This window comes from Phodopus roborovskii, unplaced genomic scaffold (assembly GCF_943737965.1).
Source record: "Phodopus roborovskii unplaced genomic scaffold, PHOROB, whole genome shotgun sequence".
In the NCBI taxonomy this organism is placed as follows: Eukaryota; Metazoa; Chordata; class Mammalia; order Rodentia; family Cricetidae; genus Phodopus; species Phodopus roborovskii.
Window position 1 is genome coordinate 18,251,389 of NW_026125391.1, and position 72,089 is coordinate 18,323,477.

Sequence of the window (72,089 nt, forward strand, 5' to 3'; positions counted from 1 at the left end):
AGGTTCATTGCCAAACTCTTTTTATGAGGCCACAATAACCTTGTTACCCAAACCTAACAAAGACACAACTAATAAAGAAAACTACAGAACAATATCCCTGATGAACTTCAATGCAAAAATACTCAATAAAATACTGGCAAACCAAATTCAAGAATACAAAGAGAAATCATCCACCATGACCAAGTAGGCTTCATCCCTTGAATGCAGGGATGGTTTAACATACAAAAATCTATCAATGTGATCCACCATATAAACAAACAGAAAAAGAAAAACCATATGATTATCTCCCTAGATGCTGAAAAAGCCTTCGACAAAATTCAACACCCTTAAATGATAAAGGTCTTGGAGAGGTCAGGGAAAACAGGAACATACCTAAACATAATAAGAGCAATATACAGCAAACAAACTGCCAACATCAAACTGAATGGAGAGAACCTTAAGCCAATTCCTCTAAAATCAGGAACAAGACAAGGCTGACCTCTCTCTCCATATCTTTTCCATATCATACTAGAAGTTCTAGCTAATGCTATAAGACAACAAAAGGAGATCAAGGGGATCCAAATTGGAAAGGAAGAAGTCAAACTGTCTCTATTTGCAGATGATATGATAGTTTACATAAGCAACCCAATAAACTCTACCAGGGAACTCCTACAGCTGATTAACACCTTCAGCAAACTAGCAGGATACAAGATAAACTCAAAGAAAAAAATCAGTAACCCTACTTTTTTCAGACGACGAAGAGACAGAGAAAGAAATCAGAGAAATATCACCTTTTACAATAGCCACAAGCAACATAAAGTATCTAGGTGTAACACTTACCAAACAAGTAAAAGACCTATATAATAAGAACTTAGTGGATCTAAAGAAAGGAATTAAAGGAGATACCAGAAAATAGAGAGAGAGAGAGAGAGAGAGAGAGAGAGAGAGAGAACATAAAAGAAGAAGCCAATATTGGTTTGAAGATAAAATTGAACACAAAGAAAGATCTAGAGAACTACAAGACTGCTGCCAACTAATAATTTCAGCTTCCTGGAAAGGCTACCATAAATGCCCTTCCCAGATAGTGAGATCAACAACTAACTTATCCATGGAGCCCTCAACTAATGCCTGTTGGAAACAGGAGCAAACACCCATACATAAACACTGAGTCGAAGCAGAACTCAGATGCAGATGGAGAGGACAAGACCATGTGGCAGAAACACATACAGACAGCTTACCTGAACAAGGAGGAGCTAACAGGCCACCAGACTGATAGCTGGGAAGCCAGCATGGGACTGACTCAGGCCCCCCCGAATATGGGTCTCAGCCAGAAGGACTGAGCAGTCTAAGGGACCTCAGACAGTGGAGCCAGGATGTATCCCTGGTGCACAAAAGGACTTTGCATACACATCCCCCATGGAGAGATAACTGCCTTAATCTAGAGACAGGAGAGAAGCCCTAGTCCCTACTTCACAGGACCTGTCAGATCTACATGACCCCAACTGGATGGCTTTCCCCTACATATGGAATTGGGGTGGGGGGAAGGGTAAGGAGGGTGGTTAGAGTGCATGTGAGAGGACAGAGAGGGTAAAATGGAGGGAAGGAGGGAGGGCACAAGGGAGAGAGGGAAGAAGGGAGAGAGGGAGAGGGAACTGGGATCAACATGTAAAATAATAAATTAAATTTAAAAAAATGCTTTGACTCCAAATTTAAGTTCAAGTACAAGTTACTGGGGAAAAGGATTTCTATTTTTGTTTCCACAGAAAATGAAAAGATGTGGATTCCTTCCTGACTAATGTGGTTTGATTAAGCCAGACCACCTGAAACAGAGTACCAGGTGATCCTACATTCAAAACAGCTGGACAAAGCAGCCTAACAGACTACAGCCAGGATTTATGAATCTTCTTCGTATCCCCCATGACAGCGCCCTTAACAGCAGGAAATAGTTTGGAAAGAACGACACCCACATTCCCAAATATTGTCTATAAATGTTTTGTTTTCATTTAAATGGACTTGGTTATATAAAATAAATAAATAAATAAATTTAGCCACACTGAACTTTTTGGAAGTGAAAGTGGGAGGTACCCTTGAATGCATTAGTACACAAGACTGCTTCCTGACTATAACACCATTAGCACAGATACTAGGATGGACAATTAATAAATGGGACCTATTGCACAATAAAGTATGTCTAAGCAGAAAATGACAATGGAATCTTGATATTCCCTGGAAAATTAATGGAGCTAGAAGATACCAACATGTGTGTGGTTAACCACTCAGAAAAAGTCAAACATGGTGTGTACTCACTCATATAAGGCTTTTAGACATAGAGTAAAGAATACCAGCCTTCAATCCACACCTCCAGATAAGCTAGGAAACAAGGAGGTCCTTAAGAAAGACACAAGTGATCCCATGGAGAAGGGGTAAGGGAGAAGATTTCCCAAGCAAATTGGGAGCATGGCTTGTGTGGAGACAGAGTTAGGATAAAGAGAAGAGAAGATGAGGATGTGGGAGGAAAACCTGAGGAACCAGAAAGATTGAGTCAGGGCAAGAATACAGATGAGTAAGAAATGAGATACTATAATAGAGGGAGACATTGTTCATTTAAAGAGAAATCTGTCACTAGTGAAATGTCCAGTGATGCACATTCAGAAAGCCCAGTTCTGTTCTATGAAGATTCCCCAGTTATCTATCCAGAGTCAGGGGCCTTCCAATAGCTCAGGTCAGCTCTTTCTATGGAATTTCCTGTCATGATCTTGACCCCTTTTCCAAGTGCTCATTTCTGCGGCTCCATTTTGCTTACTTCTTATTGTTGAAATTATTCTCAATTGATACTTAAAATGCAAACCAACACAACCGAAACTGCATACTCTTGTACACATGATTTGTACTGTCTACCATGGTACATGCTATACCCGAGGCCATTTGGGCAAAGCTAAGTGTACTTAATGAGTTAGAAATACACATGTATACACAAATGAACAAACCATATGTATACATGACTTCATTAAAATGCCATGTGTGTGTGTGAGGGGGAGCCCATGGGATGAAGTGAGGCACAAAGGGGAGGAAAGTTGGCAGGAGATATTAAGTGCAGTTTTCATGTGGGAATTTCTCAAAAAACATATGAAAAACAATAGGTCTTCAAAGAAGTAGCTGCAGGATGTGCAGGAATACTGAGGAAATGTAAAAAGTGCATCCAGGAATTTCAGGATTAGTTCATTGAGTGATTGATAGTGGTTTTCCAAACTATATGAAAACATAAAAATGGAATAATTATTGGATGTTGCTAAAACTGAGAAATATATTTTGTATTAGAATGACCCATCACAAACTCAGTACAAGGAAGGGGAAAGTTGATTAGGAAAAGATGGTTTAGTTGGATTATGTTTGCTATTGCTTTAATTCTGGCTATTAATGACCAGTGTGGGTATGATAAGCCATGATTAATTGATACTACAACATTCAAGTTTAAATAGTAAATTTTAACACACACCTAAGCATTTGTATTAAGATTCAGAGGAGACTCTGAGGGACAGGTCAGCATGCACTTGAGGGTCTTGAGACATGAGAGCCAGGCTTTTTGTTTCTATTAGTAATTTGAAGCCAGAAATTTCTGAAGTCCTGCTGATGTTCCATTTATTGAAAGATAATAAGTCACCAGTGCACAGGAATTGACTGATAACTGTTGCACTCAGGATAGACTAGACACAGTCCATACACAAATGGGAATGTCATAAACAAAGACTATTTTCAGGATTTGAATGAGAACCTGGGAGGAAAGAAATATGGGGAGTTGCTTGCATACTGGCTGGTTTGTGCACAAAAGGCACAGAAACAGCAACTCCTTCTGCTCTAAGCCTGCTTTCACAGGACCCGCACCTGCAGTCCAGGTGCACTGGAGCATGAAATATTAGTATAGAGTTGACAGGAGTCACGTTATTTCAACCTGACCGATAAGGGTGTCATAATTGGCATTTCAACATGATTGGCTCAATTCTGTCCCTGTCACCAATCAGGTCACAGATCAGGATGCACTCACAGCACAAGTTGAGTTATCAAGAGACAGTTGATGCATTCTTGAGAGTGAAGGCAGAGCATTGACTTCGTGGACACCAGTGCCAGAGGCAGTGCGTACAATTAGTGCTTCAAGCTGCTAATTTGGAATACGATTTTATGATCAACTCAAACAACACCAGGTACAGCCACATTGGCTGCTGTCTTCCACGGCTTTTTTGTTTTCATGAAACCCACAATGCTGTCTTTGCAAAAAAAAATTGGAGTGTGGAATTGTCGACTGGACATTGTTCCTGCTAGGTGATTCATCAGGAAGCTGAACCTGGATTATCAACCATGCAGTTTTCTGTGCATCCCTCTTTTGTCTAAAGAGTCTCAGATATATGACACACCCAGGGTACTTCCCAGAACATTGTGTTCAATCCCAGGGAGAATGCTGTTCTATTCCTTGTCCTCAGTAACCTATGTTAAGTTCCCTCATTTTTTCCTCTCTCTCTTTTTGTCTCTCTCTGTCTCTGTCTCTCTTTCTGTCTCTGTGTGTCTCTCTCTCCTGGTTTTGGAGATCAGATTTCTCTCTGAAGATATGAAGCCTGTCATGTCACTTGCAATGTTGACCAGGCTGTCATCAAACCTAAGGATAGATTTAAGTCATTAATCAACATGGCCAGACCTGTTCCTTGAAAATTTACATTTGAGACTGGCATATCAAACATAACAAAGTCATCTTAATTTTCAATTTATTTTTCTGGAAAATAACTGAATTACATTTTTGGAGCTATGTGATTTTTACCCTATATCTTCTTCATATGCTTTTTTTCCTTTTGTACATTTTTGGTTTGTTTTTGAGTCAGGGATTCTCTGTGAACTTTGGAGCCTTTCCTGAGGAACTTGCTCTGTAGAGCAGTCAAGCCTGGAATCCACAGAGATCTGCCTGCCTCTGCCTCATGAGTGCTAGGAATAAAGAAATGTGTCCCCACTGCCAGCAAACTTTTCTTCATATGTTTTATTTCCTAATTTTTATTTTAGAACTGCCCTTCTGTTCTTTAATCATGAACTCATCTTGAGCATGAACATGGCCTTCTTTATGTCCTTTAAACTTGCTGAAAGTTTCAAGGCTTTTCAATAAGGATTGACATTTATAGGTACATAACCAGTTGGTTTATAGATTCTGTTTATTTTACATTGAGGATTACTTTGTTTTATTTATTTATTGCCCTATTTTATTTATCTGTCAGTGCCACAACACACACTTCAGCAAGACAGAGGCAACTCATTGGTGGAAATCCATGTTGTTTCTCTAAAAAGTGAGGGAAAAGAAGGAGAGCTTGTAAGCCTAGCAGCAGCTGAGATCAACTGGACAGGGTCCTGGCCCACAGGAACCACACGATACTTATATTACCACTTGGGTGAAAAGGTATTCTCCCAATCTGGAACAAGGAATACCATAGGTCACAGTAAGCCTAACAGCTTGCACCAGGGAAAAGCTTCCCCAATATAACAACTTTGCTTTGGCAGCGGATGTCTTACCTGGTGAAGTTGTTCTCTTGTCCTCAGGAGTTTAACAACTGCAGTTGGCTAGCAAAATGTTTCCATAGCTTTGCTGCCTTGGCTAGCTCAGCTATTCTCTGGCTCCTGCAAAGTTATTTGTCTCCTCCACTCTGTTCTGGTGAAGAAAGTTCTCACTGAAACTATATTCAACAGATTTATTGGGAGGAAGAATCCAGGAGTGTGGCTGCACTCTACTAAGGTGGCAGAGGATAGGCAGGCAGACTTAACATCCATGAGCTGAACAGATACAGGGTTTATATAGGGCTTCTAAAGGGCAGAGTTTTATCATGGAGATTCAAGGGGAGGAGGTTGGTCATATTTCAGTCACTGAGCTCAGACTGGCTAGATCTCCTGACCAGGGATTATTTTGTGCACAGGTTTATGTTCAAGTTTGACTGTAGATTCAGGAACAAAGTGTATTTTTTCACAGGTACTCCTGTAGCATTTTGGCTCTAGTTTTAGTTACAGGGTGTATTTCTTTCACTGTCTCTGATTCCAGAGCCAAAGTGTGTTTTATTGGCACAAGTTGCAGGGTCAGTGTGGCTATACCTGCTGTTATGCCAGGGCTGCCAGAGGGGTATGAACTGAAATACTTGTCATGCTGTGTTGCTATAAAGTCCTGACTATTAGGGTGAATGATCTGGTGCAGATAAAATTTGAGTATTTGGAGATGGTGATAGAGCCATGGGTTGTATAACGAGAGTGCCTTGTGGTGTATGAGGGGGAATCGGGTGGCTGAGAGTTGCAACTCTAGCTGCCTCATCTGCTTGGTTATTTCCCTTGGAATTAAGACTGTTCAAGTGAGTTGGGTAGAGAAGCTTATGCATGTGTGTGTCAGTCCAATAAAGGCAAAGATGTTCTGTACTTGGGAGTCCAGAGGAATAGAAAAGAATGCATCTTTAATGTCAAGGTCAGAAAATATTAGAATATTTTGAAGAAACGAAAGAGAGGCAGGTTTAAGGATTGGGTACTACAGGGTGCTGATGAACTTCTACTGACTTGATCAGAGATCCTGAACCAGCAGTGGGCTCTGCTGGTTTTTGACTACAAGCGTGGGTGATAACAGGGAAGAAGTGTGGCACAGAGGATCATTTCTTAGGAAGTCATACAAAGAAGTTTGAGTTCACTGAGACCTTGGGTGAATGTGCATTGAACCTTGGATATACGAGCACTGTTTGGAAGTCAAATGATGACAGAGATGTGATATTTGGATAAAGAGGGGTTTAGGGTAGCCCATAGCTGAGAATCTACCTGAAAGGGTGGTAAAGAAAGAAAGAATAATGTTATGAGTATTTGAGGCTCCTTTCCAGAGATGGTGGTGGTCAGGACAAAAAAAAGCAGGCTCCTTAGACATTCATGGCCAAAACAAAGATGTCAGATGACAGGTGATCTGGGGTCGATAGCCTCATGCACTAGGGACATGGGACATCAATACTCCAGTACCAATCTTGAAGGCATGAAGACATCTTGTGTGTGGTTTGAGGGTTCTGAGAGGCCTGGGTCCAGTATCTTTCCCACTATTATTTGAAATGAGAACACAAGAGTTCTTTGGCTTTGGGAGAAGAGGGAGCATGGGCTATTGCTTTGACAGCTGAGAGGCTTTAGCCATCATCAGGTATTTTTGCTTTTGTGTTTTTTCATCTCTCACATGGTACAGCATGAAGGCCATAGAAGGCCATAGCTCATACTTTTGGCTGTGGTGTAAAGGCCTGTTTAGAATACATTAAAATTTTGTCCCTAATGTCAGAGTGACATTTGGAAAAAAGTAAATCCTAAGGAATGATAAGAGGGATTATGGAAGGCAATCTAGGAATTGAGATGCATTTTCATAGTTTTCCTGGATGTCCCCTGGCAGTTTTCATAATTTACCACCGTAAAGGCAGTCTTCTGGAAACCAACCAAAGGTAATTTAAAAATGGATACCTAGGTAGGATGTTCTCTAGAGTATTATAACTCCACTCAAGTTACTACTCAGGGAATGCCATAGCACCAACTGGGTAGGTGTCCTCAGTTTGGTGGATTTCTCCTGCATAGGAAGCACTTGCCTGGACTCAGACTCACCTATACTCCTCTTGGAGAAGATTACTGGTTAGAATCATATAGACATCAATAAAGGAGAGGTAATAAGATTGTGTAATATATTGAATGCAACTTGTATTCATAGAGCAAGGCCTAATAGGTGATAGTAGAGTACTATGCTTTAATACCACATAATCAGCCTGTTGCTGAGGAGGGAGAATTGGAAACCAGAAAGACAAGAGAGAAAGTGAAGGGACTACTGGTTTAGGCTGATAAAGCAGGGAGGAGGTGGAGACTAACTAGCTCAATTGAAAGTAGGGGAGGGATCATCTTGTTTGGGCTTCATAACTAGGAGTTATTTCCTCCTTGTTTGATTCATCATAATCTGACACCACACCACATGTTTCCTTTAAGATACCTTAGAGAACAAAAGCAAAAGTATATGAGGTGAGTAGCAATCGTCCCCAATGGGGATAGTTTGTCCCTTTATTTTCTCTTAACTCTCCTTTCTGTCACACAATAGGTGGCATCCCTTATATGGGACAGAGATTTTTGGAGGAAACCATTTAAACAAGCATGCTTGTTTCTAGAGGACAGGGGAGCCATAAACCAACTCCAGAGCCAGATTTTAATTGAGGTATGACAGTGTAAAACAATGATCCATTGTTATTCATACCAAAAGGAAATCTGAATCCCAGAAAAACTGAATCCTAATCCTAGCTTAACAAAGAAGGCTTAAGAAAGGAATTTTGGAACCTCAGACAGAGACAGAGGAAATTTCAGGAAGGAGCTGAGAGATGTGCCATCCAGGGAGGAGCACAAAGTACAGCTGCCCTACTCCTTTTCCCTCCTCCCCCTACAAGGTCCACCTCCCACTTTGCAACATGCTTGCAGATACATCAATGGTTACTTAAAAGGAAGGACATTTAGACACTATGTGTATGTGAAAAGACCAGACAAAAAACTGGGCTGTGAGTAGAGAAAAGAGAAAGTTTGAATGTAGGGAAAGGGGAACCTCATTCCTTTTCCTCAATTGCTCTGAGTAGTTGTAAAGATCCCAAATATACTTGAGATATAAGGCACCATTATGTGGCCATTTGAACTGACTAAGTGATAGTTAGGCCAAATTTGATTGCAAATACAAATACGTTTAGGGCTCTTCAGTGCAAGTGTCAAGTTTAGAGGATAGTACTTTTCTAAGGAGCATCCCAAGGGGAAATGAGAAGGTATGGATGACACCATTCCCATGGATGAGAAGGAAAAGGTCACTGTAGCTTGTCATCAAGGATGTCTGCAGTACTCAGCGAGGGCCACTGAAAAAAGACCAAACTGTTCAGAGCTCAGCTGTGGACAGGTGTAGCCTGGCTAAGCCTGAAGAGACTCAGCACCAGGGCTTTCCTGCAGTCCAGAAGGCATAAAAGGAAACTAATCTGTAAGGGGATTCTCCTGCAAAGAAAGCCTTCCCTGACAGTTCCTCCGTTTTTTTAAAGGTTTTTTTTTTTTTTAATTTTTGTTTTATATATCCATCCCAGTCCTCTCCCCCTCCCTCCCTCACTCTTTCCCTTGCTCCCATCCTCTCATGACCACCAACCTCCCTCCCATACCCCCTGCAAATCTAGGGTGATGCCTACCAGGAAGGGTCATCTAAATCTGTCAAGGTCAGCCGTCTCTATGTGTTTCTGTAGCCTGTTCTTCTCTTCCCTCTCTGCACCTGGATTCCAGTTCAGCTCAATGTTTAGTTGTGGGTATTTGCTTCTGTTTCCATCAGCTACTAGATGATGGATCTATGGTGGTGGATAAGTTAGTCTTCCATCTCATTATCAGGGAAGAACATTTATGGTGGCCTTTCCCCTGTTTTTCAAGTTGTTTGTTGGGGTCAGTTTTGTAGGTCTCTGGGTATTTCTTTAGGTTCAATTATCTCTTCAAACCTATAATGGCTCCCTATTTTATGCTCTCTCTCTTTCTTTATCTCTCTTTCTCTTTCACTCTCTCTATCTCTCCCTCCCTCCCCTTCTCCCTTCTCTCATCAATTCTTCCCCTGACACAATCGTTCTAGTCCTACATGCTTTCATGCTTTACTGTCATTTCTTTTCTCTTTCTCCTAACTCCCTCTCCATTCACTACCCCCCACTCCCAATATGCTCAGGAGATCTTGTCCCTTTCTGCCTCTGTGAGGAACCTTGTATGACTCTATTAAATTCCTTCCTGTATCCTAGTTTCTCTGGCAGTGTGAATTATAGGCTGGTGATCCTTTGCTCTGTGTCTAAAATCCATATATAAGCAAGTCCATACCCATACCATGTTCCTCTTTTTGTGACTGTGTTACCTCATTCAGGATGGGTCTTCCAGTTCCATCCACTTGCCTGCAAATTTCAAGACTCCATTCTTTTTCTTTTGTTTCCCGCAGTGTAGTATTCCATTGTGTAGATGTGCCAACAATTTCTTTGTCCATTCTTCAGTTGAGGGGCATCTAGGTTGCTTTCAGGTTGTTGCTATTAAATAATGCTGCTATGAACATAGGTTAGCACATGTCATTGTTGCATGGATTTGGATCATTTGGGTATATGCCAATGATGGATATTGCCTGTTTGTGTGGTAGAATGATTCCCATTTTCTTGAGGAACAGCCATACTGATCTCCAAAATCACTGTAGAAGTTTGCACTCACACCAGCAGTGGAGACGTGTTCCCCTTTCTCCACATCCCCTCCAGCATAAACTGTCATTGGTGTTTCTAATTTTAGCCATTCTTGCAGGAGTAAGACTGTATGTCAGAGTTTTTTGATTTGCATTTCCCTGATAGCTAACGATGTTGAGCACATTCTTAAGTGTCTTTCAACCATTTCGATTTACTCTATTGAGAGTTCCTTATTCAGTTCTGTACCCCATACTTTAATAGGGTTATTTGGTGTTTTGTTGATTAGCTTCTTGAGATCCTTGTATATTTTGGAGATGAGCCCTCTGTCAGATATAGGATTGGTGAAGATCTTTTCCTAGTCGGTGTGCTGCTGTTTGGTCTTGTTAACTGTGTCCTTAGCCTTTGCAATGCTTCTAAGTTTGAGGAGGTCCCATTTATTAAGTGTCTATCTCAGTGTCGGTGCTACTGGAGTTATATTCAGGAAGCATTCTCTGGTACCAATTTGTTCAAGGCTACCTCCCACTTTCTCTGCTAAGAGGTTCAGTGTGGCTGGATTTATGTTGAAGTCTTTGATCCATTTGGACTAGGATTTTGTGCATGGCAATGGGCATGGGTCTATCTGCAGTCTTCTAGCAGGTAGGGACTCAGGATAGTCCTGAGAGGATAGGTGGATCTCTGGCTGGGGCCTAGAACTCTCTAGCAGAGGCCCAGCAATGGGGGTCCCAGTTCCTCCCCATTTCATATTCACATGTGAAGATGGGCAAGAGAATATATAAAGAACTTGCAGAATTTGGCTTCCTTGATCTCTTTTCTCAATCAATACAATCTTTTCCTCCTCTGTCCATTTACCTAGAATGGAAGTTCAAAAACAAAGATGGCTAAAGGGTGAGCATCTGACACCAGGCTTGTGATTTTGAAGCTGGGAAAAGTTGTAAGACCTATTTTCTTGATGAATGACTAATGTGGGATCCCAGGCCACTTCCTTCTTTTGAACTTTGTCTGAGTTTTATAAGGAAATGTAGTCATTTTTCCAGGAAGTACAAGACCATAAGAAGGTTTACACCATGGTTACTGCCTCTGCTCCTGGATGAATTTCTACCCATATATACTTATATGGTGAACTTTGATGAGAATATGTAAGTTGGTTTTTGTACTTATGTCTATCACTAATAGAAAGTATCCTAGGACAATGTCTAAAGACATATCTCAAGTATGGCATCCTAATTCCTCAACCTCTCATTCAGCATCTTCTCTGATATCCCATGTACAAGAGAGTACTGTTTGACTATGGAATGTAGCTTCATGAAGCACACATCTAAGCCAGGAACAGTCAAGCCATGAACTCAAAGTACAATCAAAACACCCAAAACAAGTGTGTTGGAGAGAATGAACCAAGAAAGTAATACCAGAACAGCAAGCAGCATTAGAAAAACAGAAGAAGCATGTAAGAGTCCAGGACATGCTTGTGCCTCCCCAAATGACCAATCCCATAATAATGGCCCATGGTTAAGGATAATTTAAACAGAATTTAATACCAAATCTTCAAAATAATGACTGAACATATTCTGATAACTCAAATGTGATAAGATTAACTCATGATGCTTCAGGGAAAGTAATTTACTTTTGGAAAACCCCAGTGTTATATAACTGGGAAAACCCCAGTTAGATAAATATTAAGGAAGCCTCTTTTTAGAGAAATGACCTAGACAGGTTGATTAGAGTGAGATGAATGAAAGTACTGATTACATGAATAATGATTTACTGAGAATGCACAGGAAACTATAATTGTCTGAACTTAGAACCTTGAGAAGGAAGAATTTCTGAAATGTTATTTCCAACATGGAATGCTAGTGTTCAGTTCTGATAAGTACCTGCCTATTCATGTGTTAATATTTGTTTCTGCCATTGGTGAAAATGCATCCCCAGCTCAGAAGAACCCCTTTAAAAATCTATTAACTGATTTACCTTGTGAGGTGGTATTGACTATGAGTACTGATGGTCTGCTTGTTGGTCAGTGGAGCACATTTGTGTGTACTCATTCACAGGAGAGAAGAGCATAGAAGATTCCCTCACTTTAGTTATAGACAACTGTGAGGTTCTGGAAGAAGGCTGGGATTTGAACCTGGTACTCAGAAAGAACAGACAGTGCTATTTATTAACAACTAAGCCACAGCTCACCAGTGTAAATGTCACATTTTGATTCTAACAGCAACAGTGCTGTATTGTGGAAATGCCCATAATGGAAGGCAGGAATGTGTTGGTTGTATTTACACTCTTCCATGGTTAGTAGGCTAAGATGTGTATTTTCAGAAAGACAGTGAGTGTGGGGTCAATGAAGACATGATGGACAGGGAAAAGTCCTATAGGTGTGGGGGCATTTTTGTTGTCTGTGATTAGAATTCTTTCCCTACTTCAAAACTGACTGAAAGAGAGATTTCTGGAAATTTTCATACTGATGGGAAAGCAAAAAAAAAAAAAAAATGTGAATACAAAAGTGCCAAGAAGGAGTGCCAGTTCAGCCTTTGTTGCAATCATTAATGAGGATCACATTCATCCTCTTAGCTAAGGTAACTTACAGAAGCTCATGGTTCTACTCCTTAACACATAGGTTACCATGAGTATAGGAAGCAGTGATTGACTCAAAGTATAATTCGTGGGAATTCATGAGTAAGGCTTGAAGGGATGAGACTGGAGAATATTTGAATTTCAGGAGAACTAAGATAATATGTGATACACAGTCTAAAAATATATAGATGTGCTGAGAGAGGTGGTACAGAAACAGTGAGAGTGACCAACCAAAGACTGGTCCATTAAACATTGCCTACCCTCCACACTGCCTCTCACTTCTACCCAGAGTCTGGATAGAACAGAGACCTAGAATTGAACCAAACAACACTGGCAGAAGAAATCAATGATATGATTCCTAATGATAATCTGCTATACTCATAGATTGGTGCCTAAACCATTAGTCATCAGAGAGGCTTCATCCAGCAACTAATGGAAACAGATGAAGAGACCCACAGTGAAATATTAGTATGAGCTTGGGGAATCATGCATAGTGGACGGGTCATAGAAACCAGTGCAGTCAAGGACAACAAAAGAAACCACTGGAATCAACTGAGCTGGTTCATAGTAGCAACTCACAGAAACTGAGCTAGCAAATAGGAGAGCCTGCATAGGACTGACTTGAGCTCTCTGTACAAGTTACAGTTGTGTAGCTAAATTTGCCTGGGAGACGCTGCCTGATTTGGGGACATGTACTTCCTACCAGCTTGCCTTGTGCAGCCTTTAGGGGAGAGCAGGAGCATAGTTTCAATGCCACTTAATAGATCACATCTAGTTGATGTCCATGGGAGGCCTACAATTTATGAAGAAAAATAGAGGAGAAGTGGATTTGGTGGGGGAGGGAGCCTGCAATCAAAATGTAAAATCATATAAAGGTGTAGACATATACACACAAAAGCATAAAGAAAAGAAAATGAAAATACTGTGACCTCAGCTGCTAGAATGAATCCAAAAAAACTGAAAGGATTATGCCATTGTAGGAGTACAGTGAACATGGATGGGGATTTCTTGCCATAGATGGTCAGGAGGAGCATGTGACAGTATCCTGTGAGCATCATCATGAACTCAGGGCCACTAATCAGCAAAGTTGTACATCTTCATCAACCGACAGCTACTAATTTAGGCTCCTCATCCAACTTAGACAGCCTGTCCTGATAATTGCCACATTGTGTTTGGCTATCAGCACAAGGGGAATCAGCCCAGGCTCTCTGCATACAAATGGAGGTCCAGCCTCAAATACAGAATTAAATTCCAGTCTAGGTAAAGGATGCCAATGTTACAGTCACCTTAATTCTTGGTTTCAAATATGCTTGTCAGGGTTGGTTATTTGTGTTTTGGGAACTTTGAGAGTTCATTTTTACGGTTACAATGCCAGGCCTCTCCTTGGCCTGTGCCTAAACCTTAGGGAATGTTTCCTGGTCTTCTGGTTGCAAGGTCTCCCTAATCCCAGATTCTGTTCCTGTCTCAGATAGCACTTACCCAAGCTACCTTCTCTTGCCCCTGGATCTATTTTTGACAGGGATCAGCACTGACAGCTGTCAAAGCTTGCATTGCTGCATCCTGCATGCTTTCGGTGACTGCATGAACTTTGCATCAAAAACTCAGCAATCACCACAAGAAAGCCTCAACTTAATGAACCACTACCCAGCTATTCCCACTCCTAAAAATTGTGAAATCTATGTTAGTATCTCATGCATGGAAGGTAGAAGCTGTGTCATTGCCATGCACTGACCCCACAGATAAGGCTATTCATAATCATCTGAACTACTCATGATCCATGATTTTACATATTTGCATAAATCCATTTATTTAGAAGCACAGTTTCCAGTTGCAGCTAAACATAACCTTGAATTTATTTTCCTTCTACCTCCCTAGAGACCTGGGATTACAGGAAATGACACTAACCCTGTATCATGTGGTACTCAGCACTGGCTGTTTTTTTTTTTTTCTTGCCTTTTGAAGTGTTCCATGAGCCCAGGATGGTGTACTACACTTGTTCCATTCTAGTGAGAAATCCAAGAAGTATCCATTCCTCTTCAGTCGTATAACTACTAAGCTCATATCTGGGAAATATGAAAACCTTACATTTAATTCCTGCTCAATAAATATGTGTCTATGGGAATACAAGTCTAGTATGTAAACTTAGGCAAGTAACTTTGGCTTGAGAGGTCATGGGCTAGACATGAGAAGAAAACTACTACTTCCATTTTCCTAAACCAATGCAATATCTAACTGCATTCCAAATGTATATCCTTGTACCAACAGACAAGGAGAGCCCCTGACCATCACCAAAGCACCTACCTTTTGAAAACCAGACTATTACAGACCCATAATTAGTCAAAAGACAGAGAACAGAATATGTCATACTAAATCTAGACTGATGAATGTGCATTTGGTTCTTTCACGGGGCGAGCTAGTTCTGCCTCTCAATGATATGGATACAAATACAAGACAAATATGACAACAGTAGTTCAAATGCAAATGCAGACAGGGACATTTCCACATGAACCTCCTCCAGAGTTCTTACATGTTATCAATACCTGTGGAGACAGTAGAATCAGTCTTCTCCAGGGAGAAGCTCTCACTAGGTTGATTGGACTCCAGTGGTCTGCTCTGCACACTCATAGAAATAAACAAAACTAAATGTACTCAGTAGGTTAGAAATACAAATGTGTATGTATGTGCATAAAATCGCACATATGCATGCATTTACCTCATTAAAACATTCATGTTTTGAGGATTCTGGGAATAAGCTGAGGCACAAGAGGAAAGGAAGTTGGCAAGAGAGATTATATGGAATATTCATGTGTGAGTTTAAAAAAAAAAAAAAACCACAAAAGCCCAACTTATCTTCATCCAGATAATTCCTCATCCAGGAATTTGAGCTTTATTTCCTCAAGGAATTGACAGTGATTTCCCAAAGTATGAGAAAACATGTTAATAGAATTAATTGTGGAAGTGGTAACAATTGAGAAATAGAAATTTTTGGATTGGAATGGCTCGTCACAATAGTAGTGCAAGGAATGGGAAAATTGACTTTGAAAATAATGGTTTTGTTTGGTTGTATTTGTATTGTTTTAATTTCTGGCTATCGAAGACTAGTGAATATATGATAATCCATGACTAGTTGATGATGTAACTTTCAAATTTACAAAGAAAATGATTTAACACGGAACTAAGCTATAGTAAAAAGATAGTGATGGACTTCACAGGGAAATATCAGCGTCAGCATGCAATTGAGGGTCTCCAAACATTAGAACCCTGTCTTCTTGTTTCTGACTATTAGTTCTACGAAGGCAGTAATTTCTGAAATCCTGTTAATGCTCCAATTATGGGTAATCACAAATCACAAGTGCACAGGTACTGCCCAGTGACTGTTGCACTCGGGCAGAGTTGTAATAGTACAAACACAACTGGGATCATCAGAAACAAAGTCTATTTTCACGACTTAAATGAGACCCTGGAAGGGAAGAAGTGTGGGGAGATGCATACAGACTGGGAAGAGCACAAAATGCACAGAACCAGCAAAGCCTTCTTCTCTAAGCCTGCTCTCACTGGATGCCCACCTGAAGTTCACGTGACTTCATCCTGACCAATCAGGGAATCCTGATTGGTGCCTCAATCTGATTAGCTCATTACTGTACCTGTGACCAATCTGGACTCAAATCAGGATGCACATACAGTATAAGTTAGGTGGTCAAGAGACAGTTGGTGCCAGTCTTGCGAGTGAAGGCAGAGCGTTCACTTCGCAGACACCAGTGCCAAAGGCAGTGCGCACAGTTAGTGCTTCAAGCCGCGAATTTGGAAGACGATTTTATGATCAACTCAAGCAACACCAGGTACAGCCACGTTGGCTGCTGTCTTTCTCGACCATCATATTTTGATGGGACCCAGAATGCTCTCTTTGTCCAAAAGACTTGGAAGTTTGGAATGGGTCACTACACCTTCTTCATACTGGGTTACTCTCAGAAACCTGAGCCTGCATTATAAATAACCGTTTTCTGTTGCATCACTTTTTTTTTTCTAAACAGTGTGTGGAGGCTGCAACACCCCAGACAGCTTCCTAAAATATTGTGGAACATCCCTGGAAGACTGCTGTGTTCTGTTCATTCCCCTGCTTTTTTTTTTTTTTTTTTTTTTTTAACCTTTGAAACTTTTCCTCCCTCTCCCTCTGTAGACCAGTCTATCCTCAATGCATGAAGATCTGCCTGCCTCTGCTTCCTGAGTGCTGGGTTGAATGCTTGGGACCCCTATGCCAGTGCCCTTCTTTCCCTGTGTTTTATCTGTGTTTTATATTAGAATTCCGCTTCTGTTTTTCAATCATGAACTCATCTTAAGTATGAACATGGCCTTTTTATGTTCTTTTAACTTGCTGAAAATTTCAAGGGACTTCAATAAAGATGGTCATATTTAGGAACATCAATTGATGCTTTTTTTTGTCTCTGCTTATTTTACATTTGGAGTTCTTTTGTTTTATTTATTTATTTTACTCTTTGTTGTTCATCTGCATATGCTATAACACACATTTCTGGATGTCAGAGGAAAATTCATGGGTGGAGGTCAGTGTCCTTTTTCCTACATGTGGGACCAAGAAGGAAAGGTCAAACACCAGGTCTGGCAGGATACTCCTTTGTAGAACTTGTTGGAAAGTATCTCTTTTTCTCCCTTATTGAGTAGTTGGGGAAATATTAAAGTAATTCCTTTTAAAAGTCAGGTATAATGCATACATGAATACTTTCATATCAGATTTTATCACTGAAAATATTTTTAAATGAATTTTTATTTTTAAAAACATTCTTGTTTTGCCAACCAAATCCAGTTCCCTTTCACCCAACCTTCCATGCCCCACCCCGGCATCAATCTCCAATCCCACCCCATGTCCATTACACAAAGAAGGTAAACCTTCCCATGGAGTATCATCAGAGTCTGGACAAACATTTGGGGAAGGACCTAGGCCCTCGGCATGTATCTATCCTGAAAGAAATATCCCTGAATAGGGAATGGAATTCCAAACTCCAATTGTGCACTAGCAATAAATACAGATACAGCTGCGAGAAGTCCCAAACACTTCCAAAGGCCCCCAACTGACACCGATATTCAGGGTGTTTGGTTCAATTCTTGTTGGTTCCCCCAGATGTCAGACAGGAGTTGCTGAACTCACACTTGCTCAGCTTTTTCTGTGGGTTTCCCAAGCATGTCCTTGACACATTTTCTCATCACTCCTCCCTCTCCACATCTGGATATCAGGAGTTTGACTAAGTGCTTGGATGTGAATCTCTGCTTCTGCTTCCATCATCAACATGATGAAGGCTCTATGATGACATTTATGGTAGTCATCAATCACATTATAGTGTGCAGATATTGATGAGTATAGCTTCACTTAGGAAAGACTAGAAACAATGTAAACACGAAGCAGACCACTTTCTATTTTCACAATCCTAGAAGAATATTATGGGGAGATGCTTGTTGTCTGGTATATCCCTGCACAAAAGGCAAAGAACAACATAGAATTTGTCTCTGTCCCTGCACAGATACACAGGACTATAAGCTGCATGTCATGTCCTGACTTTTTCTTTTCAGACTGAAATTCTCAAACACATATTCATTGGTAAGTATCAGATTCAGCATGATATACTGACAAATTGACACACACAACTAGGTTTCAAGTTCTGCTGTGTTCCCAATCTTGAATAGTCTAATTATTCACATACAGACACATAGGAGAGGGAATAGGTGAGGGAGAGTAATGGGGAGATGGAGAAGAAGAGGAGGTAGAAACAGAAGAATATGAGGACAAGAAAGAGAAAGCTAAGTATTGGGTCCAGTAGGTCTCCCCTAAACAATAGTCTTGAGAGTCCCCCATATCTCTCTCTCTCTCTCTCTCTCTCTCACACACACACACACACACACACACACAGACACACACACACACAAACACACACACACCATACATATTATAATCCCAGGTCCTAATACATTTCCTATTCCTTTCCCTCCAAAGCACTGTACCTGGGACCAGATATCATGGCCCTTAAGGTGGTCCCAGCCTTAAAGCCACAAATTCCCCATGTATTGAACTGGTCTGATTCACCTCTTCTATAGCCACTGACATACATACATACAGACATACATACATACACACACACACACACACACACACACACACACACACACACACACGAGGTTAATTCTAGCTAACAAATAATATACCTATAAACACTCACACACACACAAACACACACACAGACACATATGAGATTTTGAATGCTAGATATCCTTCCATTCAACCAAAGCCCCACTCTGTCACCCCACTGGTGGTCCTACTAGCTGTCCCCTTTCTGTAACCAAAATCCTCACACAATACATTGCTGTGTCTCATTCTTCCAGGTATTTTCTCCTGCACAGCATAAGTCCCACATATTCAGCCCTTTCTAAGTACTCCCTCATCTAGAGCTAAAAGTTCCAATACAAATACAAGCCAGATATCAGTCCATCATGGGAGCCTTTTTTTTTTTAAAGGAAAAGCTTCCAGTAAAAGGATAGGTATCTGCCTAAAATTGAACCAGGCACCCTGAACATGGGTGCTCCCTCTGAGCAGCCTATACAGCAGCTGGTAATGGAACTAGTGATTATCCCTAGTTTATGAATGGGCTTTGGGAACCAATTCTCTATGGAGGGATACTCTTTTGTAAAATTATTTTGTTCATTTTACCCCTTGACCACATGTTCCCATATACTCTTTACCTCCCTATCCATCTAGTATTAAGATCTTTCTCTCTTTCTATTAAAAAAATAAAACACAAACCCCAAATAAAATCACAGCAATCAATCTATACCTGTAAAGTGAGCCCTAAAGTCTACCTTTCTATTGAATTGATTTATGTATTTGCCAATGATACCCCAATATGGATCCTATCAAGATTAGTTTAGATACCCAATGAGAATTAACTGGGGGAAATTTATTGTCCCTTTGCAATCAGGAAACAATTTCAGATGTGTCCGTGGTTAGGCATGGAGCCCTGTTTCTACTTCCCCCTTTCATTACTAGAATCCCCATCTGGTATGATTCTTTGTATACTTGGGTGTATTGCCACAGTGTGTGTGAGTTCCTGTGTTCATCAGTCCTGTTGTTTCTGTAATATGTTGCTTTCCTGGAATTATCTATTCCCTCTGGCTCCTAGTGTCTTTCCTCTTCTCACTACGTCCATGAACCTTGAAGGAAAATTTTCATAATGCCCTCCCCTCCCCTTTTAGAATGAAGAGTTATAAAGTCACACTTTCTACACGGTTGTGTGTCTGTGTTAGTTCTACGTCCTATAAAAAAGAGTGTCATTGGTGTGGGATGTTTGAAAGTTACTTTCTTAGTATAGCAGTATGTCATCAAGAGTCATTTTATCACTATTTCCCTTTAGAACAATAGTGACAGTTTGGCCATTGGCCCATGACCTATCTACACAGCTTCTTGGACACATTAGCAGTGTCAGTTATGTCTTTTATCCCTTGGAATAGGCTTAAAACAATCAAAAGTGGGTGGTTAATGACACTGTATTTACGTCACAATGGTATCTGTCTGTTTTGCAAATGTGTCATTGATGTCATAGAGTTTGTAGCTGGGATATATTGATGATTATTTTCCTCCCTCAGTAGAATGCAGACAACATTCCTGTGTCATGATTGTCAATCAGTAGTTGTGAATCATCTAGGTATGCACCAGCTTAATTTTTCCATATTGGTGTTTATAGATGACCTTTGTTTTCAGCAATAAGACACAACAATAAGGTTCCATAAAATCAATAGTCTTAGCAGTATATGTGAGCTTTGGGAGTATTCCTGGGAATATTGCTCAGCTATTCATTGAGAAAGAACCTGACCTGATCATGTCACTGAATAAAATATTTTCTTAAGGTATTTCTTTAAATGAATATTGAATTATGTTTCTCATTATTGATCTGCTTTTGTTTTTTACATCCTCTTTTCATTTTTGGTTGGATACACAAGATTAGATATTTGTCTTTTTTTTCCAGCTTTCCATTTCATGACTGTATACATTTTAAAAATACTTCCTTAATGAGAATCAGAAGAACCAGACAGTTCTGGTACAGCACAGGAACACTGCCCACAGAGACATTGACTGGTACTCATAGGGGCTCACAGAGATCAGGGAGCCTGTATGGGGTCTTATCCACGACCTCTGCATATATGTTATTGCTAAGTAGCCTGAAGTTATTCTGGGATTCCTAACAGTTAGGGATGGGTGATCATTTATTGTTTGGGCTACTTATGCTACCCCTTCCTTTCTACTGTGTTGCCCAGTCTTATAGTAGCATATTATACCATGTTTAGTTGATGTCCCTGGGAATCATGATATTTTCTGAGCGGATGTGGGGAGAGGTATATCCAGGGAAGAGAAGGGAAAGTTTGAGAGAGGGGAAAGAGGGAAAAATATGGTCACGGTATAATATATGAGAGGGAATAAAAAACACTAGGAAACTTCAGCAATTTGAATGAGAAATTTTTTGACATCATTGAACTCCTAGATAGGCTTTTTATTATATCACTCTATAGAGAAAAGAGAAACCTTGGGATAGTATCATTATGCATATTTATCATCTTATTTGGAAACATCATACCTATGTTATCTTCCTTCAAAGAAACATTGCGAGATCTCAAAATAAAGGAGAAGAAGATTTAAAAATATATATATAAATTGCATAATCATGTATGAAATTATAAATCTATTGAAAGAATAAATGAATTCAAAATAATTGGAAATGAATACATGGCTTAAAATATATGATGGATATCTTAGATTTCTGAGAAATATTACATCACTTGAGTTTTCATGGAAGCAAATGACTATTTACTAATAGAGTTAAGATTTTCTACATTGTTTAAAGACCAGTTATCCATATAGTGTTAACAAATTGATATCATCATATTCAACAAAATATGTCAGAATAAAATATACAAATTCAGAACTGGTCTAACAGGTAAATTTGATGGTTGTTAAACTATTGCCTTAGAATTTGATAATGGAGATCTTTTCCTTGAAAAACACTGCATTTCTTTCCCTCAGCAGAGGAGAATATTTTATATTCTGTATCATGATTTTATTATTCCCTGTGATTTAGTTATTGCTCCAGGAATGTTGATTCTCTGTTGCGATTTGTACTCTACACTTTCATTAGAAAGTACTTGAAGTGTTGGTGATTACATGATATCCATTGTTTAAGTGACTGACAACTAGGTAGTGAACAAAGAAAAAAATTTATAGCCAAGAATGGTTATGGAATGATTTGGTTTGCATCGAATTATTAATATATTTTCATCTTCTAAAAACTTTTACACATATATATGATATCATTGCATTGTCAAAATGGAAACCCTTGTAAATTTGCAATAATAAATACAACCAAATTATTCCTTACATTCCATACAATGTTGCTACAACAGCACCATAGTTTGTCTATAGATATTAACTGTGTTTTGTCTACATAATCACTTTTTTCTAAGGTTGGTTCTGTTTTGTTTGTCCTACAAAACAATCAAGCAATTATGCTTTTGTAATGTTCTTTATCATCTATTTAATTAGAGTCAGATTATATTGAGTTCTCACAATCAGTATGGTTTTTGTTTTCCTTTTTTTGTGGGGGGATTCAGTTTAATTTTTTTTTCTGTGAGTCATACATTCATTGTCAGTTTACCACACAACTATTCCATGTAGAAACTGAAAGTTATAAACTTTACTCACGACCTATTTCTCTTTGATTTTAATCTGTTGTTTTCTCAGGGGGTGTTGTCATGGAGACTAATAAGACACTCACTAACAAGACCAGTGAGGAAGTGACCATGGAGCTGGACTTGAAAGCCAGCACCTCTGAAGAGGAGACCGTGACAGATCACTATGTCATCCTCGAGACCCTTGGCAAAGGGACCTTTGCTGAGGTGAAGTTAGCTTACCATCTTCACACAGAGGTGGAAGTGGCTATCAAGGCCCTGCAAAATGGAACGAAAAATGACGTGAGCATTAAAACGGAAATCGACCTATTGAAAATGTTGAACCACCCTCACATTATCAAGTTGTTCCATGTCATCAACACCAAAGAATACTGAGATTTTGCTCCACTTCAGAAGGTGGGTATTGCTTGTCTGTCTTGGAACACAGTAGACCCAGGACTTACTCCACAGTCTTGGAACTGCTTTGTATTCAGATCTCACATCAGATGAAAAATTGGTGTGTGGCAATTTCAGTATATGCTAGGACAGGTAATTTAAGACTATCACTGACTGCAGAACCAGGTGCTTGTGCTTAAGAAGGCAAATCTCAATATGAACCATTGTGATATTTATTTCAGTTTACTAATAACATTTGCCTTTTGTCTGATGGGATCTTGTGTATCACTGCTATGCAAGGCACGTTACAGCATTCAGCTTTACTTCTGAGGGTATAGAAGTCAGTTGAGGCAACCCTCTGCCAACACAACTCTCCTTCACTGGCTTTCTGCTGGACATAATATGATCGAATGCAGTCAGTACCTACCTAAGCGTCATCCCAAAGCTGTCCACAGATATCCTCCTCACAGAGGATGGAGATGAGTCCCTTGAAATGCTCTTTTAGACATACTGCGTTTTTTCTGGGACACTACTTAAATTGCATCCACTGGCCTATTGGCAATACCATGATGACCAGTTTGGTATGGGTGGTCAATTGGGTTCTGATAGTTCAACACCAGATCTCTTACTGTAAATCTTTTCTCTCCTAAATTTTTCAGGGTCTTATGGGCCGGAACTTTTGTGGAAGCTCATTTTCACCAAGTATGTATCCTGTCTAATTTAGAAAAGTGGCCAGGAGATGAAAAACAGGAAGCTGAGTGCCTATGTTTAGATATGTTGCTGGCAAAATATGTTTCTCTCTTAGCACCTTGAGCCTGATTCCTGCAAAACCCCAGGCCAAACCTCAGAAATTAATTTCTGATACGAGGCATTCCTGATGAGACCCTATTGATATTGATCAAGGGAAGGTCATATTGGAACACAGTGGGCATTATAGCTGTGTCTTGAGTAACTGAATTACACTAAAATTAATCCTGCTAGACAACAGGACTTTGTTTGTGGGAAGTGGAACTTCCAGCCAGCTTTTACATTGGTCTATACTATTCCTTCTTTTGTATGTGCTTGCACAGATCCTGAAGCAATTACACAAGAGTTCCTGACCAGAGAATCTGCACAGTTAACATTGTTGGCAATGGTGAAAACCATCAGGTAATATATTGAGCTCCTGAAGGTATCAGCATCCCACACACAGGACATACTTTGGAAAGCAATGAAAAGGCTCTTCTGCCTGCATGCAGACACAGACCAGCCCTCACAATTCTTGTCTGGATCTGGGGATGACAAAAGTATCCCAGTAAATGTGTTACTATAGAATCTCCACCACTCTGTGAAGTTGTGTCTAATTTTACAGGGCATAAAGGTCACTTATAGCTTTCTTTCCTCACAGATGACCCAGGAGACCTGCCTGAACAGATTACAAATTTGCCCAAGCAGTACATTGTGAAATCAGTGTGCATTTCTACATGACACTTAGTGTCCATGGGCCCTGTATCCCAGACCACCAATAACATGGAGAAGGTACACTTGAAGTCGCCCACTTGTATTGTTACTTACTGGTGTTGGATAGAGGCTTTGTACAAAAGAATCCACCTGAAGTATTTAAAAAGAATTCTAACCGAATATACACTGATTGACATTCAAGACACTTAATGGTATTTGAGGAATTTTAAGGAACATGAACTTTCAGATAACCTTATTCTACAGTAGTAGTCACTGTTTTTAATTAAACAAAACAAATTTTTTACAGATACTTTGAAAAATGCCATTTGATGCCCAAACACCAAATGTAACAACCTGCTGGACATACTCATAGAAGAGATGGCAGAATCCAAATTTCTGGTTCTGGAACATCATGCAAAGTCTCAGTTATCCATAAAGTGGACAGGAGAGGAACAGAGTCTGGACACATGGAATCAAATACCAGCTACAGACCCACCTAAATCATGTAATCTGATTTTTGTCAGAAGCTCTCAGGAAACCCAGGCAGAGAAAACAGTCTGTCTCTAAGGACTTTAGGACAACTTAGCAAAAGCAAACAATAAGGAACCTGTTAAAAAAAACTCAACTAAATCTCAAACTTTCAGCTGACTCCAGAGAGAAACATTGCAAAGTTCATGTGAGAGTTACAGACGAGACCTGTGTAAGTTCTGCTTCATATGAAAAAGGCCACAAACAACAGGGAGGGTAAATTTTGGTCTCATGAGCTCTGATGCCTTCAGTCAAGAAATTACAGGAGCTGGAGAATGGATGGAGGACACTACAACCAAGAACATCGAGAGGAAGCCTGGACACTCTCTTTCCCCAGGAAACAACAAGATGATGATTCAACGCTAGGCAGCATGAAGGGAATGTGTAGGCAGAGAGGATAAAGTGCTTTGTTCAGTTCTCTTTTATATCGTTCAACACTCAAAATAACTGAAGATATTGTCTTAAAGCAGAGTTAACTCTATCCCGAGCTGGGGGATAGGGCCATCTCTGACTGCTTTGCTTTTGGCTTTCAAATATGTCAGTCCAGTATAAGCGGGAGCATAGGAAAGATGGGATTTGCTGGAGCTGGTAAGTCTCCATGCTGCTGCTCCTTCATCCCAGAAAGCCTAGAGCTGCACACTCCCATGCCTGTTCCACACACACAGTACTAGTAGTCAACCCATGCAGAACACAACATCCTCCTGCTGACCTGCAAAGAATATTTCACACCCAGGCAGTGATGAACACGCCACATTTCCTAAAACTGCTAGATGTCAGAGTCTGATGGACACCTGCAGCCCACAAACCACACATACATTTAAGAGTCATGCCTTACCTGATACTTTTCTTTATGGGTACAAACTCATTTATCAAACTAAATATCAGATTGGGATGTACCTTTCTGCTCCACCCACATACCAGTAGGAGTGAAGACCTTACAGACATGACCCTTCCCAGCAGCTATGCTCAAACATCATTGCTAGTAACTGTCACTTGTTGGTAAGTCATCTCCTCATACTCCCCCAAATACGCTGGATGATGATAGAAGCAGCTCTCCAACAACCCCATGTAATTTCCTCCATGGAGCCAACCATACAATCTGTATCAAATCCTACTAGAACACCCTCCTCAATACCAGCTACAGAGTCACTTCTCCAGCCCCACTGGACACAAACTGTGCCTCATTCACACTCAGGGCCCACTGATATTTAATAGGCCATGCAGTACTATTCCCTACTACAGCCTGGCTATACATGTGTGCTGGAAGCTAGGTCAGTGTATGAGAGTCTGTAGCATCCAGATAGAGGAATTCCACCAGGCCTGATAACTAGCAATGAATAGAGGTGTCATCAATACTGTGTGTATCAAGAAGAGAGGATGATGGACACAATTTGCTACCCTTCTTCTACACCTGTAGCAATGAGGCCCTGATAAACACCATTGACTCCACCCATATCACTGCTAGTTATCAGGTATTCTGGATGGAAGTGTGACACAGCCCTTGTACTACATAGTTTGACTGATGACACAATATGTGGCTCAAGCTGAGGCGTCCAGACTGATAGGATGCATAGTATGGAAGGGGCAGATTGTTTTCAGGGGCTAAAGAATTCCATTATATCTGCAGTATCAGGAAGAATCAGGCGTTTGACTGGGCATGGTGTACAGTAGTGTATAGTATATGACCATGGGGAGACAGAGGACGGTGTGTGGAGTGATGAGGGCTGATGCATCTGCATGGGATGGAGATGAGATTTCCAGCTGAATGTGATGAAAGCACTGTATTATATGGTACTGTCGAGTTGGTAGAACTGCAGAGCCTGATCCTTAGCTACTTCCATGTGCTATGCATGCAACTCCCTGTGTTAACACCTAAAATACAATGCCAGTGTAAGGGCATGCATACACACACACACACACACACACACACACACACACACACACACACATGCAAATCTTTTTTTTTATATAACAAAGTCCATTTAAATGAAAACAAACATTAATAAACAATATTTGGGCATTCGGACATTGTTCTTTCCAAACTACTTCCTGCTGGTAAGGGGCGCTGTCATGGGGGATTCGAAGAAGATTCAGAATACCTGGCTGTAGTCTGTAAGGCTGCTTTGTCCAGCTGTTTTGAATGTAGGATCACCTCATACCCTGTTTCAGGCGGTCTGGCTTGATCAAACCATATTAGTCTGGAAGGAATCCACATCTTTTCATTTTCTGTGGAAACAAAAATAGAAATCCTTTTCCCCAGTAACTTGTCCTTCAACTTAAATTTTGGAGTCAAACATTTTTATTTATTTATTATTTTTTTTTTTGTAATTTCACTTATTTTACATGTCGATCCCAGTTCCCTCTCCCTCCCTCCTTCCCTTCCTCCCTCCTTTTTAAACTTCCTGCCCTCTCACATGCACTCAAACCACTCTACCCTCCCATCACCCAACCCCAATTCCATATGTATGGGATGCCATCCAGTTGGGGTCATATAGATCTGACAGTTCATGTGAAGTGGGGACTAGGCTTCTCTCTTGTCTGTAGATTAAAGCAGTTATCCCTCCATGGGGGATGTGTTCAAAAAGTCCTTTTGTGCACCAGGGATACGTCCTGGCTCCACTGCCTGAGGTCCCTGAGACTGCTCAGTCCTTCTGGCTGAGACACATATTCAGGGGGGCCTGAGTCAGTCCCATGCTGGCTTCCCAGCTATCAGTCTAGTGGCTGTTAGCTCCTCCTTGTTCAGGTAAGCTGCCTGTATGTGTTTCTGCCGCATGGTCTTGTCCTCTCCATCTGCATCTGGGTTCTACTTCGACTCAGTGTTTATGTATGGGTGTTTGCTCCTGTTTCCAACAGGCATTAGTTGAGGGCTCCATGGATAAGTTAGTTGTTGATCTTACTCTCCCTGAAGGGCATTTATGATAGCCTTTCCACGGAAGCTCAGACTGTTAGTTGGGAGCAGTCTTATAGTTCTCTAGACCTTTCTTTGTGTTCAATTTTGTCTTCAAATCAATATTGGCTCCCTCTTTTATGTTCTCTCTCTCTGTCTCTGTCTCTCTCTCACTTTACTGTCTTCTATTCCTAACCAGGCTCAATCTTCCTGGTCGCACATGGTTTCCTTTCCTACCCCTCGTAAATTTACACACATACAGCCACTAATACACTTCTAATTCAGATACACACAGAGACACTCCAATATTATTCTAATCACACACAAACACATACACACACACACACACACACACACACACACACACACATACACACACATATATGCAGAGAGCCTCCAATACAGTTCTAATTATTGGGGAATATATGGCTTCCCACAAAACCACACACTGACTGCTAGGTATTATATAATGCTAAACAAAACCTCAGAAAAACTCCACATGTATTCCTAGATCTGGAATCCCAAAGTCACCCACATTAACTGCCTTTTATCAGTCCACACACTACATTATTTCATCAATGTACCTGAATATACTGCCAGTTATTGGGCCCCACTTGACACCCTGACATCACTGAATGCCCACACATACTTCTACATTTCAGGCTTTCTTGAATATCACACCCCACCACCACAATCCACAATGCAAGCATCATTACTCACTGGATACCACATATCTACACATGTATACCTGATGGATATCAGATCTCCTGGGTATTCCAACACTCCATGACAAATCCTACAAAGCTAGATGAAGCTTCTGAAAAGCACATATCATCCCATAGATACCAGCAGCACTGTTAGGTCTCAGGCTCTGCTGACTCCTTAACAGACTCACATACACTCAGAAGTGTCAGAGAGTCCCAAAAATCACATTAAACACTGCAGACCTACTACAATATGGCTTATCAGGTCATGATTGACACCAGCTCACCTATAAGCTAGCATTGGAGCCCAACTGGAGCCCTTCTTTGTCTGTTCCCCTCTGACATGCAGTGTTGTTCATCAAACAATTGGAAATACCACCACCCTTGTGGTGGGGGGACACACCCCCATCTAGATATCAAGTTCTGTCTGTCCTTCTACCTCACATTTCTCGACAGCTGTCACACCATACTGGCACCTTCTCCTGCTCTCAGGCTTTGCAGACTTTAGAGGAATTACCACTGCTGGACACCCTTCTTCTGAAGACACTACCAGGCATCTGGTTCTGCTCTACCCCTTCTGGTGCTACTCAAACTGCTGGGTCTCAGGCTGTGCTATTAGGTATTGGGCCTGCTGGACATTAACCACTTCCTAAGCCACAGTGGCACATTCTGGTCTGAAATGTGATAGGTCATCTGAGGTTATCACTACCTGATAACTAAAGTATCCATAAATGTGCAAACAGAAACACACACATACACACACACACACACACAACTAGGTATCCTTTAATGCAGCCCCTCTCTGACAGACAGATCACACACACACACCTATCAAGACCAGCTATATAAGTATACACACACAAACACATACACACACACACACACACAAACACACACACACACACACACCCCTAGGTATCTTTTAACGCAGCCCCTCTCTGACAGATCACACACACACACAACACACACACACACACACACCTGTCAAGACCAGATATATAAGTAAACACACATACATACACAACTGGGTATTCCTTTAGGCAGCACCTCTCTGACAGACACATCACACACATACAACTAGCAGTCAAGACCAGCTATATAACTATACACACACAAATACATACAAACACACAAACACACACACACATCATGGTAACCTTCTAGGTAGGCCTCCATCAGATAGATCCCACATACATAACTACCTGTCAAGACCAGCTATATAAGTATACACACACAAACACATACACACACACACACACACACACACCCCTAGGTATCTTTTAACGCAGCCCCTCTCTGACAGATCACACACACACACACACACACACACACACACACACACACACCTGTCAAGACCAGATATATAAGTAAACACACATACATACACAACTGGGTATCCCTTTAGGCAGCACCTCTCTGACAGACACATCACACACATTCAACTAGCAGTCAAGACCAGCTATATAACTATACACACACAAATACATACAAACACACAAACACACACACACATCATGGTAACCTTCTAGGTAGAACTCCATCAGATAGATCCCACATACATAACTACCTGTCAAGACCAGCTATATAAGTATACACACACAAATACAACATACACACACACACACACACACACACACACACACACCTAGGTATCCCTTTAGGCAGGCCCTCTCTGACAGGCAGATCTCACAAACAAAACTAGCTGTCAAGAACAGCTATATAAGTATACAAAACACACACACACACACACACACACACACATACACACACTCACACACACAGATGGATATGTGTCAGATAAATTAGGTATCCTGTGTGATCTTCTTAAGAGAGGAGATGTCTAACAGAACATGAAAAATAGGGCTGACTGTGGGGCTTCATCAGTAAGAAATGAGATATATATTATTACCTCATACTTATTCCTATTTGTGTATGCATGTGTGTATGTATGTGTACACATGTGTGTTTTATATATGTGTGTGTGTGTGTTTGTGCTCATGTCTGCATGTGTGTGTGATTGTGGTTGGTTTATGTAGGTCAGATACTACTGTGGATCATTTGAAAGTACAATCTTCACTAAAGCACAGTTGCCAAACACAGACACACACATTCCTACACACACATACGTACACACACACACACACACAAATCGTACATACATGGCAAGGTGTCAAACTCTAAAAGATACTCCTTCCCATACAGCACAACATAGGTAGGCTTACATACATAAATACATATTTCACACACGCAAAATTTAGCATGGGGTTATATTATATATTGCCTCATTACAGTGAAGCACCACAGTCAGGCCTATGTTTCAGGTTTTACTAGGCATCTCCTCTCTTAAACAGATCACATACACAGAACTAGGAGTCAGGTCATGATAGGTATCTCACGACCTAATCCAAAAGTTCAATATGCAAACAGTCAAACACACTCAAGTACACATGCTTGAATGAAGCCATGCACATACTTATCAACAATACAATCCACAACCATCTATGTGTTTCTCCTACTAGGTGTCCATCTCCCTACAGAAAAAGAAAGTGGAGGAAGACAGAGATAGAGAAGAAGTCAGAGAGACAGTTCAGTGACAGATCCATTTTTCTTACTCCATTATAGCTAATGTTGTCTACTCAGGGCTAGGTGTCAGGTTCTGCTTGGTAACTCTTTCCCTTATACCCAAAGATTCTATACACAGCTACTTTACCAGTGTACACACCTTGCGCTATAATATAGGTCAAGTACAGAGACACACACACAGAAACACAATAGGGCACATGTACTCCAACACACCCATCATGCACAAATTCAATGAACTTTGAGCTTGCTATCAGGTTCTGCAAGGTAGTTTCATACAATGCATGCCAAACATACACTTTTAGCTGTCAATTCCTATGAGGAGAGGCATCCCCTATAGAACAAAAACCCCACATACCCTGTAGGTGTTAGGTTCAATGAGGAATCCCAAATAGAGGTCAAAGCACTATAGACACAATATATACACACTAATACACACACACACACACACACACACATGACTCTATGCGCACACACAAGAAGTCACATGCACACACTAATACATGCATATACATTCACAAACACTTGCATGCATGCACACACACACACACAAACACACACACACACACACGCACACACTCAATTTGGAATCCTTCACACATTTAGTGCTGTTTATAAGTATCCAATATATGCCAACATGGATAAATAGAAGATTTAAAATTAGATGTGATGTAGAAAGAAATCAAGATCCAGGACAATACAATTTCATGATGTGAGAATAATTTAAAGAAGTTAAGCATGGAAACTATCTCAAGCAGTTGCAATTGAGGAATCAGGCTTGTCTCATCTAAGCAACTCCCAGCTTAATATAACATTCTACAGGAAACTGATATTTTGGAGCATTTTAACAAATATTTTTAGAGAAAATATATATTATGATATCTTCTTTGAGAAACCATGAGGGCACCTGTGTTTGTGCATTTGCCTCCATATGAAAGAAGAATTTCTTCTATTATTGCATACAATTGTTCAACCTATAACTAAATGTGTTCATGAAAAAAGGCTTTGCTTGAAAAAATCTGCAAAAACATTGGGACTGGAGAGATGGGTGTGCAGTTAAGAATGCTTGTTGTCCCACTGCCAGGGGCCTCCCAACAGATGAAGCCACTGTCATCAACATTCAGAGGACCGAGTTAGGTCCCATGAAGGTTCCTCACTCCAGTTCAGAGTCCATGAGCTCCTGTTCGCTTGGGTCAGCTGTTTATATCCCTCTTCACCCTCTTCAATTTAGCTCAAGGAGCTCAGCCTGGTGCTTCCATCTGCTTCCATCACTTACTGGATGTAGACTCTGTTATATGCTGGACTTTGTTGTCTCCCCCAAGGGAGGCTTTACCCTCTTAGGAATGGATGGGTTTGGGGTGGGAAGGGAGGAGGTGGGGGGGATTGGGAGAAGGGAGGGAGGGAGGGGGAACTGGGGTTGGTTTACAAAATAAAAATAGAAAAACATAGCAGAGTTTAAAAACAAAAAGAGTATTTGTGTACCAGTTTGGCTCATTGTTTATTTGTGTGTGTTTGCTTCTGCTTCCATCAGCCATCAGATGAAGGCTCTATGATGGTGGATAAGTTAGCCATCAATCTCATCATCAGGGAAGGGCATGTACAGTAGCCTTTTCACTGTTGCTCAAATTGTTAGTTGGGGTCAATCTTGTCGGTCTGTGGACTTTTCTCTAGAGTTTGTTTTCCCTCAAACCTATAATGGTTCCCTCTTTTATGGGGGTCTCTCCCTCTTTTTTCTTTCGTCTATTCCTCCCCTGACTCAATCTCCTCATCCTATGTGCTTTCCTCACTCTCTTTCTCTCTCCACTCCCTTCCCCCACTCCCAATATGCTGAGGATATCTTGTCCCTTTCTTCTTCTGTGAGGGAGCATGTATGAATCTCTTAGAATCTTCCTTGTGTCTTGGTTTCTCTGGTGTTGTGAATTATAGGCCAGTGATACTTTGCTCCATGTCTAAAAGCCACATCTTCATTATCCATTCTTCAGTTGAGGCACATCCAGGTTGCTTCCAGGTTCTTGCTATTAAAAATAATGCTGCTACAAACACAGCTGAACAAATTTGTTTGTTGCATGGATGTGGATCATTTGGGTATATGCCTAAGAGGAGAATTGCCGGGTCTTTTAGAGGCCTGATTCACTGATCTCCAAAATCGCTGTACAAGTTTGCACCACCAGCAGTGGAGGAGTGTTCCACTTTTTCCACATCCTTTCCAGCATAAGTTGTCGTTGGTGTTACTAATTTTGTCCATTCTGGCAGGAGTAAGATGGTATCTCAGAGTTTTTTGATTTGCATTTCCCGGATGGCTAAGAATGTTGAGCACTTTCTCAAATGTCTTTCAGCCTTTTTGATTTCCTCGACTAAGAATTCTGTCTTCATTTCTGTACCCCATTTTTAATAGGGTTATTTGGAGTATTGGTAACTAGTTTCTTGAGTTCTTTGTTTATTTTAATGATTGGCCCTCTGTCTGATGTATGATCAGTGAATGTCTTTTCCCATTCTGTGGGCTGCCATTTGGTCTTGTCAAGTGTGATTTTGAGGAGGTCCCATTTATTAATTATTGATCTTAGTGTCTGTGCTTCTGGGGTTATGTACAGGAAGCAGTTTCCTGGTCTTGACACTTTTGCTCATCACTATAGCGTCTACAGTGCACAGATATTGTTCGATGACCCTTTGACTTAGGACATACAGGAAACAGTGCAAGCACAAATTAGACCTTCAGAAACCAAGTCTATTTTCACAACCATGAAAGACAAGTATTGTGGGGAGATGCTTACTCTCTGGGATGTCCCTGCACAATAGACACAGAACATGCAAAGACTTCATGCCTGCCAGAAACACAGGACTATAGGCTGAATATCCACTCCTGACTTTTCCCCTTCACAAAGCCTCACACACATATACATGGGGTAAGTATCAGATTCAGCATCACCTACTACCAAATTCACACGCACAACAGGATGTCAGGGCCTGTTGAGTTCCCAATCCTGAATAGCCAAATTATACACAAATAAACACACAGAAGAGGGAAAGGAAGAGAGAAGGGGAGAGGAGGCAGAATCAGAAGATTCTGATGGTAAAAGAGGGAAAGCTAAGTGTTTGGTCCAGTAGGTATCCCATCACCCATAGTCAAAGCATCCTCCCATACATTACACCAGATACCGACGCCAGGGTCTGATCATTCCCTTCCAACCCAATCATTCTACCCAGGGCTACATTCATGTCTTTTAGGTTCCAAATTATAGCTACAGACTTCCTATACAGAGTTCACAGTCAGGTACTGCACTGAATTTCCTCTTCTATAGCCACTGACACACATACACACACATAGCAGTTGATAGGACAAGGGAGGTTAACCATAGCTTACAACGAAAGAATTTATAAACACACACACACACACAAACTAACAGACAGAGAGAGAGAGGGAGAGAGAGAGGCACAGAGAGGAACAGAGAGAGAGAGAGGGAGGGAGGGAGAGGGAGATGGATAGGGAGAAGAAGAGAGAGAGAGAGGAAAGATTTTTAGTCCGGATAAATTTTTACACACACACACACACACACACACACGCACACACACACACACACACACAATGATTAAATGATGTGACAGATTTTGATGTTGCTCCAAGGGGCGGGTCTCACCTTCCCTCAGGTTTAGATGGTGTTTGAGATGGAGAGGTAATGGTGGGAATAGAGGACAGGAGGGAGAGGGAATTGGACGTAAAATAAGAATTTAAATGAATGCACTTAAAAAAAAATAATGGGTGTCCTGCTAGGTAAGACCTCCCTGCTCCTGCATGTATCATACTCACATCTGAATTTGGGAGCCAATAATAGAAGTTGTAAGGGACTTGTAGCGTTTGACCTTCTGGATCTGCTTTCTCAATATAAACTTTTCGTCATCCACCCATTTACGTAAAATGTTGTTTCACAAACAATGATGGCTAATGTACTGAGCATCTAGAACTAGGCTTGTGAATTTGAAGCTGGGGACAAGATGTAAGACCCATTTTCTACATTAATGAATAATGTGGGATCCCAGGCCACTTCCATGTTTTCAAGTTGGTCCTCAACTTTATAAGACAATTTAGTTAATGATCCAGGAAGAACAAGCCAAAAAAGCAATTTTATTCCATGTTTCCTGCTTCTGTTCTAGTTGAATTCCTACATTGATACATTTAAATGGTGGACTTTGATGAGATCATGTAAGTTTACTTTTGTACTGATGTCTATTACTATTAGAAAGTATATTAGTCCAATGCCTAAAGACATGTCTCAATCATGGCATCCTATTTCCTCTATGTAAATTAGCTTCATGCAGTACACACCTAAGCCAAGATCAGTCAAGCCATGAACTTAAAGTACAATCAAAACACCCAAAACAAGTGTGTTGCAGAGAATGAACCAACAAAGTAAATGCAGAAGACCAAGCTTCATTACAAAAACAGATATAGCATGAAAATTTCCAGCACTTATTTATGCCTCACCAAAGGTCCAATCCCATAATAATCACCCACTGTTAAGAGTCATTTAAACAAAATTCAATAGCAAGTATTCAAAATAATGAATGAATATATTCAGACAACTTAAACACGAGAAGATATACTCAGGATGCTTCAGGGAAAATCATTTTACTTTTTAAAATCCCCAGTGTTTCTTGTCCCATAGTGATGACCAAGAAAAAAGTAATTCCTCTCTGAGATTGCATCTCTCTGAACTTCACCGCGTGGAATAAGGTAGCCACCTATTCGGGCATTCTCTTATAAAGGTCCTCATCCATTTCTGGGGACAGAGTCTTCATGACCTTATCATTTTTCGAACAAAGTCTTAGTTTTAGTATTATCTTGTTGATTATATATTACTATATGAAATTTATGGTGACAAATTCAAAGCTCAGAAAACCAAAATAAAGAGAATAAAATATCTGGTGGGCCTTTGTCTCAGGGAAAACTTCCACTTGCCCTCTCTTTGATATCAAAGTCTTGGTTCTCCTAGCAGGTTAACTTGATCACAGCAGACCAAACCATCATGTGTCTGGTGACATCTTGGTGCTACTACCACCTACACTCACCAGGTGAGGGAGTGTCTCAAACCGGAGTGCACCCATTATGAGACCCATGGGAATATTGGACATGCTTGCACCAACTGAAAGAGAACTTTCCACCAGGAGAGGAAGAGACCCGGCCTGTACCCACTGGAAGAAGAGATTGGAAGACAACTATATAAGAACACATTCAATAGCAGAGAAACCAATATGATATCAGCATTGCCTAGGGACTCTACAAGAGCAGGACATGAACATCCCAACACAGATGAAGCAGAAGAGAATGACCAATAGAAACAATTTCATGAAGATGACAGTGACCCTAAAAGAGGAAATGAGAAAATACCTTAAAGAAATGGAAGAAAAGACAAACCAATAAATGCAAGAAACAATTCAAACAGTGCAACAGTGCAAGGTTTGAAAGCAGAAAAAGAGACAATGAAAAAAAAAAAACCCTCAGTCAGAGGGAATGCTGGAATTAGAGAAGCTGAGTAAAAGATGAGAACTAGCAGATGTAACCATAAGCAGGACAATCAAGAGATGGTACAGAGAATCTCAGGCATTGATGATACAGGAGGAAATATAGGTCATCCACACACACACAAAAAAATCTTATGTGCAAGAAATCCCTAACAGATATCCAGAAAATATGGGACATTATGAAAAGACCAAACCCAAGAATTCAAAGGTACAGAAAACATATCCAAAAAAATCATAGAAGGAAACTTTCCCAACCTAAACAAACATTATGACAATGAAACTAAAAGAAGTAAATTTGTAGAAGAAATGCCAGTAAACTTCAAAACCCAAATAAAACCTCAACACTCATAGTGGGAGAATTCACCACCCCACTCTCACCACAAGACAGGACCACAAGACAGGATCTTAACAAAGACCTAAAGAACTAACAGAGGTTATGTCTCAATTGGGATTTATATACATCTATAGAATATTGCATCCAAACACAAAAAAATATACCTTATTCTAAGCTTCACATGGAACTTTCTTTAAAATTGATACAAGGCAACATAACCAACATCAACAGATACAACTTACTTTAAATTTGGAATTCAATAACAGAAATTGCAGAAAACCTACGTAATCATGGAAGCTGAACAATGCGCAATTGCACCATTCCTGGGTCAAGGAAGAAAGAAAGAAATGTTCAATGCACTAAGTTCCCATATGAAGAAAATGGAGGATAGTCATATTAGAGAATTAAAAGCACAAGTGAAAGCCCTAGAACCAAATCTAGAAAACTCAGGCTGAAGGAGGAGGCACCAGGAAATAATCAATTTGAAGGCTGAATTCAATAAAGTAGAAACTAGGAAAACAATATAAAGAATCAATGTAACAAAGAATTTGATCTTCAAGTAAATTAACAAGATAAATAAACCCTTATACAAACTAACTCAAAGTAGAGAGAGAACATGTAAATCAGCAAAATCAGCAAAAAAGAGAGGCACATAACAATGGACACTGAGTAAATCCAGAGAATCTTCAGGTCAAAATTTAAAAATTCAAAGGAAATGGAAAAATTTCTGGATAGCTATCACTTACCAAAATTAAATCAAGAACAGATAAACAATTTAAATAGACATACAACCTCTTTTGAAATAGAGGCAGTCATCAAAAGCCTCCCAACAGCTTCAGTGCTGAATTCTACCAGAAATTCAAAGAAGATATAATACCAATACTCCTCAAATTGTTCCACACAATAGAAGCACAAGGTTCATTACCAAACTCTTTTTATGAGGCTATAATTACCACACGATACAACTAAGAAAGAAAATAACAGACAGATAATTTTCATGAACATTAATGCACAAGTATTTGCTAAAATACTGACACCTTTAGGCAGAAGCCACTGCACCTTAGTGAGTTCAAGGACAGTCTAGTTTGCATAATGAATTCCAGGGCAGCCAGGGCTACATAATGTGACCCTGTCTCAAAATCAACATAATATAATTTCACAGCTTGTTTCTTCCCTGTTTTTACGTTTTCCTTTTTAATCTTTATTTGTTTATTTTAATTAAAGTGAAATACTTTTAAATAAAATCATTGTGCTCTTTGGGAGTCATTTTATTTAGGAAATAATCTTTGCTGGCATTTTTATATATGATTTTAGATGTATGCTTTTTTAAAAGAGATGCCATATTCAGGCACTGTCTTTAACTGTGGCTTCAGGAGACACGGTGACTAGGTCTACTAATCCTGAGTTTGTCATCTGATTTTGGGCCGAGTTCCAAGGATTCAGCTGATGGGATGGAGTATTCGTCATGTGAGTATTGAGTAGCCCCTTGATGCTATATGTGAGTTTCCCTACTGCTGTGGCCCTCAGGAAGGTTATCTGTGGCTCAACCTGTCCCTGCCACCATGTGGTGCTCACTGTATAGACCAGAACACTGGAAGAAAACATGAATATTAATAGATGTGGAGGAAAATTTCACACAGTCTTCACCTGTCCTTCTGCAGCCCTGTCCCCTCTCCACACACACATGCTGCACGTGGGGAGGGGGGGCATAGACATATTAGAACAAAATGTGTAGGGACATTTTGTGTGATTTATGGGAAGGCTTATTTTGGGTTCACCAAGACTGTTTACTGTCCATGTATTTGTAGAGAGTCCTTAACGACAGGCCTCACTGTTAGCCACTCCTGTAAGGAGCAAAGCCTTATTTATACCTCTAAGATCCTAGGGCTCTTCTGCACATTCTGGAAGGACCCAGACCATCTTAAATGGAGCACCCACACCCCACCCTGCCCCATGCATACATTTCCCCTCAAAACTTCCAGGAAGTTCTGCTATCCCCCAAAATGTGGTGATGCACATCTCTTTTACACTAGGGCCAGATGCCTAACAAGGGAAGGAAGCAGTGTTTCCCAAAGTGAATCCATCTTATCATTGACTAGAAAATTAATTGAGTTACCTGGGGTAGTCATAAAACCCTTGTGGAACATTACTAATGTAATAACTTAACGGTTTACTATTTTGCTACCTTAATGTGCAGAATTGATAGAAATAATCTATGAATTTTATCATACAGATAATGATATAATTTTGCATGTATCCAATGGGCATTTAACAAATAGGATAATTTTGAATCCCGTAAAGCTTCTAGTCACTGTCCTTTTCAGCTTATTTAAGCAAACATGTGCACTTACTAAAAAGCAAGATGGGGGAGGGGATCCACAAACAAAGCAATCTTTGTTTGTGCCCACAGAGAAGGTAATAGGGGCTGTTAGAAAACCCCTATTTCCTGTAGCTTGGGCCTCTCTCAAATTCGTTACATGAATACACACACAGAGAGGGAGAGAGAGAAAGAGAGAGAGAGACAGAGAGAGAGACAGGAGAGAGAGAGACTACTCCAAAATGGCTGTGGTATTCTCCTACTGCTTCTACTACTTTGAGAGAATTTCATGGGATTGTTCTTTCTGGTCTTGAGGGTATAACCAAGAAGATTCAAAGCCATGTGTGAATTCTCCTGCTTTCTACAGAATAGAGTATGACCCTGCGATGTCAGAAGCACAGTCACTTACTATGTCTTTAGAAGTCCAGTCTACTCATATCAGAAACACAGCAGGTTCTGGGAATAAGGGCAGGACATTTTGTAGCCTAGAGCTACAAACTGGGAAACTGTATTTTGGTTTCCTTAACACTTTTTCTATGTAGGGCTTCAACCCTGTCCTCCTGTCCTGGTCTCATTGTCCATTTCAGTGAAGAGGCAGACACTCTGAGAGCTGTTCTCTACCATGTGCTGTGTGGTTCCTCGCTCACCTAGCCATACAGGTGGCTCCAGTTGGCGCATATATATATCTTATTTTTTCATAATTAAATGGGGTTCTTGAATCTGTTGGTGACTGCTTTCCTTCTTCCCCATCTAAATTCTTCTTTCATATTTAGATTATTTTGCCTTGAATACAGAGGATTAAGGATTAGCACAGACATTCTGACATTGAGTAAGGTAATAGTTCACAGTGGGTGGTAGACGTCTTGTTACAAAGTTGTTAAGGGATTATGAAGATAGTCATGAATGAATATAGTATTTGAATCCTGCTTTTAGTTCATGCTGCCTTGTCTGTGTGATGGCAAATGTATTTCCGGGAATAAAGTGTCTAATGTCATTAGTACTTAGTGCCCTTCCCCTTCAATGTCAAAACCCAAAACTTCCTTTCCTGTTAAGTTAGGGGGTGAGGGGTTCATATCAGCAGCAATCATCAACCAACCAATGGGATTTTCTTAGTGCTAGCTGGATTACCCTGATAATACAACAGCTTGGCCACTTGGGGTCTTGTACAGAAAGCCTCACTTTCCACAATTCCCCCCAGAAATTGATTCTTGCCTGACCAGGAGGGACCTAGGGACTCCTACTTGGAGGTCACTGGGTCACTCTGAAGTGGGGGTGAGGGCCCAGGGTCTAGCACTGCTTTGGAAAGTCCTTGCCTCTCCTAGATTCAGCCCTACTGTCTGGTATCTAGGCATGAGCAGACACAAAGTGGGCATCAGAGTTCAACTGTGAGAAATAAACAAAGAAGACAGTTTTACCAAAGAGAATGAGATACCACATCATGTCTGCCTGTTACCATTGATTTGAGTGCACCCTTAGAAAAATGAATGTATCACAAACCCAGTACATTTTTAGAAATTGTATGCTCTTTGGCAACTCGGTTTAAATTTTTATATATGCACTATTATAATAATTATATAAAATACAAAAATAGAAAACATACTGGCAAATCAAATCTAAGAACACATCAGAGAATTCATCCAACTTGACCAAGTAGACTTCATCCTACTTGGCATTCAGGGATGGTTCATCATAGGAAAATATACCAATGTAATCGATCATGTAAACAAACTGAAAAAGAAAAATCATATTAATCTCACTAGATGCTGAAAGAACCTTTAACAAAAGCCAACACTCTTTCATGGTAATGGTCTTCGGGAGATCAGGGATACCAGGAACATACCTAAACATAATAAAAGAAATATACAGTAAACCAACGGCCAACATCAAACTGAATAGAGAGAAGTTAAGGTGATTTATCTAAAATCAGTGAGATGACAAGTCTGTCCACTCTCTATAATCTTTTCAATGTTGTACTTGAAGTTCTACCTAGAGCAATAACACAACAAAAGGAGATAAAGGGGATACATATTGGAAAGGAAGAAGTCAACGTGTCACTATTTGCAGATGTTATACTTTACATAAGTGACCCAAAACACTTTACCAGGGAAGTCCTACAGCTGTTTAACAACTTCATTAAAGTGGCAGGATAAAAGATTAACTCAAAAAAAAAAAAAAATCAGTAGCCTTACTATGTACAGACTATAAAGGGATGAGAAAGAAATCAGAGAAACATAACCCTTTAACATAGCCACAAACAACATAAACTACCTTGGGGTCATTTTTACCAAACAAGTGAAAGACCTATATAGCATGAACTTTGTGACTTTAAAGAACGGATTTCAGAAAGATACCAGAACATGGAAAGAACTCCCATCGTCCTAGACAGGTAGGAAAAACATCGTAAAAAAAAAAGAAAAATGGCAATCTTGTCCAAAGCAATCTACAAAATCATTGCAACCCCCATCAAAATCCCAGCACAATTCATCACTACCCTTGAAAGTATAATACTCATCTTAATATGGAGAAACGAAACACCAAAGACAAAACAACCCTGTATAATAAAGAAACTACAGAAGGCATCACCATCACTGATTTTAAGCTATGCTTTAGGGGTATAGTCCTGAAAACAGCTTGGTATTGGCAGAAAAAATAGACAGGTAGACAAATGTAATTGATTAAAAAATCCAGATATTAACCCACATACATAGAAACCTGATTTTTGACAAAACAGTTAAATACTAGAGGCCTCAGCAATTGCACGCTTAGGTATATACCCAAATGAGTGGACCTCAAAAAAAAGTCGCTTCATCGCATAATAATCAAAACAACAATGTACAAAATACAGAAAGAATATTAAGAGCAGCAAAGGAAAATTTCCAAGTAATATATAAAGGCAAACCTATCAGAATTATACCTGATTTCTCCATGGAAACTCTAAAGGCCAGAAGGTTAAACACTAAAATACCACAGATGCCAACACAGAATACTATACCCAGCAAAGCTTTCAATCACTATATATGGAGAAATCAAGACATTCCATGAAAAAAAAAAAAGCAGTTTTAAACAATACTGATTAACTAATAAATCCAGCTCTATAGGAAGTTCAGGAAGAAATGCTCATACTCAAGATAAGTCAACTACACTCACAAAAATATAGGCAATCGATAATCCTACTTTACAAACAGCCAAAAGAAAAATGGGGGAGAAAGCACACATAATACCACCATCAACTACAAATGTAAAACAAACAAGTATTAACAATGATTGTTCATTAATGTCCCTCAATATTAATGCACATATCTCACCTATAAAAAGAAATATGCTAGCAGAACGGGTACAAAACAGAATTCAATTTGCTGTTGCATGCAAGAAACATATGTCAATTTCAAAGACAGATATTACCTCATAGTAAAGGTTGGGAAAAAAGATTTTCCAATCAAATGGACCCAAGCAAAAAGATAGTGTAGATACCCTAATATCAAATAAATTAGACTTCAAACTAAATTCAATCAAAGAGATGAAGAATGGCATTTCTTATTCATCACAATAGAAATCCATCATGATGAAGTCTCAGTTCTGAACATCCATGAATGACCCCAATACTATGGAACCCATGTCCATAAAAGAAACATTACTAAATCTCAAATCATACATAACACCTCAAAACTTATAGAATGACCCTTCAACATCACCACACTCTCACCACTAGACAGGAACACCACATAGAAATTTAACAAATAAACAAAAGAATTAATAGAAATTATGAACCATTTGGGTTTAACACACAGTCAAAGAACATTCCATCCAAACACAAAAGAATATACCTTCTTCTCAATGTCTCATGAAACCTTCTTTCGAAAAGGGAAAACATACTCAGCAACACAGCAAACCTCAACACATACAAAAAATTGAAATAACCCCTGTGACTTATCAGACCACCATGATTTAAAGTTAGAATTAAACAACACAAATTTCAAAAAGCCTACAAACTCGTGGACATTGAACAATGTACATTTGCACAGTTCTTGGGTCAAGGAAGAAAGTAAAAAAGAAATTAAAGACCACCTAGAATTCAATGAGAAAGAACTGACAACATACCCAAACTTATGGGACACTCTGAAAGCAATACTATGAGGAAATTTCATAGCATTATGTGCCCACATGAAGAAACTGCAGGAAAGTAACACTAGAGAATTAACAAAACAATTAAAATCTCTAGAAGAAAAAGAAGCAAATTCAACCCAGAGAGTAAGCACCAGAACATAATCAAAAGGATGGCTGAAATCAATAAAGTAGAAAGAAGAAAACAATACAAAGAATTTATGTAACAAAGATTCAGTTCTCCCATAAAATCAAGGAGATAAACCTTTATCCAACCTAACGAAAAGGCAGAGAGAGAACATGCAAATTAACAGAATCAGGAATGGAAAGGAGACATAACGATGGATAATGAGGAAATCTAGAGAATCTTCAGGATCTTCATACTTTCAAAACCTTTACTCCAAAACATTCAAAAATTTAAAGGAAATGGACAATTTTCTGGATAGATATTACTTATCAAAATTAAATCAAGAACAGATGAACAAATTAAACAGATCTATAATCCCTAATGAAATAGAAGCAGTCATCAAAAGTCTCCCAAACAAAGAAACAAACAAACAAAAAGCCCAGGGTCAGACTGTTTCTAACAGGCAACATGAAAACTAAAGGGAGAGTGATTACTCTAAAATCAGGACGAAGGCAAGGCTGACCATGCTTTCCATATTTCTTCAATATTGTACTTGATGTTATAGCTAGAGCAATAAGACAACAAAAGGAGAGTAAGGGGATATAAATTGGAAAGGAAGAAATCAAACTTCCACTAAACTATTTGCAGATGATGTGAGAGTAACATAAGTGTGTAAGGAGTAAGGTTTTTCCTCCTGCCACCAGTCTTGTCCCGCTGCTGCCACGCCTGCCCCAATTAACATACCGAGACTCTGTATTTGATATAATGCTGTTGGCCAGGTACTAGTTTCTTATTGGCTAGCTCTAATATTAAGTATTAACCCATTTGTGTTAATCTATGTATTTCCTCGTAGTTTCACGTTACCGGGGAGTGGGGCAGACATCTAGTCTCCCCCGTCTCTCCATGCTCTCCATCTTGACTCCTCCTTACTACTTCCTCTTTCTTCCTTGTCTCCTAGGCCTGCCTGTCTTGCTTTCCTATTGGGCAACAGTGCTTTATTCATTAACCAGTATGAGAAACATATTTACAGAATGATATCTCCCATCACAAGTGACCCAAAATATCTATCAGGGAACTCCTACAACTAATAAACAATTCAGCAAAGTGGCAAGATAAAAGATTAGGTTAGAAAATGAGTATTCCTACTATATACAGTGATAAGTGGGCTTAGAAAGAAATCAGAAAATATCACCCTTTACACTTGCCACACACAAAATATTTAGGGTAACACTAACCAAACAAATGAAAGTCCTGTATGGCAAGAACTGCGAGGCTTTAAAGAAAGAAATTAAATAAGATACCAGAAAATGGAAAGCTCTCCCATGTTGTTGGACAAGCAGCATTAACACAATAAAAATAGCAATCATTCCAAAAGCAATCTACAGATTCAATGCAATCCCCATAAATGTCCCATCACAATTCTTCACAGATGTTGAAAGAACAATGTTCAACTTTATATGGAAATAAAACCCCACCCAGGATAGCCAAAATGACCCTGTACAATAAAGGAATTTCAGGAGGAATCATCATCCCTGACTTCAAGCTCTATTATAGAGCTGTAGTTCTGGAAACAGCTTGGTGGTGTCATAAAATAGACAGGTAAACCAGTGGCATTGAATTGAAAACCCTGATATTAACCCACTTATCGATGAAATTCTGATTTTTGACAAAGAAACTAAAATTATACAATGAAAAATGAAAGCATCTACCACAAATGGCACTGTCATACCTGGATGGAGAAGTGTGGAAACTGCAGGTAGATCCATGTCTATCGCCATCCACAAAACTTCAGTCTAAATGGATCAAACACACTGAACTTTTTGGAAGTGAAAGTGGGAGGTACCCTTGAATGAATTAGTACAGGAGACTGCTTCCTGACTATAACACTGTTAGCACAGACACTTTTGCACAATAGAGTATGACTAAGCAGAAAAAGACAATGGAATCTTGATATTCCCATGAAAATGGATGGAACACAGTCAGAAAAAGACCAACATGGTGTGCACCCACTCATATAAGGCTTTCAGACATAGAGGAAAGATTACCAGCCTAGAATCTACACCTCCAGATAAGCTAGGAAACAAGGAGGACCTTAAGAGAGACATATGTGATCCCCTGGAGAAGGGGAAAGGGACAAGATTTCCCAAGAAAATTGGGAGCATGGTGTGTGGGAGGAGGGAGTTAGGACAAAGAGAAGGGAATAATAGGAAGTGGGAGGAAAACTACCCGGACCAGGAAGATTGAGTCAGGGGAAGAATGCAGAAGAGCAAGAAATGAGACACCATAATAGAAGGAGCCGTTATAGGTTGAAAGAGAAATCTGTCACTAGGGAAATATTCAGAGATCTACTAGGATGACCCAAACTAAAAATCTAAGCAATAGGGCAGGGGCTATCTTAAATGCCCTTGCCCTATAATGAGATTGATGACTACATTATATGCCGTGCTAGAGCCTTCATCCAGTAGGTTTTGCAAGCAGAAGTAGATGGCCACAGCTAAACACTGAGCTGAATTCCTGGAATACAGTTGTATAGAGGGAGGAGTGATGAGCAAAGGAGTCAAGACATGCTGGGGAAACTCATAGAAACAGCTGACTGAACAAGGGGGAGCTCATAGATCTCAGACTTGTAGCTTGGAAACCAGCATAGGATGGAACCAGGCCCCTTGCACATGGGTATCAGGGTATCAGTTAGGAGGCATTGGCAGTCTAGGTGCCCCTGGTAATGAAAACACATTCATATATAGTATAGGAATGTGCACTAGGAGCCCATACCCCCACAGTGGGATACTCCTTAAGCCTAGACACTGGGGGGAAGGCCTATCCCCTCCCCAAATGATAAGACAGACTTTGATGATCCTCACAGAAGGCCTGATCCTTTCCATGGAGCAGAAGTGAGATGGGATGAAGGTCAGTGGGAGATATTGGTGAATAGGAAATAGTGAGACAGACAGAGAGACAGAGAGAGAGAGAGAGAGAGAGAGAGAGAGAGAGAGAGAGAGAGAGAGAGAGAGAAAAGGAGAACTGGGATTATTATATAAAATAATATATGTTGTAATTAAATTAAAAATGGGAAAAAAGAAAAAAGAATTGAGATAAGTATGGTAATATCGGATACAATGAATGGATGGATGATAGATAGAATTTATCAAGCAATTAATTCTATTTCTTTTATATATTAGGAAATTTACATAATGATTTTTTTTAAAAAATTTAAAATATCTTTTTGTATTCATATAAAATTTTAAAAGCTTTTGGTTATTGCTCCTTTATATTAAAATGAATGTTTGTATGTGTGTGGGGCATATGTTTGTATGAAGGGTTGCTTGTGCAGTAGTGTCCTTTTGTAAGTTACAAAATAGCTTGCAGGGCTCTTTTCTATCATCCACCATGTAGATTACAGGGATCAACTCAGGTTGCCAGGATTGGCATCAGGTGACCTTTAATTTTTCTTATTTTTTAAAAAATAAAAAAACAATCTTTTTTTTTTAAATTTTACAATCCAATCCCATTTCCCTCTCCCTATCCTCCTCTTTCTCTCACAAGCAACCTCAGGCCCCATAGACTCCTCAGAGAGGGTGAGGCCTCCTATGGGAGTCAATAAACTCTGTCACATCACTTTGAGGCAGGAACAAGTCTCCCCTACTCCACAGCCCTATCTCTAGGTTGAGCAAGGTATCACACTATTGGGAATGGGCTACAAACAGCCAGTTCACACACTAGGGTTAAAACATGGTACCACTGCCAGTGGCCGAACAACAGCCACCCACATTCAGAAGGCCTAGTTCTGTCCTATGAAGCCTCCCCAGTTATCTATCCAGAGTCAGGGACCTCCCAATAGCTCAGGTCAACTCTTCCTGTGGGTTTCCCTGTCATGGTCTTGACCCCTTTTGCAAGTTCTCATTTCTGCTGCTTCATTCTGCTTACTTCTTATTTTTGAAATGATTCTCAATTGATGCTCAAAATGCAACACAGCAGAACCGAAACGGCATGCCTTTGTACGCATGATTTGTAAAGTCATCAATGGTCCATGCTAGACCCAAAGACAGTTGGGCAAACCTAAGTGTACTTAGTGAGTTAGAAATACACATTTATACATATGAATGAACCATATGTATACATGACATCATTAAAGATGTCATATGTATGTGTGTATGTGTGTGTCCATGGGATAAGCTGAGGCACAAGGGGGAGGGAAGTTGGCAGGAGATATTTAGATGCAGTCTTCATGTGGGAATTTCTCCAAAAACATAAAAAAAAAAGTAGGTCTTCAAAGAATTGGCTGCAGGATGGGCAAGAATAATGAGGAAATGTAAACAGTGCATCCAGGAACTTCAGGAGTAGTTCGTTAAGTTACTGACAAGGGTTTTCCAAACAATAAAAATACATACAAATAAAATAATTATTGGATGTTGTTAAAACTGAGATATAAATTTTGGATTAGAATGACCCATCACAAAGGCAGTCCAAGGAAGGAGAAAGTTGATTAGGAAAATGATGGTTTAGTTGGATTATGTTTGGTATTGCTTTAATTTCTGGCTATTGATGACCAGTGTTAGGTATGATAAGCCATGACTAATTGATACTGTGACCTTCAAGTTTCAAAAGTAAAGTTTTAACAAACACTTAAGCATTGGTATTAGGATACAGAGGAGACTCTGAGGAAAGTTCAGCATACATTTGAGGGTCTTGAAACATGGCAGTCTGGTATTTTGTTTCTGACTATTAATACACTTAAAGGCAGGAAACTCTGAGGTCCTATTGATGTTCCATTTATTGGGGGACCACATTTCACCAGTGCACACAAACTGCCCAAAAGCCATTGAAAGAGGAGAAAGAGTACAAACACAAATGGGACCTTCAGAAACCAAATCTATTTTCAGTATTTAAAGGAGAACATGGGAGGGAAGAGGTGTGAGGAGATGAATCCTGGCTGGAATGTGCACAAAAGTCACAGAAACAGTAAAGCCTTATGCTCTAAGCCTGCTTGCATAGGATCCCCATCTGCAATCCAGGTCGTCAGGCACCTGATAGATCTTTATAGAGCTGGCACGAGTCACATAACATCCAACTGACCAATGCGGGTGTCACAATGGGCGTTTCAATCTGATTGGCTCAATAATATACCTGTCACCAATCAGGTCACAGTTCAGGATGCACACACAGCAGGAGTTGGGTGGTCAAGAAACAGTTGGTGCCAGTCTTGCCAGTGAAGGCAGAGCGTTCACTTCGCAGACACCAGTGCCAGAGGCAGTATGCACAGTTAGTGCTTCAAGCCGCGAATTTGGAAGACGATTTTATGATCAACTCAAGCAACATCAGGTACAGCCATATTGGCTCCTGTCTTCCACGACTTTTTTGTTTTCATGGGACTCAGAATGCTGTCATTAACAAAAGCACTTTGGAGTGTAGAATGGGCCACTGGAACTTGTTCCTGCTGGGTGACTCATCAAGAACCAGAGCCTGGATTCTAAACATCCCAGTTTTCTGTGCATTCCTCTTTTGTATAAAGAGTCTGAGCTGGATGAGACCCCCCAGGCTGCTTCCCAGAACAATCCCAGGGAACTGCTGTTCTATTCCTTCTACTCAGTGTCCTATGTTAAGTTCCCACAATATCCCTCCCCTCACCCCCCCCCCCCGTTTTTTAGATCAAGTTTCTCTCTGTTGCTATGGAGTCGGTCTTGTCACTTCCTCTGTAGACCAAACTGTCCCCAAACCTAGGGATACCTACTTGCCTCTCTCTGCCTTTCAAGTTCTGAGATTACTCATTACTCAACACGGCCAGGCGTGTTCCCTGAAAATTTACATTTAGAGACTGTTATGTCAAACATAACAAAGTCATCTTAATTTTCAATTGTTTTCTGGAAAATAACTGAATTACATTCTTAGAGCTATGTTAATTTTACCCTATGTTTTCTTTCTATGTTTCTTTTTTCTTTTGTAGTTTTTGGTTTTGTTTTTGTGTCAGGGTTTCTCTGTGAACTTTGGAGCCTTTCCTGAGGAACTTACTCTGTAAAGCAGTGAGCCCACCAATTTACAGAGATCTGCCTGCCTCTGCTCCCTGAGTTCTAGGAATAAAGGCATGTGTCCCCACTGCCAGAGCCTTTTTCTTATGTTTTATTTCCCAATTTTTATATTAGAATTGCCCTTCTGTTGTTTAGTGAAGACTCTACTTGAGCATGCTCTTTTGAACTTTCTGAAAGATTCAAGTGATTTCAATTAGAATTGTCATATTTAGGTACATAACCTGTTGGTTTATAGAGTCTGCTTAGTTTACATTTATGCTTGCTTTGTTATATTTACTTATTTATTTATTACCCGATTTTATTTATCTGCCAGTACACAACACACACTTGGGCAAATCAGAGGCAACTTGTGGGTGGAAGTCAGTGCTATTTCTCCTAAATGTGGGGAAAAGGAAGGAGAGCTTGTAAGCATACCAGCAGCTCAGATCACCTGGACAGGGCTTCTGCCACACAGGAACCACAAAATACTTAGTATTACAGCTGGGATGGAAAGGTATTCTCCCAGTCTGGATCAAGGAATACCGTAAGTCATGGTAAACCTAACAGCTTACACTCTGGCACCAGGGAAAAGCAGATAGGGACATTTCCACATGGACACCACCAGAGGTGTCACATGTTATCAATACCTGTGGAGACAGGAGAATCAATCTTCTCCAGGCTCTCACTAGGTTGTTTGGACCACAGTGGTCTGCTCTACACACTCATAGGAATGAACAGAGCTAAATGCACTCAGTATGTTAGAAATACTAGAGCGTATATGTGTGCATAAAAATCACACATATACTAGGATTTAACTCATTAAAAGATTCATGTTTTGAGGGGTACTAGGAATAAGCTGAGTCACAAGAGGGAAAGAAGTTGGCAAGAGAGTTTAAATGGAAAATGTATGTATGAATTTTAGCAAAAAAAAAAAAAAAAAAAAAAAAAAACACATAAACCGACCTATCTTCAAAGATTTACCTGCAGTTGGACAGGAATACTGATTAAATGTTAAATCTTCATCCTGGAATTTGATTATTAGTTCACCAATTAATTTATAGTGATTTCACAAAGTATGCAAAAACATACTAATAAAGTGTGAAGGTCTTACAATTGAGAAGAATTTTTTGGATTGGAATGGCTCATCACAATAGCAGTGCAAGGAAGGGGAAAATTGATGAGGAAAATAATAGTTGGTTTGGTTATATTTGTATTCCTATAAATTCTGCTATTGAAGACTACTGAAGGTATGATAGTCCATGACTAGTTGATGATGTAACTTTCAAATTTACAAAGTAAAGGATTTAACACAGACCTCAATGACAGTAAAAAAGATAGTGAGGGGTTTCAATGATAAATGTCAGCATGCACTTGAGGGTCCTGTCACATGAGAACATGGTCTTTTTGTTTCCGACTCTTAGTTCTTAGAAGGCAGAAATTTCTGAGGTCTTGTTGATGTTCAAATTATGGGTGATCACAAGTCACCACCAGTGCATAGATAGTGCCCGATGACCATGGCATACAGGACAGGCTAGAAACAGTCCAAGCACAAATTGTACCTTCAGAAACCAAGTCTACTTTCATGACTTAAATGAGGCCCTGGGAGGGAAGAAGTGTGGGGAGATGCATACTGACCGGGAAGTGCACAAAAGGCACAAAACCAGCAAAGTCTTCTGTTGTAAGCCTGCTCTCACAGGACCCCACCTGCAGTATAGGTGGGCTGGCACGTGACTTCATTCTGACCAATCAGGGAGTCCTGAATGGCGTCTCAATATGATTGGCTCAGTTCTGTACCCCTAACCAATCAGGTCACAGAACAAGATGCACATACAGCACGAGGTGGTGGTCAAAAGAGAGTTGGTGCCAGTCTTGCGAGTGAAGGCAGAGCGTTCACTTCGCAGACGCCAGCGCCAGAGGCAGTACGCACAGTTAGTGCTTCAAGCCACAAATTTGGAAGACGATTCTATGATCAACTCAAGCAACACCAGGTACAGCCACATTGGCTGCTGTATTTCACGACTATTATATTTTGGTGAGACCAGATGCTCTCTTTGTCCAAAAGACTTGGGAGTTTGGAATGAGTCACTACTCCTTCCTCATACTGGGTGACTCCCAGAAACCTCAGCCTGGATTATAAACAACCCTGTTTTCTGTGCATCACTTTTTTTTTTCTAAACAGTCTGTGGAGGCTGAGACACCCCAGGCCACTTCCCAGAACATTGTGGTTAACCCAGGGAGACTGCTATGTTCTATTCCTCGACGATAATTTTTATTTTAATTATATTTTTGTTGTTGTTTTGAAACCAGGTTTTTTTTTTTTTGTAGCTCTGAAATTCGTCCTGACTCTCCCTCTGTAGACCAGGCTATCCTCAATCGAGCAAGATCGGCATGCCTCTGCCTGCTGAGTACTTGAATTGAATGCATTTGACCCCACTGTCAGTGCCCTTCTCTCCATATGTCTTATCTCCCAATTTTTATATTAGAATTGCCCTTCTGTTTTTCATTCATGAACTCATGTTGAGCATGAACGTGGCCTTCTTTATGTTCTTTTGAAGTTTTTGAATGTTTCAAGTGATTTAATCTTTGTTTTCTCAGTTGGTGTTGCATTGGAGACTAACAAGACTCTCACTTACAAGACCAGTGAGGAAGTGACCATGGAGCTGGACCTGAAAGCCAGCACCTCTGAAGAGGAGACCTTGACAGATCACTATGTCATCCTCGAGACCCTTGGCAAAGGGACCTTTGCTGAGGTGAAGTTAGCTTACCATCTTCACACAGAGGTGGAAGTGGCTATCAAGGCCCTGCAAAATGGAACGAAAAATGACGTGAGCATTAAAACGGAAATCGACCTATTGAAAATGTTGAACCACCCACACATTATCAAGTTGTTCCATGTCATCAACACCAAAGAATACACCTATATGGTGATGGAACATGCTGCTCGTGGAGATCTGGTGAGCCATGTTGAGAGGGTGGGCAGTCTGCCCGAGGAGCAGGCCCAGGACATGTTTGCACAGGTAGTGTGTGCAGTTGAGTACTGCCATGAGAATGGCATTGCACACAGAGACATCAAGCTAGACAATATCCTGCTGGATGGCAAAGGGAACATCAAGCTTTGCGACTTTGGTCTAGCCACGCGAGTCACCCCTGGCCAGGGCACCAAGGGATTCTGTGGAACTCTTGAATATTGTGCTCCTGAGCTATTCTTTGAAGCAGAATACGACGCCAAAGCAGTGGACATCTGGAGCATGGGAGTGGTTTTATATGCAATGGTGACAGCATCCTTTCCATTCAAATCCAAGACCTACACAGAAATGAAGGAAGAGATGCTGGACCCCAAGTATCACCTCCCATATTCACTTTCAGAAAGCTTAGCAGATATAGTTGTGCAGTTGTTCACTGTGGAGCCTGAGCTGAGGCCCAAGATTAGTGGCATTAGGCAACACCAGTGGCTCAAGGCAAAGGAAGAATTTAACACAATCACACCATCCAGAGAGGCACTCAGTAACAACCCGAATCCCAGTGTTGTTGTGGCAATGTGGAATATGGGCTATGACCCCAAGGACATTAGTGCTTGTCTACGGGAGAAAAAATTCAATAATGTCATGGCCACTTACCTAATTTTAACCCACAAGTCACACCTTGGCCATTCAAAATATGCTGGCAAGTGCTTGCCAGCCTGTCTTATTAAGAAGACCCCAGCTGATGCCCTCACTCATGTCCCTTCTCAGAGGGGACTCAGTGAGCTTTCTCTACCCACCATGCTGGAGAAACACCAGGTGCTTAATGAGGAGGAATCAAGGAAGAGGCAGATGAGAAGCCTGAGCATGCCTGCCACCTTGTGCTGCCATCAGAAGGAAAACAAATGTCCACCATCAGCCCCTAAATTCACTCGGAAGATCATGCATATCAAAAGCAGAAAATTGGCAGTGGACAGCAGGATTTGCACTTCCTCAAGATCAAGATCCCTGTCCTCTGAGAGCATTTTTTCTGCAAACTCTTTCTCCTGCAATTCACCCCAAGAATTGCACACCACCAACAGTGGCACATACAATCTGAGTTACAGGGAGGTACCTCACAGTGTGAACTACAAAATGACCTATGACATCCAGAGATCTTCTCTTCTGGCTAAACTTAAAAATACCTTTGAGGATGTTCCTCCTGAAGGCATAAGTGATATCCAGATATCTTTCCTTCAGCCAAAAATCAAGAAAAGCTTTGATGATATCCCACCTGAAGGAAAACCTGAAATTCAGAAATCATCCCTTCAGGAAATCTCCAAGAATACCTTTGACAATGTCCCTAAAGAAGATGTAATTGATATGCAAGGACCTTCTTTCCAGACAACACCCAGGAACAGCTCCTGGGTCTCACCTGAAAACCTAACTAAAGTTCAGAGACCTTCCCTTCTAACAAGGGCCAAGAATAGTTGTTATGACGTGCCAAATGAAGGCATAACTGCAACATCTGTCATCCATATATCCACACCTGCCAGCTGTCTATCCACAACATCTTCCAGCTGGCTATCCCGAGGCTGGAAGTGGGTTAAGAGGAGAACTGGAAATTGTGTGAGACTACTATGCTGCTGCCTGCCAGCCTCAAAGACAAGACATGATTCTCAGAAAGAAGTGGACACAGAGGCAGTGGAGAGTGGTGCCATGACACACACACATCAAGATGGGTTGCCCAAGATGCACACCTGCGTTTCTTAAGCTACATATTTTTAATGTCTCTGGAAACCATCACATGATAATTTTGAACATAAAAATTAACAAATCTTATATGTAATGGGAAAGCCCCATAGCACCACCACAACCATTAGCATGAAATGATTTAGCTGAAGGTAGACAGCAGTGGATGAGAAGCAGAGGTTGAACAGATAGTGAGAATTAGTTAAAATAGTAAAGGCTAATACAGGATCAAAGAGTTTTCAGGAAGAAACTCCAAAGGCCGGCAAGGAGTGTCAGGGGAGGGACTACTCGTAAACTAATGACCCAGGAAGAAATAAAAGTCAAAGATCTGAAGTATATATTTCAAAGTTCTTAAGACTATATCTTCATATGTCATTATCTTCTGAAATGATAAGTCTGTATGAAAGTAGAGACATGGGGCAGGAATATTCCTGGTCTGCCTGAGACTGCTGAAGCGGGAGCCCTGCAAGAAGTCAAGATGGTAGTGTGTCCACTAACACAGGAGAGAAGCCCAGCACAGGAGGAGGTAAGACATCAACTACCACAAGATTCTCCATAGAAAACCATAGTTAACAAAGCTATGTCCCACGGATGGCTTTCCAAAGCCTTCATCTCAGGGTGTCAAAATTCATCTGCAAAGTGCCCATGAATTAAAAGTTAATGAGCTATTCTTTTGGATATACCTCAGGAATACTCATTCTTCAAGATCAAGTCCTCCTCCCTCTTCTTTCCTTTGCTGCTATTGTGTTTGCGGCCTGCCTATATCCCTTTTTCTGTCTCATCACATGAGTCACTGACCCTTTGCATGCTGCTGGTTCAGTCTGTCTGGCGGTGAAGGGGCACTTACTTGGGACATTTGTCAGAAGCATATTTGTCTCCATACAGGAAGAAGAGGGCCAGCTGGAAGGAAATGGGTACCACAGTGGATGGAATGCTGAGATTTTGCTCCACTTCAGAAGGTGGGTATTGCTTGTCTGTCTTGGAACACAGTAGACCCAGGACTTACTCCACAGTCTTGGAACTGCTTTGTATTCAGATCTCACATCAGATGAAAAATTGGTGTGTGGCAATTTCAGTATATGCTAGGACAGGTAATTTAAGACTATCACTGACTGCAGAACCAGGTGCTTGTGCTTAAGAAGGCAAATCTCAATATGAACCTTTGTGATATTTATTTCAGTTTACTAATAACATTTGCCTTTTGTCTGATGGGATCTTGTGTATCACTGCTATGAAAGGCACGTTACAGCATTCAGCCTTTACTTCTGAGGGCATAGAAGTCAGTTGAGGCAACCCTCTGCCAACACAACTCTCCTTCACTGGCTTTCTGCTGGACATAATATGATCGAGTGCAGTCAGTACCTACCTAAGCATCATCCCAAAGCTGTCCACAGATATCCTCCTCACAGAGGATGGAGATGAGTCCCTTGAAATGCTCTTTTAGACATACTGCGTTTTTTCTGGGACACTACTTAAATTGCATCTACTGGCCTATTGGCAATACCATGATGACCAGTTTGGTATGGGTGGTCAATTGGGTTCTGATAGTTCAACACCAGATCTCTTACTGTAAATCTTTTCTCTCCTAAATTTTTCAGGGTCTTATGGGCCGGAACTTTTGTGGAAGCTCATTTTCACCAAGTATGTATCCTGTCTAATTTAGAAAAGTGGCCAGGAGATGAAAAACAGGAAGCTGAGTGCATATGTTTAGATATGTTGCTGGCAAAATATGTTTCTCTCTTAGCACCTTGAGCCTGATTCCTGCAAAACCCCAGGGCAAACCTCAGAAATTAATTTCTGATACCAGGCTTTCCTGATGAGACCCTATTGATATTGATCAAGGGAAGGTAATATTGGAACACAGTGGGCATTATAGCTGTGTCTTGAGTAACTGAATTACACTAAAATTAATCCTGCTAGACAACAGGACTTTGTTTGTGGGAAGTGGAACTTTCAGCCAGCTTTTACATTGGTCTATACTATTCCTTCTTTTGTATGTGCTTGCGCAGATCCTGAAGCAAATACACAAGAGTTCCTGACCAGAGAATCTGCACAGTTAACATTGTTGGCAATGGTGAAAACCATCAGGTAATATATTGAGCTCCTGAAGGTATCAGCATCCCACACACAGGACATACTTTGGAAAGCAATGAAAAGGCTCTTCTGCCTGCATGGAGACACAGACCAGCCCTCACAATTCTTGTCTAGATCTGGGGATGACAAAAGTATCCCAGTAAATGTGTTACTATAGAATCTCTACCACTCTGTGAAGTTGTGTCAAATTTTACAGGGCATAAAGGTCACTTATAGCTTTCTTTCCTCACAGATGACCCAGGAAACCTGCCTGAACAGATTACAAATTTGCCCCAGCAGTACATTGTGAAATCAGTGTGCATTTCTACATGACACTTAGTGTCCATGGGCCCTGTATCCCAGACCACCAATTACATGGAGAAGGTACACTTGAAGTCGCCCACTTGTATTGTTACTTACTGGTGTTGGATAGAGACTTTGTACAAAAGAACCCACCTGAAGTATTTAAAAAGAATTCTAACCGAATATACACTGATTGACATTCAAGACACTTAATGGTATTTGAGGAATTTTAAGGAACATGAACTTTCAGATAACCTTATTCTACAGTAGTAGTCACTGTTTTTAATTAAACAAAACAAATTTTTTACAGATACTTTGAAAAATGCCATTTGATGCCCAAACAACAAATGTAACAACCTGCTGGACATAGTCATAGAAGAGATGGCAGAATCCAAATTTCTGGTTCTGGAACATCATGCAAAGTCTCAGTTATCCATAAAGTGGACAGGAGAGGAACAGAGTCTGGACACATGGAATCAAATACCAGCTACAGAACAACCTAAATCATGTAATCTGATTTTTGTCAGAAGCACTCAGGAAACCCAGGCGGAGAAAACAGTCTGTCTCTAAGGACTTCAGGACAACTTAGCAAAAGCAAACAATAAGGAACCTGTTAAAAAAAAAAAAAACTCAACTAAATCTCAAATCTTACAGCTGACTCCAGATAGAAACATTGCAAAGTTCATGTGAGAGTTACAGACGAGACCTGTGTAAGTTCTGCTTCATATGAAAAAGGCCACAAACAACAGGGAGGGTAAATTTTGGTCTCATGAGCTCTGATGCCTTCAGTCAAGAAATTACAGGAGCTGGAGAATGGATGGAGGACACTACAACCAAGAACATCGAGAGGAAGCCTGGACACTCTCTTTCCCCAGGAAACAACAAGATGATGATTCAACGCTAGGCAGCATGAAGGCAATGTGTAGGCAGACAGGATAAAGTGCTCTGCTCAGTTCTCTTTTATATCGTTCAACACTCAAAATAACTGAAGATATTGTCTTAAAGCAGAGTTAACTCTATCCCGAGCTGGGGGATAGGGCCATCTCTGACTGCTTTGCTTTTGGCTTTCAAATATGTCAGTCCAGTATAAGCGGGAGCATAGGAAAGATGGGATTTGCTGGAGCTGGTAAGTCTCCATGCTGCTGCTCCTTCATCCCAGAAAGCCTAGAGCTGCACACTCCCATGCCTGTTCCACTCACACAGTACTAGTAGTCAACCCATGCAGAACACAACATCCTCCTGCTGACCTGCAAAGAATATTTCACACCCAGGCAGTGATGAACTCGACATATTTCCTAAAACTGCTAGATGTCAGAGCCTGATGGACACCTGCAGCCCACAAACCACACATACATTTAAGAGTCATGCCTTACCTGATACTTTTCTTTATGGGTACAAACTCATTTATCAAACTAAATATCAGTTTGGGATGTACCTTTCTGCTCCACCCACATACCAGTAGGAGTGAAGACCTTACAGACATGACCCTTCCCAGCAGCTATGCTCAAACATCATTGCTAGTAACTGTCACTTGTTGGTAAGTCATCTCCTCATACTCCCCCAAATACGCTGGATGATGATAGAAGCAGCTCTCCAACAACCCCATGTAATTTCCTACATGGAGCCAACCATACAATCTGTATCAAATCCTATTGGAACACCCTCCTCAATACCAGCTACAGAGTCACTTCTCCAGCCCCACTGGACACAAACTGTGCCTCATTCACACTCAGGGCCCACTGATATTTAATAGGCCATGCAGTACTATTCCCTACTACAGCCTGGCTATACATGTGTGCTGGAAGCTAGGTCAGTGTATGAGAGTCTGTAGCATCCAGATAGAGGAATTCCACCAGGCCTGATAACTAGCAATGAATAGAGGTGTCATCAATACTGTGTGTATCAAGAAGAGAGGATGATGGACACAATTTGCTACCCTTCTTCTACACCTGTAGCAATGAGGCCGGGATAAACACCATTGACTCCACCCATATCACTGCTAGCTATCAGGTATTCTGGATGGAAGTGTGACACAGCCCTTGTACTACATAGTTTGACTGATGACACAATATGTGGCTCAAGCTGAGGGGTCCAGACTGATAGGATGCATAGTATGAAGGGGCAGATTGTTTTCAGGGGCTAAAGAATTCCATTATATCTGCAGTATCAGGAAGAATCAGGCGTTTGACTGGGCATGGTGTACAGTAGTGTATAGTATATGACCATGGGGAGACAGAGGACGGTGTGTGGAGTGATGAGGGCTGATGCATCTGCATGGGATGGAGATGAGATTTCCAGCTGAATGTGATGAAAGCACTGTATTATATGGTACTGTCGAGTTGGTAGAACTGCAGAGCTTGATCCATAGCTACTTCCATGTGCTATGCATGCAACTCCCTGTGTTAACACCTAAAATACAATGCCAGTGTAAGGGCATGCATACACACACACACACACACATACACACACACACACACACACACACACACACACACACACACAAATCTTTTTTTTTATATATAACAAAGTCCATTTAAATGAACACAAACATTTATAGACAATATTTGGGCATTCGGATATTGTTCTTTCCAAACTACTTCCTGCTGGTAAGGGGCGCTGTCATGGGGGATTCGAAGAAGATTCAGAATACCTGGCTGTAGTCTGTAAGGCTGCTTTGTCCAGCTGTTTTGAATGTAGGATCACCTCGAACCCTGTTTCAGGCGGTCTGGCTTGATCAAACCACATTAGTCTGGAAGGAATCCACATCTTTTCATTTTCTATGGAAACAAAAATAGAAATCCTTTTCCCCAGTAACTTTTCCTTCAACTTAAATTTTGGAGTCAAACATTTTTATTTATTTATTATTTTTTTTTTGTAATTTCACTTATTTTACATGTCGATCCCAGTTCCCTCTCCCTCCCTCCCTCCCTTCCTCCCTCCTTTTTAACCTTCCTGCCCTCTCACATGCACTCTAACCACTCTCCCCTCCCATCACCCAACCCCAATTCCCTATGTATGGGATGCCATCCAGTTGGGGTCATATAGATCTGACAGTTCATGTGAAGTGGGGACTAGGGCTTCTCTCTTGTCTGTAGATTAAAGCAGTTATCCCTCCATGGGGGGATGTGTTCAAAAAGTCCTTTTGTGCACCAGGGATATGTCCTGGCTCCACTGACTCAGGTCCCTGAGACTGCTCAGTCCTTCTGGCTGAGACACATATTCAGGGGGGCCTGAGTCAGTCCCATGCTGGCTTCCCAGCTATCAGTCTAGTGGCCTTTAGCTCCTCCTTGTTCAGGTAAGCTGCCTGTATGTGTTTCTGCCGCATGGTCTTGTCCTCTCCATCTGAATCTGGGTTCTACTTCGACTCAGTGTTTATGTATGGGTGTTTGCTCCTGTTTCCAACAGGCATTAGTTGAGGGCTCCATGGATAAGTTAGTTGTTGATCTTACTCTCCCTGAAGGGCATTTATGATAGCCTTTCCACGGAAGCTCAGACTGTTAGTTGGGAGCAGTCTTATAGTTCTCTAGACCTTTCTTTGTGTTCAATTTTGTCTTCAAATCAATATTGGCTCCCTCTTTTATGTTCTCTCTCTCTGTCTCTGTCTCTCTCTCACTTTCCTGTCTTCTATTCCTAACCAGGCTCAATCTTCCTGGTCGCACATGGTTTTCTTTCCTACCCCTCGTAAATTTACACACATACAGCCACTAATACACTTCTAATTCAGATACACACAGAGACACTCCAATATTATTCTAATCACACACAAACACACACACACACACACACACACACACACACACACACACACACACACACACACACATACATGCAGAGAGCCTCCAATACAGTTCTAAATTATTGGGGAATATATGGCTTCATACAAAACCAAACACTGACTGCTAGGTATTACATAATGCTAAACAAAACCTCAGAAAAACTCCACATGTATTCCTAGATCTGGAATCCCAAAGTCACCCACATTAACTGCCTTTTATCAGTCCACACACTACATTATTTCATCAATGTACCTGAATATACTGCCAGTTATTGGGCCCCACTTGACACCCTGACATCACTGAATGTCCACACATACTTCTACATTTCAGGCTTTCTTGAATATCACACCCCACCACCACAATCCACAATGTAAGCATCATTACTCACTGGATACCACATATCTACACATGTATACCTGTTGGATATCAGATCTCCTGGGTATTCCAACACTCCATGACAAATCCTACAAAGCTAGATGAAGCTTCTGAAAAGCACATATCATCCCATAGATACCAGCAGCACTGTTAGGTCTCAGGCTCTGCTGACTCCTTAACAGCCTTACATACACTCAGAAGTGTCAGAGCGTCCCAAAAATCACATTAAACACTGCAGACCTACTACAATATGGCTTATCAGGTCATGATTGACACCAGCTCACCTATAAGCTAGCATTGGTGCCCAACTGGAGCCCTTCTTTGTCTCTTCCCCTCTGACATGCAGTGTTGTTCATCAAACAATTGGACATACCACCACCCTCGTGGTGGGGGGACACACCCCCATCTAGATATCAAGTTGTGTCTGTCCTTCTACCTCACATTTCTCGACAGCTGTCACACCATACTGGCACCTTCTCCTGCTCTCAGGCTTTGCAGACTTTAGAGGAATTACCACTGCTGGACACCCTTCTTCTGAAGACACTACCAGGCATCTGGTTCTGCTCTACCCCTTCTGGTGCTACTCAAACTGCTGGGTCTCAGGCTGTGCTATTAGGTATTGGGCCTGCTGGACATTAACCACTTCCTAAGCCACAGTGGCACATTCTGGTCTGAAATGTGATAGGTCATCTGAGGTTATCACTACCTGATAACTAAAGTATCCATAAATGTGCAAACAGAAACACACACATACACACACACACACACACAACTAGGTATCTTTAATGCAGCCCCTCTCTGACAGACAGATCACACACACACACACCTATCAAGACCAGCTATATAAGTATACACACACAAACACATACACACACACACACACACACACACACACTCACCCCTAGGTATCTTTTAACGCAGCCCCTCTCTGACAGATCACACAAACACACACACACACACACACCTGTCAAGACCAGATATATAAGTAAACACGCATACATACACAACTGGGTATCCCTTTAGGCAGCACCTCTCTGACAGACACATCACACACATACAACTAGCAGTCAAGACCAGCTCTATAACTATACACACACAAATACATACAAACACACAAACACACACACACATCATGGTAACCTTCTAGGTAGGCCACCATCAGATAGATCACACATACATAACTACCTGTCAAGACCAGCTATATAAGTATACACACACAAACACAACACACACACACACACACACACACACACACCCACCTAGGTATCCCTTTAGGCAGGCCCTCTCTGACAGGCAGATCTCACAAACAAAACCAGCTCTCAAGAGCAGATATATAAGTATACACACACAAACACATACACACATACATATACACACACATACACATACACACACACACACACACACACACACACACACCTAGGTAAACTTTTCTCCCAATGACAGACCTGCCTTCATAACTACCTGTCAAGATCAGCTATATATGTAATCACACACACATACACACACACAAACACACACACACACACACACAGAGTAACACACATCTAGGTATCCTTTTAGACTCTGCCACCTCAAGCAAATCCCACACACATAATCTAGCTGTTAAGACCATATATATATATATATATATATATATATATATATATGCCATCCCCCCCGATACACACCTATATATCCTCCTTGACACCTCCCTCCTACAGACAAATCCTACGCACATAACTAGCTGTTGAGAATAGCTATATAAGTACACACACAAACACAAACACACACACACACCTAGGTATCCCTTTAGGCAGGCCCTCTCTGACAGGCAGATCTCACACACAAAACTAGCTGTCAAGAACAGCTATATAAGTATACAAAAAAACACACACACACACATACACACACTCACACACACAGATGGATATGTGTCAGATAAATTAGATATCCTGTGTGATCTTTTTAAGAGAGGAGATGTCTAACAGAACATGATAAATAGGGCTGACTGTGGGGCTTCATCAGTAAGGAATGAGATATATCTTATTACCTCATACTTATTCCTATTTGTGTATGCATGTGTGTATGTATGTGTACACATGTGTGTTTTATATATGTGTGTGTGTGTGTTTGTGCTCGTGTCTTCATGTGTGTGTGGTTGTGGTTGGTTTATGTAGGTCAGATACTACTGTGGATCATTTGAAAGTACAAACTTCACTAAAGCACAGTTGCCAAACACAGACACACACATATGTACACACACATACATACACACACACACACACACACACACACACACACAAACATAAATCATACATACATGGCAAAGTGTCAAACCCTAAAAGATACTCCTTCCCATACAGCACAACATAGGTAGGCTTACATACATACATACATATTTCACATACACAAAGGTTTAGCATGGGGTTATATTATTTATCGCCTCATTACAGTGAAGAACCACAGTCAGGCCTATGTTTCAGGTTTTACTAGGCATCTCCTCTCTTAAACAGATCACATACACAGAACTAGGAGTCAGGTCATGATAGGTATCTCACGACCTAATCCAAAAGTTCAATATGCAAACACTCAAACACACTCAAGTACACATGCTTGAATGAAGCCATGCACATACTTATCAACCATACGATCCACAACCATCTATGTGTTTCTCCTACTAGGTGTCCATCTACCTACAGAAAAAGAAAGTGGAGGAAGACAGAGATAGAGAGGAAGTCAGAGAGACAGTTCAGTGACAGATCCATTTTTCTTACTCCATTATAACTAATGTTGTCTACTCAGGGCTAGGTGTCAGGTTCTGCTTGGTAACTCTTTCCCTTATACCCAAAGATTCTATACACAGCTACTTTACCAGTGTACACACCTAGCCCTATAATATATGTCAGGTACATAGACACACACACAGAAACACAATAGGGCACATGTACTCCAACAAACCCATCATGCACAAATTCAATGAACTTTCAGCTTGCTATCGGGTTCTGCAAGGTAGTTTCCATACAATGCATGCCAAACATACACTTTTAGCTGTCAATTCCTATGAGGAGAGGCATCCCCTATATAACAAAAACCCCACATACCCTCTAGGTGTTAGGTTCAATGAGGAATCCCAACTAGAGGTCAAAGCCCTATAGACACAAGTATATACACACTAATACACACACACACACACACACACACACACACACACACACACACATGAAGTCACATGCACACACTAATACATGCATATACATTCACACACACTTGCATGCATGCACACACACACACACACACACACACACACACATTCAATTTGGAATCCTTCACACATTTAGTGCTGTTTATAAGTATCCAATATATACCAACATGGATAAATAGAAGATTTAAAATTAGATGTGATGTAGAAAGAAATCAAGATCCAGGACAATACAATTTCATGATGTGAGAATAATTTAAAGAAGTTAAGCATGGAAACTATCTCAAGCAGTTGCAATTGAGGAATCAGGCTTGTCTCATCTAAGCAACTCCCAGCTTAATATAACATTCTACAGGAAACTGATATTTTGGAGCATTTTAACAAATATTTTTAAAGAAAATATATATTATGATATCTTCTTTGAGAAACCATGAGGGCACCTGTGTTTGTGCATTTGCCTCCATATGAAAGAAGAATTTCTTCTATTATTGCATACAATTGTTCAACCTATAACTAAATGTGTTCATGAAAAAAGGCTTTGCTTGAAAAAATCTGCAAAATCATTGGGACTGGAGAGATGGGTGTGCAGTTAAGAATGCTTGTTGTCCCACTGCCAGGGGCCTCCCAACAGATGAAGCCACTGTCATCAACATTCAGAGGACCGAGTTAGGTCCCATGAAGGTTCCTCACTCCAGTTCAGAGTCCATGAGCTCCTGTTCGCTTGGGTCAGCTGTTTATATCCCTCTTCACCCTCTTCAATTTAGCTCAAGGAGCTCAGCCTGGTGCTTCCATCTGCTTCCATCACTTACTGGATGTAGACTCTGTTATATGCTGGACTTTGTTGTCTCCCCCAAGGGAGGCTTTACCCTCTTAGGAATGGATGGGTTTGGGGTGGGAAGGGAGGAGGTGGGGGGGATTGGGAGAAGGGAGGGAGGGAGGGGGAACTGGGGTTGGTTTACAAAATAAAAATAGAAAAACATAGCAGAGTTTAAAACAAAAAGAGTATTTGTGTACCAGTTTGGCTCAGTGTTTATTTGTGTGTGTTTGCTTCTGCTTCCATCAGCCATCAGATGAAGGCTCTATGATGGTGGATAAGTTAGTCATCAATCTCATTATCAGGGAAGGGCATGTACACTAGCCTTTTCACTGTTGCTCAAATTGTTAGTTGGGGTCAATCTTGTCGGTCTGTGGACTTTTCTCAAGAGTTTGTTTTCCCTCAAACCTATAATGGTTCCCACTTTTATGGGGTCTCTCCCTCTTTTTACTTTCGTCTATTCCTCCCCTGACTCAATCTCCTCATCCTATGTGCTTTCCTCACTCTCTTTCCCTCTCCACTCCCTTCCCCCACTCCCAATATGCTGAGGATATCTTGTCACTTTCTTCTTCTGTGAGGGAGCATGTATGAATCTCTTAGAATCTTCCGTGTGTCTTGGTTTCTCTGGTGTTGTAAATTATAGGCCAGTGATACTTTGCTCCATGTCTAAAAGCCACATCTTCATTATCCATTCTTCAGTTGAGGCACCCCTAGGATGCTTCCAGGTTCTTGCTATTAAAAATAATGCTGCTATAAACACAGCTGAACACATTTGTTTGTTGCATGGATGTGGATCAATTGGGTATGTGCCTAACAGGAGAATTGCCGGGTCTTTTAGAGGCCTGATTCACTGATCTTCAAAATCACTGTACAAGTTTGCACCACCAGCAGTGGAGGAGTGTTCCCATTTTTCCACATCCTTTCCAGCATATGTTGTCGCTGGTGTTACTAATTTTGGCCATTCTGTCAGGAAAAGATGGTATCTCAGAGTTTTTTGATTTACATTTCCCGGATGGCTAAGAATGTTGAGCACTTTCTCAAATGTCTTTCAGACTTTTTGATTTCCTCGACTGAGAATTCTGTCTTCATTTCTGTACCCCATTTTTAATAGGGTTATTTGGAGTATTGGTAACTAGTTTCTTGAGTTCTTTGTTTATTTTAATGATTGGCCCTCTGTCCGATGTATGATCAGTGAATGTCTTTTCCCATTCTGTGGGCTGCCATTTGGTCTTGTCAAGTGTGATTTTGAGGAGGTCCCATTTATTAATTATTGATCTTAGTGTCTGTGCTTCTGGGGTTATGTACAGGAAGCAGTTTCCTGGTCTTGACACTTTTGCTCATCACTATACCGTCTACAGTGCACAGATATTGTTCGATGACCCTTTGACTTAGGACATACAGGAAACAGTGCAAGCACAAATTAGACCTTCAGAAACCAAGTCTATTTTCACAACCATGAAAGACAAGTATTGTGGGGAGATGCTTACTCTCTGGGATGTCCCTGCACAATAGACACAGAACATGCAAAGACTTCATGCCTGCCAGAAACACAGGACTATAGGCTGAATATCCACTCCTGACTTTTCCCCTTCACAAAGCCTCACACACATATACATGGGGTAAGTATCAGATTCAGCATCACCTACTACCAAATTCACACGCACAACAGGATGTCAGGGCCTGTTGAGTTCCCAATCCTGAATAGCCAAATTATACACAAATAAACACACAGAAGAAGGAAAGGAAGAGAGAAGGGGAGAGGGAGAGGAGGCAGAATCAGAAGATTCTGATGGTAAAAGAGGGAAAGCTAAGTGTTTGGTCCAGTAGGTATCCCATCACCCATAGTCAAAGCATCCTCCCATACATTACACCAGATACAGACGCCAGGGTCTGATCATTCCCTTCCAACCCAATCATTCTACCCAGGGCTACATTCATGTCTTTTAGGTTCCAAATTATAGCTACAGACTTCCTATACAGAGTTCACAGTCAGGTACTGCACTGAATTTCCTCTTCTATAGCCACTGACACACATACACACACATAGCAGTTGATAGGACAAGGGAGGTTAACCATAGCTTACAACGAAAGAATTTATAAACACACACACACAAACAAACTAACAGACAGAGAGAGAGAGGGAGAGAGAGAGGCACAGAGAGGAACAGAGAGAGAGAGAGGGAGGGAGGGAGAGGGAGATGGATGGGGAGAAGAAGAGAGAGAGAGAGGAAAGATTTTTAGTCCGGATAAATTTTTACACACACACACACACACACACACACACACACACACACGCACACACACACACACACACACACACACACACACACACACACACAATGATTAAATGATGTGACAGATTTTGATGTTGCTCCAAGGGGCGGGTCTCACCTTCCCTCAGGTTTAGATGGTGTTTGAGATGGAGAGGTAATGGTGGGAATAGAGGACAGGAGGGAGAGGGAATTGGACGTAAAATAGGAATTTAAATGAATGAATTAAAAAAAAATAATGGGTGTCCTGCTAGGTAAGACCTCCCTGCTCCTGCATGTATCATACTCACATCTGAATTTGGGAGCCAATAATAGAAGTTGTAAGGGACTTGTAGCGTTTGACCTTCTGGATCTGCTTTCTCAATATAAACTTTTCGTCATCCACCCATTTACGTAAAATGTTGTTTCACAAACAATGATGGCTAATGTACTGAGCATCTAGAACTAGGCTTGTGAATTTGCAGCTGGGGACAAGATGTAAGACCCATTTTCTAGGTTAATGAATAATGTGGGATCCCAGGCCACTTCCATGTTTTCAAGTTGGTCCTCAACATTATAAGACAGTTTAGTTAATGATCCAGGAAGAACAAGCCAAAAAAGCAATTTTATTCCATGTTTCCTGCTTCTGTTCTAGTTGAATTCCTACATTGATACATTTAAATGGTGGACTTTGATGAGATCATGTAAGTTTATTTTTGTACTGATGTCTATTACTATAAGAAAGTATATTAGTCCAATGCCTAAAGACGTGTCTCAATCATGGCATCCTATTTCCTCTATGGAAATTAGCTTCATGCAGTACACACCTAAGCCAAGATCAGTCAAGCCATGAACTTAAAGTACAATCAAAACACCCAAAACAAGTGTGTTGCAGAGAATGAACCAACAAAGTAAATGCAGAAGACCAAGCTTCATTACAAAAACAGATATAGCATGAAAATTTCCAGCACTTATTTATGCCTCACCAAAGGTCCAATCCCATAATAATCACCCACTGTTAAGAGTCATTTAAACAAAATTCAATAGCAAGTATTCAAAATAATGAATGAATATATTCAGACAACTTAAACACGAGAAGATATACTCAGGATGCTTCAGGGAAAATCATTTTACATTTTAAAATCCCCAGTGTTTCTTGTCCCATAGTGATGACCAAGAAAAAAGTAATTCCTCTCTGAGATTGCATCTCTCCGAACTTCACCGCGTGGAATAAGGTAGCCACCTATTTGGGCATTCTTTTATAAAGGTCCTCATCCATTTCTGGGTCTTCATGACCTTATCATTTTTCGAACAAAGTCTTAGTTTTAGTATTATCTTGTTGATTATATATTATTATATGAAATTTATGGTGACAAATTCAAAGCTCAGAAAACCAAAATAAAGAGAATAAAATATCTGGTGGGCCTTTGTCTCAGGGAAAACTTCCACTTGCCCTCTCTTTGATATCAAAGTCTTGGTTCTCCTAGCAGGTTAACTTGATCACAGCAGACCAAACCATCATGTGTCTGGTGACATCTTGGTGCTACTACCACCTACACTCACCAGGTGAGGGAGTGTCTCAAACCGGAGTGCACCCATTATGAGACCCATGGGAATATTGGACATGCTTGCACCAACTGAAAGAGAACTTTCCACCAGGAGAGGAAGAGACCCGGCCTGTACCCACTGGAAGAAGAGATTGGAAGACAACTATATAAGAACACATTCAATAGCAGAGAAACCAATATGTTATCAGGATTGTCTAGGGACTCTACAAGAGCAGGACATGAACATCCCAACACAGATGAAGCAGAAGAGAATGACCAATAGGAACAATTTCATGAAGATGACAGTGACCCTAAAAGAGGAAATGAGAAAATCCCTTAAAGAAATGGAAGAAAAGACAAACCAATAAATGCAAGAAACAATTCAAACAGTGCAACAGTGCAAGGTTTGAAAGCAGTGAAAGAGACAATGAAAAAAAAAAAAAACCCTCAGTCAGAGGGAATGCTGGAATTAGAGAAGCTGAGTAAAAGATCAGAACTAGCAGATGTAACCATAAGCAGGAGAATCAAGAGATGGTACAGAGAATCTCAGGCATTGATGATACAGGAGGAAATATAGGTCATCCACACACACACAAAAAAATCTTATGTGCAAGAAATCCCTAACAGATATCCAGAAAATATGGGACATTATGAAAAGACCAAACCCAAGAATTCAAAGGTACAGAAAACATATCCAAAAATATCATAGAAGGAAACTTTCCCAACCTAAACAAACATTATGACAATGAAACTAAAAGAAGTAAATTTGTAGAAGGAATGCCAGTAAACTTCAAAACCCAAATAAAACCTCAACACTCATAGTGGGAGAATTCACCACCCCACTCTCACCACAAGACAGGACCACAAGACAGGATCTTAACAAAGACCTAAAGAACTAACAGAGGTTATGTCTCAATTGGGATTTATATACATCTATAGAATATTGCATCCAAACACAAAAAAATATACCTTATTCTAAGCTTCACATGGAACTTTCTTTAAAATTGATACAAGGCAACATAACCAACATCAACAGATACAACTTACTTTAAATTTGGAATTCAATAACAGAAATTGCAGAAAACCTACTTAATCATGGAAGCTGAACAATGCGCAATTGCACCATTCCTGGGTCAAGGAAGAAAGAAAGAAATGTTCAATGCACTAAGTTCCCATATGAAGAAAATGGAGGATAGTCATATTAGAGAATTAAAAGCACAAGTGAAAGCCCTAGAACCAAATCTAGAAAACTCACGCTGAAGGAGGAGGCACCAGGAAATAATCAATTTGAAGGCTGAAATCAATAAAGTAGAAACTAGGAAAACAATATAAAGAATCAATGTAACAAAGAGTTGGATCTTCAAGTAAATTAACAAGATAAACAAACCCTTATACAAACTAACTCAAAGTAGAGAGAGAACATGTAAATCAGCAAAATCAGCAAAAAAGAGAGGCACATAACAATGGACACTGAGTAAATCCAGAGAATCTTCAGGTCAAAATTTAAAAATTCAAAGGAAATGGAAAAATTTCTGGATAGCTATCACTTACCAAAATTAAATCAAGAACAGATAAACAATTTAAATAGACATACAACCTCTTTTGAAATAGAGGCAGTCATCAAAAGCCTCCCAACAGCTTCAGTGCTGAATTCTACCAGAAATTCAAAGAAGATATAATACCAATACTCCTCAAATTGTTCCACACAATAGAAGCACAAGGTTCATTACCAAACTCTTTTTATGAGGCTATAATTACCACACGATACAACTGAGAAAGAAAATAACAGACAGATAATTTTCATGAACATTAATGCACAAGTATTTGCTAAAATACTGACACCTTTAGGCAGAAGCCACTGCACCTCAGTGAGTTCAAGGACAGTCTAGTTTGCATAATGAATTCCAGGGCAGCCAGGGCTACATAATGTGACCCTGTCTCAAAATCAACATAATATAATTTCACAGCTTGTTTCTTCCCTGTTTTTACGTTTTCCTTTTTAATCTTTATTTGTTTATTTTAATTAAAGTGAAATACTTTTAAATAAAATCATTGTGCTCTTTGGGAGTCATTTTATTTAGGAAATAATCTTTGCTGGCATTTTTATATATGATTTTAGATGTATGCTTTTTTAAAAGAGATGCCATATTCAGGCACTGTCTTTAACTGTGGCTTCAGGAGACAGGGTGACTAGGTCTACTAATCCTGAGTTTGACATCTGATTTTGGGCCGAGTTCCAAGGATTCAGCTGATGGGATGGAGTATTCGTCATGTGAGTATTGAGTAGCCCCTTGATGCTATATGTGAGTTTCCCTACTGCTGTGGCCCTCAGGAAGGTTATCTGTGGCTCAACCTGTCCCTGCCACCATGTGGTGCTCACTGTATAGACCAGAACACTGGAAGAAAACATGAATATTAATAGATGTGGAGGAAAATTTCACACAGTCTTCACCTGTCCTTCTGCAGCCCTGTCCCCTCTCCACACACACATGCTGCACGTGGGGAGGGGGGGCATAGACATATTAGAACAAAATGTGTAGGGACATTTTGTGTGATTTATGGGAAGGCTTATTTTGGGTTCACCAAGACTGTTTACTGTCCATGTATTTGTAGAGAGTCCTTAACGACAGGCCTCACTGTTAGCCTCTCCTGTAAGGAGCAAAGCCTTATTTATACCTCTAAGATCCTAGGGCTCTTCTGCACATTCTGGAAGGACCCAGACCATCTTAAATGGAGCACCCACACCCCACCCTGCCCCATGCATACATTTCCCCTCAAAACTTCCAGGAAGTTCTGCTATCCCCCAAAATGTGGTGATGCACATCTCTTTTACACTAGGGCCAGATGCCTAACAAGGGAAGGAAGCAGTGTTTCCCAAAGTGAATCCATCTTATCATTGACTAGAAAATTAATTGAGTTACCTGGGGTAGTCATAAAACCCTTGTGGAACATTACTAATGTAATAACTTAACGGTTTACTATTTTGCTACCTTAATGTGCAGAATTGATAGAAATAATCTATGAATTTTATCATACAGATAATGATATAATTTTGCATGTATCCAATGGGCATTTAACAAATAGGATAATTTTGAATCCCGTAAAGCTTCTAGTCACTGTCCTTTTCAGCTTATTTAAGCAAACATGTGCACTTACTAAAAAGCAAGATGGGGGAGGGGATCCACAAACAAAGCAATCTTTGTTTGTGCCCACAGAGAAGGTAATAGGGGCTGTTAGAAAACCCCTATTTCCTGTAGCTTGGGCCTCTCTCAAATTCGTTACATGAATACACACACAGAGAGGGAGAGAGAGAAAGAGAGAGAGAGAGAGAGACAGAGAGAGAGAGATAGAGAGAGACTGAGACTACTCCAAAGATGGCTGTGGTATTCTCCTACTGCTTCTACTACTTTGAGAGAATTTCATGGGATTGTTCTTTCTGGTCTTGAGGGTATAACCAAGAAGATTCAAAGCCATGTGTGAATTCTCCTGCTTTCTACAGAATAGAGTATGACCCTGCGATGTCAGAAGCACAGTCACTTACTATGTCTTTAGAAGTCCAGTCTACTCATATCAGAAACACAGCAGGTTCTGGGAATAAGGGCAGGACATTTTGTAGCCTAGAGCTACAAACTGGGAAACTGTATTTTGGTTTCCTTAACACTTTTT